This window comes from Micromys minutus, assembly GCF_963924665.1.
Source record: "Micromys minutus genome assembly, chromosome: 11".
NCBI lineage: Eukaryota > Metazoa > Chordata > Mammalia > Rodentia > Muridae > Micromys > Micromys minutus.
Window position 1 is genome coordinate 30,474,522 of NC_137980.1, and position 69,639 is coordinate 30,544,160.

Here is a 69,639-nt window from a genome sequence, read left to right on the forward strand (position 1 = left end):
CATAATCCTGTAATCTCAACCCTGAGAAGGCTGAAGTGGATCCTTGAACTCATTTCAAGGCTGACCTGGGCATTGGCAAGAATCCAGCTTAGAACACATGCAAGGCGGTCTTACCTTACATCCTGTCGCTTGGACTTGCTGTTCAAAGTTTTCAGTGGATGCTAAGTGCTCCTTCGCTTCCTCTGAGGAGTGGAGCATTTCAAAATGAACCTCTAGATAGTTTTTATTCTCTGGTGAGGGTTACTGGAGTTTTCCATCCTGCCTGAAGGGTAAATCTTGCAGTGTTTTTATATCAAAGGGAAGAAGGTGGATGTATCCAGAAAACCATCACAGTTGCTTCAGAGACACTAGAATGGGCTAGTCTCGTGACTGCAAGAAGATGGTGGTCTTTCTCTATCACCCATGTCTACCAGGACTTGGGTATCACTTATGCTGTTGGGGGACTTTGTAGGGGTGTTTTGAGATCCCCTCTGAAAAAAAGTTTCCTTCACATTTGCTCATAAACCTGTAAAGCTTGTTTTTCTCTTAAATTCTCTCACCCCACATTTAACAAGCCCTAGTAGGATTTGAGAAGAGTAATGCCTCATGTGGGTGCGCGTATGTGTGTTGTGTTTACATTTGGTGGACTGTTAGGTAGCTTTGATCTTAGTTGTGGGTATACCTGCTTGTATTGCCAATCCTCACACTGTGAGCTTTTTGTATCTTGGTTTATTAGGCATCTGCTACTAGGTGAGTCATTTCTCTTCCTGGGGTTGTGATTCTTTTTTAAACTTTCCCTAAACTTAATATGTATTATAAAGTTTGGCCTTTCAATCTATTCTTTGTGCACTGGGATGACAGTTGATCATTTTATGCTGTTTCCAAGTTAGAATTGAGTGTTGGTTAGGCAGTGGTTCATCCTGAATAAATTCTAGTTACCAGGGTTTACATTCTACACATTAGAAACTTGTTCGTGTGCTTTTATTCTTGCAACTTTAGTTTAGACTACATTCCACTCTGAGTTTTGTGTTTAGGATGTTGAAATACTAGGATTCCTGACAACCAGAATTACTGGAGCCACTATCTAGCACAGTATTTGTGTTGATTTATAAATGTATGCCTTTTTGATTTGGGGTCATTTAACCTACATTGTCAAACTATGGATCCATGTTTAATGGTAATAATGAAACTTTTACCTGAGACAGAGTTTCTGTGAGGCCCTGTTTGTCATGGAACTTGTTCTGTAGACCAGGCTGGCCTTGAAAATCACAGAGATCCTGCCTCTGGGATTTAATTCATGTGTGTGTGTGTGTGTGTGTGTGTGTGTGTGTGTTTAGGCCAAAATTTGGCAAGGCTGAAAATGAATCCTATATTCACTGCTGGCCACATAAAAGTTAACAGTTGAGAAGTCTTGTCTGAATTTCCTTGGTCTGAATTTCCTTGGGTAGAAAGATTCTAGCCAGCTAAATAACCTGTTGTACAAATTCAATTTGCTGTTATAATTTGCTCTCAATTACCTGTAATCTAGTAAATTGGAAGGAGGTTGGTAATGGTGTACTTCAAGGAGGCCTATAGACCATCTACAGCTGCATCAGTTGTACAGGATTCTTTATTTCACACATAACTCCCAAGTGTTAGCTGTGGTGTGGAAGAAAAGTATTCAAAAGGTTGTTAGCATTCTAGTGAGTCTCCATGGTGACAGCAGTGAATGGGGAAGGACAGACAGCAAGTGGCCATGGTTGGGAACATACTGTGGCTTTAAATTCTATAGGCAGTGCACACTTCTGTATGCACCTTGCCCCTTTTGTCAGTGACAGAAGTCATTTAATGCATTATATATTAACTGGCGCGCTTGTGGCTTTTTTGTAAACAGCCTTGGGTAAAGAGGGAACTATGGAAGGTAAAAGATGATACTTCCAGGTTCAGAGGAAAGACTTCAAAAATAGAGTAAGTAGGTAAGCCCTGGTTAAATTCCCTAGTTTAAGAGAGAATGCCTAACAATGTTTCAGAATTGGATTCTGTGGAAGGTGAGGGTGTTGGAGCAATCCAGATTTGTTATTGTAAACTAGCAATCGGAGAAAAATTTAAATATACTGAAAAGCACTCATTAACTATACTGATAAATATTTTAGAATTCCAATTTGGAAAATGGTGTTGGCAACACTTCAAAATTACTTTGTATATGTTTGTAATTTGATTGGTTGTATTCTGTTGCACTCTAGAATTTGAAGGCAAGGTTACCTCGGCTTTAAAAAAATTTTTTTTAAAGGAAAATACTGAAAGAAACTTCAAGAGATCTGTTAATGCTAGTACCTGAATGTGGCATTTAACATGTCATGCAAACTGTTTTGAATAAATACTTGAGAAAAGCAATTAAATAATTGCTGTTGTATGAATGGGCATGATAATACTGAGCTTACATTTTTATAAACAGGTATGAGGCTGAAGTGGAGTCCTTATTAAATGTGAAAGGTGGCCTTTGAGTATTACAGTGTAGATTCAGCTAAATCATAAATAAAACTTTGAAACAGAAATTTGTTGTAAATTGCTTCTACAATCATTGATCTCTAAAGCATGCTATTGCCAATCAGTTTTATGTATTAAGACCTTTCAGCATGTCTTTTTAGTACTTGGTTGATTTCAAAATTATAAGATACTGTCTGTACATTTCCAGGACTTATTCTTTCCAGGCAGATTCCACTGGGACTGTTTCCATTGTAGAAGCCTTCTTATAGATTGTTCAAGGGGCGCTTACAGTACACTTTCCTGGGGTTTTAATTTGCACTGTTTTATTTTCTGGAAGATCACTTCTGTTTGTGATGTAGTGCTTGTCCTACAATTAAACTGTGCAGCACTCATGCATCTTTTGCACTGTCTTTTTTTCCCCCCAGTGTAAGCTGTTCTCTTGAATGGGTGGGTGTCTTTAAAGATCTTTTTTAGTTGAGAAGGTAAGAGAACTGCAATGGTTGGACATCACATTAGAACTTGAAATAATGGTTTCTTTGAAAATTTAGAGTCTGTACACAAGTAGTCAAAAAATTCCATTACACATTGAACAATCGATGAGTTTGGTAGAAAAACGGCTATTTTATTTTTCCCTAGAATGTTCATGAGGAAGGCTGTCAGGGTGGCAAGATTTTGTATGGAGGTATTTGTTCTTTGGTTTATGTTGTCTTTAGGTCACTATTTTCAGAAAGCACTAAGTTAGATGCTTAATGGCAGCAACATTAGCCAAGGTCTCAGTACAGGTAAATCCCGGAAACAAGGGGGCACTTCTTTTATTTCTTTTTGAGATAGGGCCTTGCTTGCTATGTATTATTCCTAGCTGCCATGGAATTCCTAAATGTTACTATGTCATGCCTCAACCACTCTCAAGCACTGGAATTACAGGCTTGTACCATTAACACAACTTATTGAGAGGAATGTGGATTATACTTAGTGTTGACCTTGCCAAGGCACTTAGTGGGTCTTAACAAATGACCCTGTTCGAAACTTGTCTTTTCCTGAAAAAGAAAAAGGCAGAATTAATAGGTTTTACCATAATTCACACATAATGAGCTTCTCTAGAGCCCTGTGAGCTTCGAGCATGTTGAATTGAGGATGGCTTTTGTTTCGTGGATTGTCAAGCTTGAAGTTTTAATACATTGCATGGGGATTGTGTGCAAGACCTGCTGTTAACTTATTAATATTGGGTAAATTCAACTCTAAACATCCATTTTTCCAGTTATAAGATGATAGGAACTAACTTGCCTAAGGACATAATTGGGTCATACTTAAGTGCTTTGAAGCTCGCAGCTTGCCTGCCTCTTGATGATATACACATCCCCAAGTGTAGCAAGGTCTTTGGAGGTGGAGCCCACCCAGGTACCTGTTAAGAATTCTGGATCTAGCCTGATGGTGGCATGCTCCCTTTAATCAAGTGACTCTCAGCTTTCCTAATGCTGCAACCTATATTCCCTCACATGGTGACCCCAACCATAAAATTATTTTTGTTGCTACTTCATAACTAATTTTGGTAGTTATGAATCATAATGTAAAATCTGATAATGCAACCCCTGTGAAGGAGCTGCTTGACCCCTAGAGGGATCACGGCCACAGGTTGAGAACCACTTTTCCATTGTAGGAGGCAGAGGTAGATAACTAGAATTCAATGCCAGCCAGGGCCACATAGTAAAGCCCTCCTTCAAGTTGTCTGATTGTAATGTTGAGGCTTGGGGATGAAGCTTTGCATGTTATCTGTGAAGTTTATAAGTGAGAAGTGGCTGATGTTAATGCCTCTGCTAGGTACAGAATAGAGAAATATGTGGTACAGTTAGCATCATTAGGACTGGACAAACGCCCCGGGCACTCTGAAGGAGCCCTGCCTTTGCTTCTGTGGGTCTGGGATCCCCTGTGTTATAAAACTTAAGAGTACTGGCAAAGAAGTCTTGGAGTGTTGCTGATTGGAAGAGGTCAAGACTTACAATTTCAGATTACTGGATAGCTAAGTTCCATGTGCTTAAACTAGAAATAAAGTCAAACAGCTTTGTGAAGAAAGGAAGGAAATACAGTTGAGTTAGGTAATTTAAAATATGAGGTGCTTGTATGATATTCAAGTGGCTGTAGTAATTGGGAGTTGGAAAGCTGGTAGAACTAGAGAGGGTGGTAAGGAAGTGAAGAAAAACACCCTGGGGAATCCTAAGTAAAGAGAACCAAAAGCTGATGTTTCTCAAGGCCTGCTATCCCTCCAGTAGCATCTGGTCTTTGTTGGTTTCCTTTCTCTTACTAGTCCAAGGGTCACTGACAACATAGGCTTCTGTCATCCAGGGTTGACAATGGACATTAGAGTTGATGGGAAGATTAAGAGTCTAATTGCCAGCACATTGTGTGTTCAATAATTTGTCAGTGCTGACTGGGCTGCTTCTCACTGCTGATCAAATGGAACTTATAGAGTCCAGGTCCCAACTCCTTTGTACCTCATGACATCTAGTGACTTGTCTTGGCCATTCCTTGAGTTTATGTGCAGTATGCTACTTATGTAGATGGTGTTTGATCATGTTGGTGCCATTTTTCTTATTTAGGACTAAAGAGATCCTAATGCGAGCTTTTCTTAGGAGTATAGCCACTTGTGTGTACAGGGATCATCCTGTTGCTGACATGAGGTCTCCGTGGTAATGTGTCAGCTTGGTATGGAGCCTGGGATATAGCCAGCTTGAGACCTAAATGCACAAGGTCTTTGATGCCCTGATACTTCTTTCTGCCAAGGTTTTCTTGTGGCAGCCTAAGCACAAAAACCAGTAAGAGAATAGTTTCTGAGCAATGCTTTCTGTCCTTTAGAACTGGAACATTCACATTATCCTGGAAAAACCCTTCAATTCTGCTTGATTGTGTAAGAAATGAGACTCCTTCAGCTGGAAAACAGGGCAACAACCTGTGCTTTTACTGTCCTATGTGATGGAGATGCTGAGCCTGAAAAACTCAAAATTCAAGACAGACTATATAGCTCAGGGATGCATTTGCTTAGTGTGTGCAAGGTCTTGGGTTTGACCCCTAACTCCCACTTCCTAAAAGTCACCGTTGTTTGAGGCTTTTGGCTCTTGGCTTTCTAATATGTAAAATGTGGGAACTCAATCGATGTTGAAGTGCTTGCCTTTCTAGTAGTAATTATACTAATGTGTACTGTTAGAATATACACATTTTATATGCAGAATTTTAAATCACTTTGTGGTTAGCCAGTTTTGTATGGTTTCAGAAGTAATGCTAGTGAGATGTGTGATTATTTTTCTTACTGTTAGAATTCTTTTATCTGAAAATAAGGAGCCAGACAACAAACTACTGATTATCCTATCTGACCCAAAACTAAGGCTTCAGATAGTATACTCATAATTGAAATGGATCCTGTGGCTTATGCCAGTGAGTACTTGATCAGGAAATATCAACCCTAAAGCGGTGTGATCGGAAGGGTGTCTTTAGGTCAGCCTTTTCCTTATCTAAAATAAAACCACCTAAGGGCTTCTGTGTGCTTACCACTGACCTATGTCTTCACCTTATGCTATTGTGCATAAAGGTCCTTTATTAGTGTCATAGTACAATGTAGTGCTGCACCACGGAGCCATCGGTATGTTGTGTGAGGCACTGTGGAGCTGCAGCCTTTCTCCACAGGTGTGTAGATGCGTGAGCGGCATGTGTTTCTTCAGTTGGAGGACAAGGTGGGTGTTGGAAGAGCTGGCTGTTCTCATCGCCACTGTTCTCTGAAGCGTCATGTGCCCTGGCTCCCTGATTGTCACTATATCATTTCCATTTGTATTTTAATTTTTGTCTGTCTTTATGTAGCCCTGGCTGGTGTGGAACCCAGTGTGTGAACCCTGCTGGCTTCAAGCTCAAAGACTGCCTGCCTCTTCTTCCTAAGTGCTGGGAAGGGAATGTAGTGCCATGCCTAGATTACTTTCCTATTTTCTTCCTTTTTTTTTTTTTTTTTTTTTTTTAATTTTCTTTGAGACACTACATTGCCCAGGCTGACAACCCCCCTCCCAAATCCCCCCAAATCTGCCTCACATTTCCAAAAGCTGTATTTAGTGCATGCATGAAACTAAATAATTGATTTTTAAAACTTTTAAGACCTTGAGTGGGTGAGGTGGCTCAGTGGGGAAAGGTGCTTGCTGCCAAGTTTGATGAACCAAGTTCAATCCCTGACAATGGGAAAGAGTTGCCATGTGGAGAACACCACTCTAGCCCTGTCAGTAACTGCAGAGTACGGGGGGATTCTGAGGCTGCTGGATAAGCTGTACTGTAAGCAACAACAAAGGGCTGTGGGGCAGTAAGACAGGACAAAGCCTGTGACCTGTAAGAGAATATGGCATAGTAGGTTTTTCATCCTTAAAAAAGGAATTGCCTCCTATAAAACAAAATGGCTTGAATTTTCATTTCAAATGAAACTATGGAAGATAAGGCTGTATACTCATGCTAAAATGCTCATTTCTAAGGATATTTTAGGTTAATTGTGGGTTTCTGTGTTGGTTATCAATAACTAATGGCAGTCAGTAACCCACTACTCATAAGGTTTGGATGACATTTACTTTGTAGGAAGCATGAGTATCCGCATTAGCTCCTGGGTACGTCATGATGTGATTTGGCACAAACAGCTGAGTTAAGCTTCAGCACTACAGTGCCTGGGTTTGTGCTTTTTCAAGTTTCTACTTTTTGAAAATTTATTTTATTTTTATTTATTTTATTTATAATAGTACACTGTATGCCTTCAGACATATCAGAAGAGGGCACTGGATCCCATTACAGATGGTTGTGACCCACTATGTTGTTGCTGGGAATTAACTCAGGACCTCTGGAAGAGCTCTTAACAACTAAGCCATCCCTCCAGCCCTCAAATTTCTACTTCTTGAAACAAATCCTCACATTGTAAGTAAGTCCAGGTTTCCCCTGGAAAACACTATGTAACTTAGGGTAACCTTGAACTCACAGCAGTCCTGCTTCAGCTTTGGGATTCGAGTGGTGTCCCTCCAATGATGGGAAGAATCCTGGCATGAGTCACAATGCTGTCTGCTTCTTGTTTTGAGCTATGATGTTAGAGATGGGTTGGCCTCGATCTCAGACCTGCCCACTGAGCCTCTTGAGTGGTGGGAAAAGGTGCACACCAGCCTTGCACGTGAGGGAGGCCATGGAGGGAGCACTACAGTGCACAGTAGTGCTAGGCACAGAAATCATGGCACAGAAACAGGAAGGAGTTGGAAGATGCTGAAGGGCCAGGAATCCTCTCCCCATCTCTACTACCAAGGGAGCTCACAGTTACTGGGTGCAGAGCTCTGTAATTCCTTGTAACACTTTATTGGTCAGGTGGGTATTACGTGTGTACTTAAGAGAATGATGATGATTGACAGGGGGATTGCAAGGGTGGTGATTACAATCTTGAAGCACTTCCACCGTGTCCTCTTGGGAATTGTCTTGGTGTTTTCAAATTCTTCAGCCTGAAATAGAAACACAAGCTTAGAAGTGTCTATTTCTGAATGTAATAGCACACTCACATATTGATAAAAACCATTTGAAAGAATATTTAGTTTTAACCGATTGGTAGTAATCAGTGGGACCCACTGATTTGTAAGGAGTGCCACTGTTCCAGGGGCTGGTCCTGAGCTGTGACTTTATCAATGCTGGCACCTTGAACGTATCTTCCCATCTCTATTTCTTTGTGATTTTACTGAATTACTATTTAATTACCATGTACTGAGAGTTCTATATCTTGATTAAATTCTACCAGTTCTGTTCTAGACACCTTGCTCTCAATTCTTTGATTTATTTGCCTGTGTGTGGCATGGATTCCCTAAAGCTGAAGTTCTAGGTGGTTCTGGGAACAAAACTTGGGTCCTCTAGAAGAGCTTCAAGCATGCTTAACTGCTGAGCCATCTCTTTAGCCCCTTGTTTCCAAGTTAATCAGTAAGTAAACGTTATATGATTGTCTTAGGATTTCCATTGCTGTGAAAACACCATGACCAAGGCAACTCTTATGAAGACAACATTTAATTGGGGCTGGCGTAGAGGTTCAGACCATTATCATCTCGGCAGAAAGCATGACAGCCTGCAAGCAGGCATGTGCTGGAGAAGGAGCAGAGTCTTGATCCAAAGGCAGCAGGGAAGACTCCCTACTGGGTGGGGCTTGAGCACTAGAAGCCCTCAAAGCCTGCCTACATAAAGGTACACTTCCTCCAATGCCACAACTGTCCCAGCGAGGCACACCCCGAGCATGTTCAAACCGCAAGGTGAGAGAAGAGAAAGCACTATGGCACACATTCTTGCCTCTTACTACATTTTAAATTCTCAGTGCGTGACAATGCATAACATCAAGTAAACTATTTATTGAAGTAGTGACAAGTTAAACACTGAAAATAACATGCACTCTGCAGAGGCACATATTGTGAGAATTAACAGGAAGTGAGCGAGTGGATCTAAGATGGCCGTCTTAGAAGGATTTTGATACTCACTAGCAATTTTCAGGAATAATTAGTATCATCAGGGCTTGAGTCCGCAATGTCCTCCACATACTCATGTTTGAACAGTTGTTCCTCAGCCTGGGGGTCTTGGGAGGTGGCACTAGCTTCTGGAAGCTTGTGAGAGATGAGCCTCTGTTGCTGACACATGCCTTCCTGACCTGAAACCCTTCTAAAGCTTTGAGCCAAAACTAAACCTTTTTCCTTGTTTCTCTCAGGTAATGTGGCCACAGACATCTAGAAATACGGATGTGTGTTACCCTCAGCACTTTATCATACAGTATGGCATTTAAATACAGATTTATGCAATGTGGATGAGTGGGTTGCCCACATGTCCCTCTGCACCATGTGAGTGCAATGCCTGAGTGTTAGAAGGGGGTGTCGGGTCCCCTGGGACTGGAGCAGCAATGGTTGAAAGCTGCCATGTGGTGCTGAGAAGTGAATTGGAGGGATGGCCAGTGTTCTTAGCCTCTCAGCCATGTGTCTAGCCCTGTCCTCACAAAGCTCTTTATTACTTTTGTCTAAATGGTTTCTTTTAGATATATTTTATGCACGTGCATGTTTTGCCTTCATGGATATATGCTGACCACATGCACACTCAGAGGTCACAGGGCCCTCAGAAGTCAAGAAGAGGGTGGCAGATGCCCTAGAATTGGAGTGACACATGGCTTTGTTCCCACTAGAATTACTAAATCTTTGGTTTTGCTTCTTCCTCTGAAAAACTTTTAGAATCTTATTTCCTTTCCCCAGCCCCCAAGTGTTAGGGTTAGAAGCACACACCACTTTCTTCTAACATCTCATGCTTTCTGTACTGGTTTGCTAACGTGAAGACTGGAAAGTCAGGATGAGTGGATGAGTCCTGTCATTAGTGGGATTCACAATACAACTCTCTGGTGTGGACCAGATCAGGTCACAGGTAGTGTCTGCCTATTCCCCCTTGGTTAATCAGTTTTCTGAGAGAGTAATCCTTTCGTCTCATGCTTGGATGAAACCTAGAGGCAGACATGTTTTGGAGTATTCACTTGATTCTTGCTCCATTTTTATCCAAAATTCATTTACTCTGTCCCAACCATACTTAGTACCTAAACGTAGAACTTCTCCGATCTGCTGTCTTTACAGCAAGTTTCTTACCCTCTTTTGGGGAAGCAGCTGGTTGAATAACATAGGGACGGATTCTAAGATACTTCTTTTAAAGCCTTCTAGACCCTACCGCACACATTTGCTTTTGCAAGTGCTACTTTGTGCTCCTTTCCAGTGTTCTACTGCCTGGACCAATCTATGTGTTAACACCTCTTGCTAGAGACTTGTTTTACTGTGCTCTCCTTTACTGGAGTCACTAACTACTTACTCATGCATGTTTTAGTTCTAAAAGTGCTGTTGGGTCTCACCTACCCTTGTTTTTAACCCTAGTGATTTAATATGTTCAAGTTATTGTTTTACCTATTTTATAGTGGAGTTTGTATTTGAGGGAAACCTGAAGGGATACAACATGTAACCCACTAATGTATGTGCTGCATTTATTTGCAGAAAAACTGGCCATTTATTGGTCCGCTTTTTGTTAAAACAAATATAGGACCAAGGAGCTGGCTCATTAATAAAAAGACTGTCCAGCAAACACAAGGACTGAGTTCAGATTCTTAGCACATATGTAAGAGCTGAATTTGGTAGCATTTGTCTTTAACCCTAGTACTGGGGATATTGGGACATGCTGCTCTTTAGAGCTTACAGACCAGCAAGCCTATCAAAGTAAGCTCTTGGCTCAATGAGAGACCCTGTCTAAAAAAAAAAAAGGTGGAAGGCAGTTGAGGAAGACATGTGGTGTCTATCTCTGGCCTCTACATGCTCCCTCCCATGTGTGTGACTGTGGATGTGCGTGCACATGCAATAGCTGATTATTTTAATATCTAGGAGCGGTGGTATATGCCTTTAATCCTACCACTCAGGAGTAAGAGGCAGGTGGAGCTCAGTGAGTTCAGACCAGCCTGGTCTACAAATTAGTTCAGGTCAGCTATGGCCACACCATTACTTGTTCTTAAAGGGATGCTTTTCATTCTATTTGTGTATATGAGCATTGTGCCTGTCTGGCATGCTTGTGGGTCATAATAGGGGTTTGGATTCCCTGGAACTGGAGTGACAGATGGCTGTGAGCCACCATGGGTGCTGGAAACCGAACCTGGGTCCTCTCTGCAAGAGCCACAACTGCTCTTACCTGCCAAGCTTCCTCCAGCCTCTTAAATCTTTCATTTAAAGGACATTCAATGGAATCATTATAGAAGGACAAGGTGAAAAAGAGATAAAGCTAGTACAGGTGGGAAACCAGAACTCAGTGAGTCTGTGCTCTCCAGGATGTGCACGCCTACAGTTCCAGCCTCTGGGGGCCAAGGCTCAAGTGTGAGCAGAGTCAGACTGGTTCCCATAGTGAGATCCTGTCTTTAAACCACCAGTACAATAAAAGTCTTTTTCTGAAATGTTTCAAGTCAACTTGCTTCAACAAGAGGATACTTAAAAAGAGGATGCCGCAGAGAAGGTGAACTGCATATATGACTCTGGGATTTGCAAGATGAAATAACATCCCTAGAAAAAATACTTATTCTGCCATTGTTTCCTGGGATTTAGGTAACACATTTGCTATAGGATGGATAATCATCTGTTAAGTCCACCATATCCATGAGTCTCCCTGTAATCTTGCAATCTTGCAGAGGAAAGGTAGATAAAATAGCAAACCTAGTTATGTGGCTGGAAAGGTCAGCATGAGAAGAAGAGCTGAAGTGTGAAAACTCATACTTTGCTCCTCTGACTCAGGGGGGATGGAGGTCTCCTTTCCAGGAGGGGTCGGGCATGGAGGTCTCCTTTCCAGGAGGGGTCAGGGGGATGGAGGTCTCCTTCCCTTCTGTTAGCAAGGCTCTAAGCATTGAGTTCCCCTCAGCTTTCTCTCTCCCCTCACTTGCATGGTTCTAGCAGCTCCAACCCTGACAAATACCTTATAGCTTTCTGTAGAATCCAACCACTTCTCACCACAGTGCTGTGCTCAGTACTCACTTCAAGTGGCTAAAGGTGCTTGGTTACTTTAAGTAGCCAGATAAAGTAGCCACTTTATCTCTTTATGTTTCTGAGCCTCAGGCTTTTCATGTGCAGTCATGTCCACTATGTGAAATACTTCCTTTAGGGTCTCTTGGTACAGATACTAAGACCTAGCCTCTGATGTTTCCTCACCATGGTATAGGACTCTTCCATCACACAGAACTATTGCTGGCAAGAGTCCTCCAGCCTCGGACTCCATCTCTCAGGCTCCTCTCTCTGACACATGCTGTGCATCTGCAGAAAGTCAGGAAACTAGCTCTTACTAGTCAAAGATGAATCAAGCCATGCTCCTACTTTTGGGGTAAAGTACTTACTAAGAAAAGGTGCACCCTCTAGCTGCCATCTTGCTTCCCCTTTTGTGTGCATCTTAATCTGAGACCCCCTGCGGCATCCTCTTTTTAAGTATCCTCCTGCTGGCCTCCTTGGGCACCTGCACTCACATGCACAGACCCCACACACATAACACATAATTAAGAACACACCATTTTTAAAAAGTGAGGTCTAAAAGCATGTGGGCATAGTGTACAGACGAGGTGAAGAGTCATAGGACAAAGGCTTCCTAACTCATGTGCGACAACTCTTAACACCAAGTCCCTAGGTAGAAGAAAAGGCTGGACAAGAGAAGGGAGGTAGTGCTCTGTGGGTGCTGCTTGTAGTTGGTGGCAGAAATGCAAGTAGAGATGCTGAGGAACAAGACCCACCCATCCTCCCTCTTCTGGATCCCACCTCCTTCCTCTCTAGACTGGACTCCCTCCTGGATCTTGGTTCTTCCTTTCTGGGGGCCTTTTGCTCTTCCATAAGCTTCCTTCTCTGTTGCTGATACTTTCATCCCTTTTTAAAAAAAAAAGTCTGTACTTGTTTGGGATGCTCCACTTTGATTTTGACTTTCTGTCCCAGACAATACAAGAGAAGACTAAGGGCCAATGAATTAAAAATTCACATTAAGCTGGGCATGGTGGGGCATGCCTTTAATCCCAGCACTCAGGAGTAGAGGCAGGTGGATCTCTGTGAGTCTGAGGACAGCCTAGTCTACAAAGGAAGTTCCAGGATAGCCAAGACAGGAACACAGAGAAGCCCTGTCCTAAAAACCCCAAGTAAATAAATAGTAAATAAAATAAAAATTAATTAAAAATAAAAATTTACATTAAGTTTACCCAGCCCCCAAAACAACGTTGTTTAAAGATATAAAGAGCTTGAACAATCACTTATGTGATCTTGAGGTGAGTGGGCAGCAAAGGCACAAGAAGGTGCTTGGCACCATTGTTCTTGAGGTCACCTGAAATGATAGGACAACGAGGCATCACAGTCACAACAGTAGTGATGCCAGGAATAAGTGATGGGAAGCAAACGCTGGAGGTATGGTTGGAGCTATGGGAGGAGGGCGGATGAGTCAGTGACTGTGGAAAACAGTTGGTGTTCTTTGGTAGTTAAACAGTTACCACAGGATTCAGCAATTGGACTCCCACGAGTGCGGGAAGACAGTTTGGGAGCTGGTGTGGTGCTGCTTGCCTTTAGTCCCAGCATTCTGGAAATAGGCGAGCAAGCAGGTAGTCAAATCTCTGAGTCTGAGGCCAGCCTGGCCTACACAGCAAGTTTCAGGATAGCCAGGGCTACATAGAGAGATCCTTCCTTAACAAGATGATCCAAAACTCTTTTCAATTTTGAACAAAGTCCTGTAAAAATGAACCTGTGGGGTCAACAAGATGGTTTAGAAATTGAAGGTTCTTTCCACCAAGTCTGACAGCATGAGTTTGATCACCAGAGCCCATATGACAGAAAGAAGGAACTGGCTTCCACAGGTTGTACTCTACCTTACACACACGCACATGTACACACACACACACACACTGTATTAAAAATGTGCCTGTATGTAAACTTAGGAGTTTTATTATTTGCAGTGGAGGATGAATATGATGTGACTGCCATCCTAGCAGATGGGAGGCTGAGTCAGGAAGAATGTTGAGCACAAGGCAGCCTGAGCTGCACTGAGACCAAGTATGCGTGTTCAGTGCAGCTCTCAGTGGCTATGGGGGGATGGGACCACTGGGCTTCCTGGCCTCCTGTCTAGCTGAGACTAGGGAGAGACCTGAACAGGAGCAGAAGGAGATGGGTAGAGCTTCTCTTCTGCTTCTTTGTGTGCATAGATGCACACATGGGCACATACACATACAAATAACAAATTAATAAACAATTCTAACCTGTAGTAGAGATCTGATAAATATGCAGGGCTCCTACTCAAGCCATTTGCTTCTAGAAAGTTATAATCACAAACGGGTAGAAATGAAAATTAAACCTGTCCATGGGCACAGCATAGACCAAATACCATGGGAGTATGTTACATGACATTTTATAAATAGCTTGTATAAATGGTTAGATGTAGTGTTCAAAGACAATCACAAAACTACAAAATGTTGAATCTTACAGGGCATCCGACCAACCTCACTGAATCCAGTCTTTTATCATATTATTACATTAGGGAAGATAAGTCATTATCAATGCATAAAAAGCATTTGATGACAGCTGACGGTGTGGTAACATTTCTGGCAGATGAATAGTAGTATAGAGAAACTATTCTACATTGGTGAATGAACTGGACCAAAAACTGAAGACAAAGTCAACAGTCAATTGGGAACTATTTCAATTTTCATTCCATTATTAATGAAATGAACAATTCAGATATTGCCATTCCTATCTAATTCTGACTAATGTAAGTAAGGAACAGTATAAACACAATATGATTAGTATATTCATATATATACACACACTAATAATATACACATACACACATATATATATGATTCAAATCTGAGTATGTTATCTACTTTTTAAAAAGATTTATTTATTTATTATATATAAGTACACTGTAGCTGTCTTCAGACACACTAGAAGAGGGCATCAGATCCTATTACAGATGATTGTGAGCCACCATGTGGTTGCTGGGATTTGAACTCAGGAAGAACCTCTGGAAGGGCAGTCAGTGCTCTTAACCACTGAGCCATCTCTCCAGCCCCATATGCTATCTACTTATTTAGATGTAAAAGATAGTAATATTTAATTTGTTGTAATATTAATCACATTACCAATAAATACATTATTTTTCTAAGTAAATTTTTTTAAAACTTGTTTAAGATTTTATATCTATCATGTTTTAACTTTGTTTCTATGTATATTTTATTGTACACACCCAGAGGCCACAGGACCAGTGCAGGAGTTAGGACGGCTTCTTGGACTCACACCTTTTCCTTCACTTTTTCTGTTGTGAAGGTGAAACTCAAGTGGTCAGGCTTGGAAGCAAGAACCTGTGAGCCAGTTCATGGTCCTGACCTGATGCTTTTTTCTTTAATTACATTTTATTTTATGTATATGACTTGCTGTTTTCAGACACACCAGAAGAGGGCATCAGATCCCATTACAGATGGTTGTGAGCCACTATGTGGTTTCTGGGAATCGAACTCAGGACCTTTGGAAGAGCAGTCAGTGCTCTTAACTGCTGAGCCAACTCTCCAGCCTCCCTGACCTGACTCTTTAATAATAATTCTTCCTTTTCTTTCTTTTTGGTTGCAGAGTCTTATCTCACAATAACCTTGTGTGTCTTTGCCTGGAGCAGGCTGTCTTCAGGGACCAATACTGTGACTTTACTCACTGGAGCTCAATGTACACACATCACTTACAGTTGCCTCTTCAGTGAGGACGCTAGCTGGTTCTGTCTCTCTTTCTAGAACTGTGTCGATGTTTCTCAACATAATGTTTTTTACATCAGACACTTGACTCTTCACTGTAGACGGCGTACGGAGACTTCGGTTTCTGTTGTATTCCATCTACATGGAAGGAAATAAAGCAGGAACTTAAATTGTATTGACACAGTATTCTCGAGGGCACACCTCACTTTTCTAAGGAATCAACTGGACCTCAAGCTCTCCTAGTCTAATCCTACACAAGAGAAGCACAAGCCAAGCCAGGGAGAGAGCCACACTAGCACATTTGAGAGGAGGGGTGATCTTCGTTAAATGGTTCATTTAATCACTGTAAAACATAGACTTTACTTTTAGAGACATTTTATGTTCAGTATAAAATACAACGTCCTGGCTCCCGCCTTGTTGCCACACAGCATGGAGTGGAGCATTACAACTGACCCCGAATCCGTTTCCATTGATGCTGTGAGGCGGTTGCAGACACTCTCAGGCAGTTTTAGACACATCAACCTCATTTCTTGCCCTTGTGTAGAAGCTGGAAATGTCTTCTGATCTGGCTGAAGGGCAGAAATGCCACGTGTGCTGTGGGCCTTAGTTCCTTGTCTGGTTTCTTAGTAGTTTTCTCTTTTGACCAGCTACTCTGAAGGTATTGGACGGTCTGTCCCAACGCCACTCCAGATGCCTGGGATGGAGAGGCGCATGACCACCTCGTGAGTGGGTCAACTCTACTGACCCCAATACTTCAATCCAAACTAACAAACAAAAGAAATAAGAAATAAATGGCCCATTATCCCCAGACAGCCCATCAGGACGACCTCTACTGTCCTGTCTAGGAACTCTTCTCTCCTCAGTCCCTCACATCAGCTTACCACAAACTCCTCTCTAAAGCTTGCCCTCCTAACTAGTACCCATGAATTCATTCTTCAAGTATGGAAGACAAATGACCAGCAAGATAGTTGGCCTGGCATGGCTTTGGTGGCTGTTGGTCACCTCAGATCCAGAACATCTCTCCAAGTTCTGTTCACCTGAGGCAAGAAAGCCTCGGTTGCTTTCAATGGGCCCTCACCTTCATCCATATCAACCCATTCAATTACTTTAAAAAGAATTAAAATGTTTAAAAATCATTTTATGTGTGCTTTGCCTGCATTTATGTGTTTACTGTGTTTATATGTGTAGTGTGTGTGTGTGTGTGTGTCCATTGGAGACCAGAAGAGAGCATTGGATCCCCTAGAAGGAACTGGAGTCCTGGACAATTTTAAGCTACCATGTGGGTGCTGGAAACTGAACCTGAGTCTTCTGCCGGGTATCAGGTGCACTTAAGTGCTGAGCTGTATCTCCAGCCCATACTCTATTGCTAAAGAGTCTTCTTATGGCCTGCCAGTGACACCCTCTGACAGCCTTCTTGTTTTAATTATTTAGTCCCTGGGTGGTGGAAACTACTGCTGCTCCTAAAGGTGTGGCAGTGTGTCAATTCCTGGAGTGTCACATAGTGTGACGATTCCTGGAGTGAGTCACATAGTGTGTCAGTTCCTGGAATAAGGTTCACATAGTGTGTCGATTCCTGGAGTGTCACATAATTTCACTCTTTAATATGCATTTTATGCTTTTCTGTCATCATTTCTTTTATTTCCATCAACAACTTATGTGGCTTTACCTGACATTTTCAAATTGTCATGGCAACACAAAATAGTCTGAAACAAGACTTCAGAAAATCACTGATTTTGCGCAGGAAAGATTTTGGAACAGACAAGTCTGTAACTGATATGTCATTTCATAGCTTTCTTTCTTTATTCTTTATGTAACCTAAATGCCCTAGCTTCTTTGGCCTATACAAGGACATCATAACACTGACATTAAATATCCTTTGTTTGGCTGCCAAGTTCCCCATCTTCACTGCCTTTTAATAGCAAAGAGTCCTGCTTGCTTTTCTTTCCTCCAGTGTGTTGCTGTTGCTCAGTTTGCCCTCCGCACAGCACAGACAAGTCTCTGGTAGAGGGAATCCTGTTCCTGTCCCCAGTGAGATGTCACTGCTGGAGACGAGGCTGACTCATCACATTTGCCAGCAGAGAAATGCCTTGCTTTCTTTTTGCTTTTATTTAAGTTTTGCTTTTTAATTTCGGTTTTGGGCTAGCATACAAAGTTGGCTTCATCATAGCATCTTCATACATGTGTGCCATTATTGCTCTGTTATTCATCCATCCATCCATTTATTATTATTCATTACCTCCTCCCTCATTAGCCTTTCATCTCCACTCCTCACCTCCAGCTAATTCCCTTCCTCCTCCTGTATTCCATGTCCCCGTTTCTCCCTTGATTTCTTATTACTACATGTATGTAACCCCCTTTCTCTGTTCTCCCCCGTAAGGTATTTTTCTCCTTGTCTACGGTTCCATTTCTAGTGTCATGACCTACAAATGCATATATGTAAATAGGTCACTTATTTAAGATTTTTAAAGTCTTAAATTACAGTCTTGAATATACAAGAACATGTACCCTGGCACACGTATGGAAGTCAGAGGGAAACTTGTAGGTTGGTTTTCTCCTTCTACTCTGTAAGTTCTGAGGATTGAATGTGGGTTTATCACTTGCTGGCTGGCACCTTCATTGGCTGAGCTGCCTCACCGAGATCTGATTTTTCAATGTAAGCACACAGAGCCATAAACTTCCTGCTTAGGATTGCCTTAGCTTGGGCTTGGAGTTTGGATCGTTGGTCAAGTGCACTGCCTAGTGTGTACAAGGCCCAACACTGATAGCTCTCAGCTATATCCGAAAGATTCTGGTAATTATGCTTTCTTTTTCATTATTTCTAAGAACTTTAGGATTTCCTTTATGAGTTCAGTGACACGCTGGCCATCCAGAAGCTTCAGCATCCTTGTCTTCGTGCCATCTCTGTTGATCCCGTTACTAATTTCTAGTTTATGACACTGTGAGCTGGAGAATCGTATGCTTCAGAGAAGGTTTCACTGTTGAATGTGTGCTCTGCTTGTTGAATGGAATGTTCTGTACATTTCTTATTAACTCTACTGATCTATGGTGCAATTAAACCTGCGGTTTCTTTGCCAATATTTAGGTCAGATGACCTGTCTAGAGGCAAAGTGGTAGCAGAGTCATTATTATTATATTGTATCCATTAGTATTTGTTTTATAAAACTTGGACTCCCAACACTTAGTGCACATATAATTGTTGTATCATCTAATGATGAATTGATCTCCTTACTAATATGAAGTGGTCTTATTTCTTCTGCTTAATTTTGGTCTGAAATCTGCTTTATCAGAACAGCTATACCAGCTTGTTTTAAATTTCTATTTGCCTGACAGATTGTTTTCTATTCATTGCCTCTCAGCTGCCAGTGTCTTTCCCAGTGAGGTATATTTCCTGGAGACAACAGTGAGTTGGATATGATTTTAAATATTTCAGGTAATCTAACAGGAAAATTTACATTTAAGGTTATTACTGAGAGATGTTTACTAACTCCAGTGATGGCTTTAGTGGTGCTGGTGGTTGTCGTTCTTCCTCCTCCTCTTCCTCCCTCTTCTTCCTTGTCCTCCTCCTCTTCCCTCTTCTGCCTCTTCCTTCTCCCCGCTTCCTCCTCTTTCTGAGACAGGGTATCACTATGTGTATGGCCCTGACTGTCCTTGTTCTCACTCCGTAGTCTAGGATAGCCTCACACTCAAAAGCAATCTACCTGCTATGGTTTGTTCTTTATGCTTCCTCTATTATTCCAGGGGTGTGTATGGCTTACTGTTTTGGACATGTTCAGAGTCTTCCTAACTTTCCTTTGTTCTCTATTTCTTTTATGGGATTTATTTTTCCCTGTCTTCTCATGACTGACTGTCTCCCTGTCAATGTAAGATGATACATATATTTTAAACATTTAGATCTCATTACAGATAGTTGTGAGCCACCATGTGGCTCAGGACTTCTAGGAGAGCAGACAGTGTTCCTAACCACTGAACCATCTCTTCAGCCAAAGATGATATATTTAAATTTGTTATTTTTAGTTATTTTTCTTTGAGTCAGGGTTTTTCTATCTCGCTCTTGCTGGCCTGGCATTTGCTATGTAAACCGAACTGACTCAAGCTCAGAGAGGCTTGCCTGCCTTTGCCCCCAGAGCATTGGATTAGAGGTGTGTGCCACCACACCCCGCTTAAAAGATACTGTTTATGGATATAATAATCTTGATTGGAAGGATTTACTTTCATAATTTGAAGTATATCAGTTCATGTTTTGTAGCTTTGAGGACTGCTAATAAGATGTGATGCTATTCTGACTTTCTGTCTCTGTAGCAGAGTTAGTGGTTTTACTTTAAGCTTTTATCTTTCTCAAGCCATTATAGCCTTTAAACTTACTTCTTTGTTTTGTATTTTTGAGATCTTGACTATGAAATGTGGTGAGGATCTTTTCTACATGCTTCTTGTTTTTGACTGTTTTTGTTTACATTTAGGGAAATTTCTGCTATAATTTCATTGAGCAGATTGTCTACATTTTTAGCGATTGTCTTGGTTCCTTATACCTCATGGATTGCTTTAGAGACAATCTCATTACATTTATCTATTGTATATGTATGCCCATATATGCACATCACAGCACCCTACAGAGTAAAATCTGCAGGAGTCCGTCTTCTCCTACATGTGGGCACTGGGGACCCGACTCGGGCTTGGCAAGTGCCTTCACTTGCTGAGCCACCTTGCCATACCTGGTTTGAGTTCTTGGTTGTATGTACTCAGAGCTCTTGGAATACTGTGGCTACTTATTTGTTTGCTTATTTATTTTTCCTTAGTAATGCTTAAATGTAATTCATCAGCTTGCTCCTCCATCCCAAATATCTTTTCTTTTGCTGGGTCAAGTATATAGTGGATGTGTTTATCATTGTTTAATTTATTGAGTTTTTCATTTCTAAAGTTTCTATTTTTCCTCAAAATATTAATTTTCTTGCTCGGTTTTATTTCATGTTGCTTTCTTAGCATTTTTCTTCTGTGATACTGACTGTCCTCTTCAGGCCTGGGTGTGGCTCATCTGCTGGGTGTAGGTCATTTTTCACTTGTTTTAAAGCAGAATGTGTTTGAGCTCATCTAGCATTTTGCTCACCCCAGGGTCTCTGGACGAGGTACATGGAGATCTATCCAGGATCTTTTGGATCTTTGCCTTGGTTTCTCATGTCTCTATGTTCTTATTATTGCATCCGTTGGTTTGAACATGTTCTTAGTTTCTTTCTCTGTTGCTAGGATAGAATACTCCATCAAGAGCAACTTCATGAAGGAAAGTGTTATTGAGATGCTGTCTGTCATGGGGAGAAGTCAAGGTGTAGGACCTTGAAGTAGCATCTGGTCATGTAGTCAAGCAGTAGAGAGCACGTCAGTGCTCAGTCCACTGTGCCCATTTTATACCATCCAGGGTCCCTGGCCCAGGGAACGGTCCTACTGAAAATCTAGCTGGGTCTTCCATATCAACGAACTAGTCAAGGTAGTCCCCTAAGCATGTCCAGAGGTCCATTTCCCAGGTGGCTCTAGAATTTGTTAAGCTGACACCAGTAATGATTCCTTCTCCATCTCCTCCTAAGAAGCAGCTTACTTCTGAAGCTCAACCACTAGTATTCCGGTTGGCAGTGAGTCAAGCCACAGAAGGCCTCGTGAGTGTTACCACCATGTTTGTGGAATGCAGCAGTGGGTATCATGCACACCCTGGACCTTCAGAACTGCAGGGCTCTGCAGCAGTGAATGGCAGATGGATGGTCCCAGCACTTGCTCTGGTGCAGAAATATCACATTCCACGTGATGAGATCTCCTAGGATCTAGCCTCCTACCACCTGTGCTGTCAGTCAGTATGGAGCCCTCCTCTTCCCCGCAGCTGCCTCTATGGGCCTCCCCTCTCATGGAGGATGCGGAGAGGCAAGCTGGAGCTCCTCATCTTGTGGTTGTTTCCTGATCCTGGGCACTCATGGTAGCTCACTTTAAACAATCGATTCTTTCTCAAGGTATCCCATGAAGCACACAGTATGACTGAAAGAGTTAAAATTTTAAGTTGGCCCCACTGACCCTGCCTTGAGAACAAGTACGTCTCAAGGCTAAGAACAAAATAACATGTTCAAAAAATGGCCCAATCCCAGACCATCTGGACTTGATAAGGTCTGGCTCCACAGCCCTGAGAAAAACAAGTACGAAGGTTAGTGTGCCCCAAAATAGAGTTGCCTAGAGTTGAATCATGTCCAAAATAGAGTGTGCCAATTTGAATGAACCAATAAAATTGCTGCACGCCTATTGCTAACTGCTTATGTGATTTTCCCTATAAATACTGCTCCCCATTTGAGTTCGGGGTCGACTCCTCTATCTCCTGCATGAGATACATGTCGTCCTCAGAGCTCTGATCTCCTAAATAAACCTCTTGCCTGATTGCATCAAGATAGGCTCTCCATGAGTTCTTGGGTTCACATTTCCTGGTACTTGAGTGAGGGGTTTCCCCAATTCGGGGGTCTTTCATGACCAAATGGGCATATTCTGCTGCTAACTTCTTGCCAGGGTTCTGCCTGTCTTGCTACAGTCCAGGGCTGGTACAAAGGCTGGTGAGGCTGCGGGCTCTGGAGACCACCTGTCATCACCCGGCTTGCCTTCTCTGTGTCCTGTGTGTTTTCTGTTCCTTTCTGGTATCTCTGACTTCCTTTTTGGATTTTTGTTCTTTGTAACTTTCTTTGGGATAAAGTCCATCCTTCCCCATTTTGACTCTTCTCTATACTGGCTCACACAGAATCGGTCTCTAGTTTGCTGTGTTACAAGGGACTCCTTACGTGGCTCTTTGTGGCTTGTTAGCTCACATGTGAGTAACAGCCCTCTGTTTGGATTCTCCATGGAGGATTTTTCCAGTCATCCGCTGAAGGGCAGGCATCATGTTTCCAGTTTATGCAATTATAAATATAACTGAGAGAAACATCTACATATAGGTTTTTGTGTAGTGATATTTTCAAGTTCTTTGATAAAATGTCAGGGAGAATAGTTTATTTTTTAAATTATATTTATTTATTAGTTTCTTAGGGAGAACATGCTGCCATAGCATGAGTGTGGATGGAGCTCAGGTTCTGCTTGGTGGCAGTAGTCTTTTATTGGCTGAGCATCTCCCTAGCTTCAGAGTTAAGATGTCTGTTCACTCATGCTCCTGTGTGTTCTGTGACTGTATGCAGTTGCTGTGCAGGAGAGCTGGAGGCCAGAGGGTGGCTTTGGATCCTCTGGAGTGGAGTTACAGGTGTTCTGCGCCACCACTATGGGCATGGGACTTGAACTAGATCTCTGGAAGCAGTCAGCCCCGCCCCCCTCCCCAGTCATTGAGCTGTCTCTCCAGCCCCTGAATGTTTAGTTTTTTAAAAGAACAGTTAAACTTTGCATCCATGTGGCTTGTATTCCCACCAGTCTGTTCCATTGCTCTACATCTTGGCTGACATTTGGTAATGTCAATATTTAAAGTTCTTTCAATAATTGTCTAGCAGCGTTTCCTTGTTAGTTTGTAGCTTTCTAATGAAGTAGGGACTGCAGGTCCTAGGCTTCCATGTCAGCTTGTTTTTAGTTCAGGTGCCTGCTGACTTTGTTTTGCTCATCTTCATTCAGTTGCTTTTTACTGCTAAGAGTTCTTTTTATATTTTGAAGATTCATTTATTTTTATTATTTTATTTCAAAAATTGTATTTTAAATATGTATTTATATTATTTGATGAATATGACTGTTTTGCGTGTTTGGGCTGTATGTGTACTATACGGATGCCTAGCGTCAGTGGAGATGAGAGGAGTGTTCAGGATCCCTTGGAACTAGAGTTACTGACAGTTGCAAGCCACCATGTGGTGCTGGGAACCAAACCCAAGTCCTTTGCACAAGTCACCTCTGAACTATCTCTCCAGTTCCCTTAAAACATTTATGTGCATGTGTGTGCCTGCAGACTATATGCAAGTATGTGAAGGAAGCAGAGGAGGTCCCGAGAGGATGTGTAGGGAGCAGAGGAAGCCTCAGACCCATGGGAACCAGAGAAGCCTTCCTCTGGTCCAAGTGTGAGTATTTACAGGAAGTGGGCCACTGTGTACACACTGCAGCTTCCTCTGCATGTTTACAGCCTGACACCACCTACTGACACCTCCTACTGAGATAAGTCTCCTCCTTCTCCTCCTCAGCTCACCGAGGTAATTGGCTGTTGCTTAGTTGGTGCAACTCCATGGAGAAAGTATAGCCCACCTGACCCCAGCTGTCCTGTAAGCCCATGTGTGTCTGTCCTTTCTTCACTCCTTCCTCCTTTCCTTCACTCCTTTCCAAAGCCAAGCTGATACAAAGCTATAAGCATGTCTGCTTAGTCAGTTTTTAAAAAAAGATTTGTTTATTTATTTCATGTAGTGAACTGTAGCTGTCTTTAGACACACCGAAAGAGGGCATAGGCGCTCATTACTGATGGTTGTGGGCCACCATGTGGTTTGCTGGGAATTGAACTCAGGACCTCTGGAAGAGCAGTCAGTGCTCTTAACCACTGAGCCATCTCTTCAGCCCCGTTTTCTTTCTTTTCGTTTCTTTTCTTTCTTTCTTTTTTTTTTAATATAGAGTTTCTTTCTGTATAATTGCTAAATTTCTTTCAGTTTTAAAATTTTGTATAGGGATTTTTAGTACTTTGCTAAATTTTATACAAGAATTACATTTTGGGTGCAAATGTAAACAATATTGTTCCTAACTTTAAACCCCACTTGCTTGCGTCTAACTGACTTCATTGTGCTTTGTGACCTCACTTTAAGTGCTTTTCCAGTCCAAGGATGTTTTGGCCAATCCTTTTTGACTTCTTACAAACAAAGTCCACTTCAGATCTCCCTCTGAGTCTACATGTCTCCTGTTTTTCCCTACTGCCTCTTGCACCGGCTGTGACCCCTGCTCCAGTGTTGGAAAGCAGCGGTGAGTGGGGCATTGGACGGGACAGCTACATTAGACTAACTGTTAAGAAGATGAAATCAAAATGCCCACAAGACAAAATTATAATTCTTTTTATATAAAGGTGGAGTTGAGAGCAAAGTCGAGGGTGGTGGAGGCTGATGAGAAAGGAATTATGGGAAGGGGTGGGGGAGGAATATGATCAAAAGACAATGAATTCATGTATAGAACTGTTCAAAGAACTGACAAATATTATATTAAAATGAATAGAAGAATCTTTTAAAGGGTGACCTGAGAGGTATAAAAGTAAGAGTCTGGCCATTCAAAATTTAAAATAAAGTTCCTTTTAAATACATATTTTGTAGTTTCAGCAGCACACACACTTGACCAAACTTGTCTCACCTCTGCTCTACCCTCCCCAACAATCTATTACCTATCGGCTTCAGTCTCGGAAGGCGTTACTGTTTTACTCTCCACAAGACAGTCTCATTTTCCCAGAAAACAAAACACAGTACCACTCTCACACCCAAAAGTTTTATTATTATTTGCCTACTATCTGGCTTTCAGGCAAACGTGTCGAAAGCAGACCATAGTCTTCTCCTGTAACAGAAGCGTCCAAAAGGAGCATGCTGGGTCGGATGGACACGCCTCTTCAGCTTCTCCAGGTCTTTTCTATGCCTTGCAGCTTTTCATGACCACTCTGTGTGCCCTTGTTAGCCACATTCTTACATGTTATTCAGTTGTGCATGTCGGCCTCTCTATTTCCAGGGAATTACAATTAGAGATGAAAGCTGCTTCAGACTCAGGTTTGCAGTTTCTAAGTAAGAATGTTTCAGATAGGGCTGGAGAGATGGAGTCAGAGGTTAAGAGCACTGACTGCTCTTCCTGAGGTCCTGAGTTCAATTCCCAGTAACCACATGGTGGCTCACAACCATCTGTAATGGGATCTGATGCCCTCTTCTGGTGTGTCTGAAGACAACAGTGTGCTTACATAAAACAAACAAATACATCTTCCAAAGAGAATTTAAAAAATGTCTCAGATGTGTGCTGTGTACTTCTGTCCTATCAGACTAGTGATTCTCTCTCCTCTTCTTTCTCTCTCTTTCTTCACCCCCTCTCTTCTCCTCCCCCGTCCCCAGAGTTTCAGTCAGGCCTCTGCCTCCAGAGTGCAGGGATTAAAGGCATGTACAACCACGCCAGGCTGATGGTCTTTAAGCTCAGGAAGAAGCAGCGAGGAGCTGCTTTGGCAGCAAACACTTAACTGGAATGATGTGGAGATCAGCGTCTCCCCCGGGGAATGGTGACAAAGACATTTGTGATTTGTCTGGAGAGATGGCTCAGTGGTTGGATTAGAGCTTGCTGCTGCTATAGAAGACCATGGTTCTGACTCCAGCATCTACACTGGGCAGCTCACAACTGCCTCCAATTCCATTTGTGGGATCCAGTGCCCTCTTCTGGTCTTTACAGACATTGCATTCGTGTGCATTCACAGGTACAGACACAAATTATAAATAAAAATAAGTAAAATAATTTTTAAAAAGTGAAAGCAAAAAAAAAAAAAAAAAAAAAAAAGAGAGAGAGAGAGAGAGACCAAGAAAAACCAGTGGGGTTAGGTGTTTCAGATCTGTCTTTTAAATGATTAAATTCTGAATCAGCCTTTTCCTTATTTTTGATCATATATTCATTTTAAAATGTGTTTTTATTAATTCTTTGAGAATTCTATACAATATATTTTGATCATATTCAGCCTGTATTCCTCTCATATATGACTCCTACCTCCTCACTTGGCATGCTTCACGGTCTGTTTTCTAACCCACTAGTCCAGTTTGGCTGCCACGGGTGTGTGACCGTTCACTGGATCAGTCCACCCTTCAGGAGCCACACCCTTGAAGAAAAAAATAAAACCGACTGTTCCTCCGATAGAGGCCACAACTGTCTGTGACTTCCCAGTCAGGCTGGGGGCTCCAGACATTTAGTGACAATAATAATAACCAGGTCCATTATTTTGTTAAGGATTGTAGAACAGTGTCTGCACCCCATCGTTAATTAGCTGGACTCGATCCATGAAGAAAAATGTAGCATAGCTAATGTAGCTGCACATGTTCACTCATGTGTGAGACCTCAGTGTGTAGGCTAAGGCAGGAGGACTGCCTGCCACACATCTGAGGATAGCCTGGGCTACAGAGCAAGACCCTGTCTCAAACAACACAAACAAACTCCTACCCAAAATAACACAAGAAAAGGGAAAACTACAACTTTTACCCACCAACCTTTGCTTCCTTTGAGGTAGAGGTCACACAGGAAGTCAGAGCGAGTGCTTGCCCCCTTCCTGCCATCTGTGCTGTCAGAGCCCCGAGAGAGAGTGCTCATGGCTTCCAAGGCTGGCGGGAGAACTGCCCACTTCGGTATCATCTAGGAGCCCTGGGATTGAACATGCTGATGTTGTCTCTGGTTCGTGAATCATTCCCTCACTGGCCAGCAGCAGTTGGCTCCTGTCTTTGGCTGGTTCTGATAGCATCTTTGTTCCAGGCATAATGACATGCTCTGGCTTATGTGTCCTCTGTCCTAAAGCTAAGTCATCTGGACCACATTTTGTGGATGACTGTTAGAGACCATAATCTCTCACATGCTCACTCCTGTTGGGTTGCTCACTGTGTCTTGCTTTGTTTTTCAAGTGGATAAGCACAGACTCAATTTTCTTTTTCTTTGGAGACTTGGAAAAAGATTTCACTTGGTTTCTCTGATTTTTCTCCTTATAACTAAGAATATTTATAGCTAAGAATCTTGACTCTTAACCAAATTAACATATCTATATAAACCAGTTTGAGAATAGCAATACCAGTATTATTAGAAACAGGGTGACTCTTGGAAATAAGTGTCTTAAAGTGTACTTTCAGGTCTCTCTAATTAGGCTGTAATCCCACTAGAGATGGACACTCAAATGGCTGCTTCAGACTCATTTTGACATCACATTTTACCACTGTAACAATGTCAAGTGTGCAATTTGGTGGCACTAGTGCATTTCACTGTTATGTGTTGCAGTAAATCTCCAGCCCCAGTAAGTTGTGCAGAGAACACACAACTGAGTTATAATATTTATGAGCTGCACGCCTAGATGGGCAGATTCACAGACACTACTCTAGCCTCCAGCTATGAGATCCCTTGCTACTTGGGGCTTCTCCAGGCAACGTGGTTCTGCTCCATCTTCCACCTCCTCTTCCTCCATCTTCCTCTCTCTCCTCCATCTTTCCCTCTGTCATCCTTTCTCTCTCCTTCTCTAAAACCTCCAGTCCCACCTTACCCTTCCACTACCCAACCACAGGCTCTAGCCTTCATTTGACCAGTTAAAATGGGGAGAAGGTTCACACAAAATCACCTGAGTCAGTCACTCCTCTTTAGGGCAGCCCCTCTTGGGGAAGCAGGATTAACCCTTTAGTGACATCTTATTTCACTCAATAAGGACTAATTTGAAAATGTAATTTAATAGTGTTTTATAGTTATACAAAACAATTATATGGTTTAAAAGTCAAGTTTCCAATACAGGTTTTATACAGATATCTAGTGTCTCTCTGGCAGCACAGCCCTTCCTTGCTCCCCCAATCCCACATAGCTAGCAGGTTAAGCATTTTTGGTTTATCCTCTTACTTTTAAACTAAAATAAGCAGTTCATATATGTGTTATTTATTCCTTTGGTCTGAAAAGGCTGCTTATGAGAACGTGAACAATAAGGTGGCATACCACGCCTTCTCTCTGCTGCTCCGGGACATCCCCAATGTGGACCTTAGCTCCTCACACACAGTTTACCCTTCCCTCCCACTCTCTAACTGACTCATTGGTAGCATTGATGAGCTTAGGATAGAGTTGAGGTACATACCATGTGCTGTGCTAGTATCTGTTGAAAATCTGTAGCAAGTGCATTTGAAGGGAAAAAATGCTCTTGTGACATCAAAGGAATTCTTGTAAAAATATCACTAACCTGGGGAAATTAATGGAAATATGTGACCTGTATGGCTAATTCCAAGTGCAGAACAACAGAGTAAATGTTCTTTTGAAGCAAAGCATGGCAGAAACTTGAAACGCTGCAGGCGTTTTGGTGGCAGGGCATCCTTTCTACTGTAAGACACGATAATTATCAACACTGTGTGTGGCATAGGCTTATCCAAGGTTTTATCTCAAACCAGAGAATCATTCAGCATGACTGCAGGTATTCCCTTCCATTGTTACCCCCAAGAACGCCAAGTGAGAACAGGTAATCTGAGATGTGTGATGTTTTCTAAATTTTGCTATCATTTTTCTTTCCTGCCCTTGTCTTCAAACTCTACTAAAAAATTATAAGACGGTGCTAAGTACCTTGCCTTTCTATCGAATGCTAGTTATAAGACATTCTAACACACAATTGTCTGTACTTGGTGTTGCATCTCAGAAATACTGGTAACAACGACCTGGTTAGCAGTCTTGTGTCACCTGCTTTTCAGAGAGTGGTGAAGTTAGGCAAAGAGGAAAGTACTGCATGCTCTAAAATCACTACACCATGTCTCTCTCTGAGATGAACTGTCAACTGCCAATGCAGAGAGAACCAGTCTTTAGGCCACACCATCTGACTTGATTGCAGTTGCAGTGGGAGCTGCGGCAATGTTACCTGTGCTACCAACAGACAAAATGCATGCACAGTGTGGCAGACACCGTCTGTTAGTGACTGGAGTAGGTATAATGGGGTCAATATTTTTACTAAACCATTTGTCTTATTTATATACTTGTAAATATATACAGTTGAAGATTAGGAACATGTACTTTTAAAAACTAGAAAGAGGGACTGGAGAGATGGCCCAGCAGTCAAGAGCACTTGCTGCTCTTGCAGAAGACCCAGGTTCAATTCCCAGCACCCCCACGGTGGCTCACAACCATCTGTAGTCATGGTTCCAGGGGACCTGTGCCCTCTTCTGACCTCCATGGGGTCTGTACGCATGTAGTGCCCTTGTATACATGGAGGCAAAAGACTTACAAACATAAAATAAAAATAAACAAAAAATAAAAATAAGAAGCTACCATAGAAATTGCCAGGAGAATGGCTCAGCTCCAGCATTTCTTTACTGCCTTTTCTGGGCTCTCCTATTGGCTGAGAGCAGATTTGGAACCACAGACAATGTCTACTGCAGTTAACCTCTCACCATAACTTAGACTTGCTGCCAATTCTGCTACAGTTTTCCCCTGGAGATACTAACCCTTCATTTATAACAGCAGTTTCTTGTGGGGAAGTGCTGGGGAACGCAGGCCTGGCTGGAGGGTGGGCGATGAATCTGACTGAATATACCACATGAACACACGCAGTTCTCAAAGCACAGAAGATACAAAACAATGTCTGTTTCCATTTAGCCCTTATCCATGATGTATACACTATAACACACTATGACAGAGGTGTCTCTAAAATATTGTCCTAAATTTTTTTTGTCACTGACCTCCCTCTGTATGTAGTTATTTGTGAAGTATATGTGCTATTGTAGTTTAATTCCTTAAGCTCAAAAAGCAAACAGTTACTTACTTTTTTAAGAAATGCTGACGGGGCCATAGTATCCAAGTCACTGTCTGTAGCACACAAATAAGTGATCCCGTCGATGAAGAGAGTATGGTAGACATAGCTTTGAAAAGATACATCTGTTTATAATACTGCAGACATTAATTATCCACGACCTGAATGACTTGGTTTTCATTTACAAGCAGTCACTGTGGTATAAAAACTACATACAAAATTTATATGTAACTTTTTTTAGACAAGACTTCATTATGTAGCCCTTTCTACTTGTTGTGTAGCCTAGGTTAGACTTTTGACAGTGCTGCTGCCCGAGTGCTTGGTGACAGGCATGTACCAGTTCACCTGGAGAGACAGGGAAGGCTCTGGTTTTTCAGGCCTCTTGCCTCGGTCTCCCAGGCACTGAGGTTGCAGGTGTGCAACAACACACATGTAGCTGGGAGTGACATGTGAGCACCTGATTGTGTCTATTGTACGGACTTGAAGTGTCTTTAAGAAAGTGAAACAACAAGTCCCATCTCATCTGACCAAGGACAAAACACTGTGCCGTTGGCTTTTACTCACACATATTTTTAGGTGGCTATAGTTCCCTTTGCACTTGTTGGTTTTCCAAGAATACTATACATTAGAATCTCAAGCTGTGAACTACTAATGCAGAGCAGTCTAGAGGGCAGGACGAGCTGGGGAAAGGAGAACTACTTTACAGATTGCTAAAGTCTGCATTGTCCCTACAATGCAACGTCTAGGCTGCTACCAGGCTCTTGGGGAGCACTTCCATTATTCACTGCTTGGTGCCTAGATTGCAGTCTTTTTGAATAGAACCTGTACTGGCTGGTTTTATGTGTCAACTTGACACGAGCTGGAGTCATGACAGAGAAAGATGTCTCCCTTGAGGAAATGCCTCCATGAGATCCAACTGTAAGGCATTTTCTCAACTAGTGATCAAGAGTGGGGAGGGGGTACTGTGGGTGGCACCATCCTTGGGCTCTATAAGAAAGCAGGCTGAGCAAGGCAGGGGAAGCAAGCCACTAAGTAACATCCCTCCATGGCCTCTGCATCAGCTCCTGCTTCCTGACCTGCTTGAGTTCCTGTCCTGACTTCCTGAGTTCCTGCTGTTTATGGCGATAAACAGCAATGTGGAAGTGTAAGCTGAATAAACCCTTCCCTTCCCATCTTGCTTCTTGGTCATGATGTTTGTGCAGGAACAGAAACCCTGATTAAGACACAGTACTTCCAAATGTTTAACAGGCAACAAACCTGTTACATATTAAATTGGATATAGGTGAGAATGAGAAATTCAAGAAACAGATCATATGAATAAAATGTGCCATCCAGGATGGCCCTAGCTCTCCACACTCCTGCCCTCCTCTTCCCAGAGTGGGGGTTTCAGGCATAAACTACCACATCTGGTTTATGTTTCCAGGCATAAGCTACCACATGTGGTTTATGTTCAATGATCTTGGAAACGAACAGCCACTTCCATCATCTATGTCAGAGTGTAGTTTTTATTTAAGACTCTTGACACCTGATTCGGAATGAAGAGATATTTTAAAATTATGCTTAGACTGTTATTAATAACACCTGGAGGCTAATTTTAATATTTAAAAATGCAAATACTTGGTAGCTAGAACATATGTTAACTGACAAGAGCGTGTTCAAGTCTCCCACGCGCACATGCTATGAGAGAAGTTTGAATACCTATATTCGTTACGTAAGACATTCTTAAAGAAGCAGTCCTTGAGGAACAAAAGGAAGAAAAAGAAAAGGAAATTATAAGCCCACACCTTGTTCAAGGCACTTGCCCATCTACAGGGGAGAGAGAGCAGTGTGTAGAAAAATAGGAATGAAAATTAGACCTGGAAGGACACTTGCTCTGGGTTCATTTTGGAAGCACATGTTGTTTTGTGTAAATACAGATGATGTTCAGCAAAAGCTTTTCAAAGAAGCAATCATTAGAAATTAAACAAAATCAGAAGGATGACTTTGTGTCGAGTGGCCCGGATCAAGGCGATGGTGACAGGTTACTGTTAGGAAGGGAGAGGCCAAGGTTTGCTGATTGACTGGATTTGGATATAGAAGATACGAAAGGAAAAGACCTTGAAGGTTGCAGACACTAGGAACTGAGTCTGGATGGCTTCTAACATCTCAGATGGAAATGTATTAGGAGATTAGACACCACCAAGCACCAACAGTCTCTCTGAAGATTGAGCCTCTGGACCCGGCTGCTTGGAGCACAGGGATCTGTGTTTGACAGTGAGGAACTATAAACTCTTTAACAATAATCCGTACGGAAGGGACGGAAGGAGGATGTGCAGGTTTGAAGAAACGCAAAGGGAACGAAGCTGGAAACAGGCAGGGCTGGCCTGTCACTGAGAGGCCCTTTCAGGTACCCACACAATGAGGAAATGACTCTGCAGAAGAACCCAGGTGGCTGATATTCAGGAAGGGAGAAAGTACTGAAGGCACCAGACACATGCTGCTGTGCCAGGTGGATGGCAGGGGGACTGACTGCTTTTTAGGGATAGGTGACAGCTACTATTGGGAGAAGTTTCTTATAATACTTCAAAAGCTATATGGTTTTTATTTTGTTTAACATAGATTTTGCTGTTTCCCAAGTTGGTCTGCAACTCCTTAGTAGCTGGGACCACATGGGCCAGCTGGTCTGCATGTGTTCTTTGTAACTATGTTTTTTTTTTTTTTTTTTTTTTTTTTTTTTGACAAGTTAAAGTGATCTCCTTTTTATTAAAATGGAGAAGAGGAGGAAAAAGGAGAGAAAGAAAGAAAGAAAGAAAGAAAGAAAGAAAGAAAGAAAAAGAAAAATAAGTAAATCAGACCAGCCAAGCATGGTGACCCATGCTAGTAATCCTAGCACCTGGAAGTCCGAGGCAAGAGTTCAAGATTACCCTGTCTCAAACAATAACAACAGGCAAGCAACCTAAAATAACAAATGCTCTTGATTTGCCCACCTTTTTCTTTCGTCGTGTTTTAAGACTGGTTGAGAATATATAAAACATCTCAAGCAAAATTTCATAGCAGTGGCTATCTTTATTGGTGCTAGTAAATACTTTTTAAAGTAGAAGTTTCCTTCCTTCCTTCTTTCTCTTTGATGAATTAAGCTTTTTTAAGGTACAACAAAAGCCATGGAGAATAGAAGAACACTATTTTAGCCCCACACCCAGCAAGGACATGTCTGATACAGTGATGTTCATATAGCCTTCCTCAGTGGCATGGCCCTTCCTTCCATTTGCATAGGTAGCCATTGTCCTGAACTTGGCAACTATCACTTTCATTCATGGTTTCACACCTTCACATACAGAAGTCTCTCTTCCTGTGAGGTTGGCCAATAGTGTATGCGGTGCCTATAATTCTCGTCATTAGACTCATTAGCTGCAATCAGAATGATGGAGAGTAGGCTCGTGATGGGGCACACCTTACCTTCCTATTTGAATTATGGTCGTTGGTTCAGCTTTCAGAAGCGCTTGTCTAATCACCTTTGCAGCTGCTTCCTAGGGAAAAAAGTCAGCATTTATTTTGTAGAAAATTGCAGCATCTCCTCAGTGTTCTCCTCCTAAAGTTACCCATGTCTGATTAGTTTATTAAGAAAGCCCTTTCCTCAAGAGAATTAGGTGGTATGCATGCTAAGAGGTAAGGTGCCATAAAATGCTTGTATGAATTAAAAAAAAACCTATATTACATATATGCACATGTAAGTATGCAAATGTAGGTTGGATTAGATAATCTTATCTTTACAGTCAGATATCATGTATGGTTTTAAGGCTGGGAAGCAATAGCTAGTCAAGTTCCTTTCCTTTCCTTTCCTTTCCTTTCCTTTCCTTTCCTTTCCTTTCCTGTCCTGTCCTGTCCTGTCCTGTCCTGTCCTGTCCTGTCCTCTCCTTTCCTTTCCAGGGCTGAGGACCAAATCCAGGGCTTGGGTAAGTGCTCTACCACTGAACTAAACTCCCCACACTTTCAAGTGTCTGTCAGTTATCTGAGAAAACTGTAGAATGTTTTGGAGACTGGAGAGATGGTTCAACTCTCAAGAGCATTCATGTAAATACCAGGACCTGAGTTCAGGTCCCAACACTCATATAAGAAGCCAGGAATGATTCCAGGTATGTCCTGGGCAGGGGGAGTGAGGGAGAAAAGGGAGAAAAGCAGGAAAAGTGGGGAAAGGGGATCCCTATAGCTTGCTGACTGCCAACCTGGCTTAAAAATGCAAACTCCAAGCTTAGGGAGAGACATAGCCTCAAAAAGAATAAGGTGCACTCGATGTTTTCCTCTGGCCTTTGCACGTACACACAAGTGAGCATACAGCTCTCATACACTCAGTACACATGTGTCCCCACACACATGCACACAAAGATGTATGTGTATGCACGCTCATTTGTGTATGCGAACACTATAGGATATGTATCAGATACACATGAGCATCCGAGGATTCTCCTGTCTGTCTCCTGTCTCTGCTCAGGTGTGCTACAGTTACGGATGTTCTCAGCTGTGTGTGTGGCTTTTACTTGCATTCTGAGGATATGAACTCGGGCCCTCACAATCACACAGTGAGTGCTTTTCATCTATTGGGACATCTCATCCACTCCAGAAAGTATACAAACAAATGTAATAGATTAAGGACATACATCCTTTATTCTCTGAATACATTTAGCGAATTGCTAGTCATAATTGCTCCCTTGATACATAAACATTCTTCTCTGTGGGCAGGTGTGGGTACATTCTGTTATCATGTGGCACTCAGAGGATGCCTTTTGGGAGTTGGTTCTCACCTACCTTTAGGTAGGTTCCAGGTTCCAGGGATCCAACTCAGGCCATTAGGCTTGGCAGCAGTGTCACTACCCACTGAGCAATCTTACCAATCTTTCCCATCTCTCTCTAAGAAACTAGTATTTGCCAAGAACTCTTGCACCTGCCCATTCCTTATGCAAGTGAGTCTGTTGGGGGAAAGTGTAAGATGCTATAATTATGCAGAATATCTTGTCCATTAAGTGGCCTCCAATTATTTTGCTTTAGAAGCATGGAAGGATCTGAAAGGTACCTAAGACACCAATGACAGCCACACTCCTAATGAACTTTGTCACTTTTCATGCACTAACACTTAAATGGACAAGAAAAGCCTATTAGTGGAAGAAAGTAAGTGCTGCTGCCTGGAATGTCAAGGAGACGTTCACCAGGACAGACTTTCCCGAGACACTTGAAAAAGTAAAGGATACAGCATTTCTGTTGCTTCACTATTAATGCAATGTCCCTTTTCAGCTTCCCCCAAGTGTTTCTTTTGTATAATGTAAATTATGACATCACTGTAAGACTAACAGCAAATGTCAGCAGGGACTGAGTGACAAAGTGGGCACCTGTGTTTCTGAAACTCATGCTGCGGATCCATGGGCTTGTCTGGGGGCTTCAGGAAGAATGACGACAGTGACTTGGTGACTCCTAAATCCAGTCTAACCTTGGGGTCCTGGAACACAGGTGATTAGCTCTTGTGACTAAGTTTGGTATTTTTTTTTCAAATAAAACCTCTCTCTCTCTCTCTCTCTCTCTCTCTCTCTCTCTCTCTCTCTCTCTCTCTGTGTGTGTGTGTGTGTGTGTGTGTGGGAGAGAGAGAGAGAGAGAGAGAGAGCGCGCGCACGCATGAGTGTCTTTGGCACCATGGGAAGCAGTGATACCCTTTCTTTCCTTCTAACCCTCACAGTCCCTTAGTTCCTCCTTTGTGGTCAGCATTTTGCTCAGCAGACAATCTGAACCTGTAATCCACTCCTGGATGGCAGATTGCTTCCTTCTTGTGTTCTTACCTCCTGTGTGCTTCAAGGGAGAGGCCATCTGACCTCTGTCAACCTTCAACTTCTCTCAGTAAAGTGTGTTGGGAACTGGCAGTGTGTTATGCTTTCTTTGCATTCGACTAGGAAGGAACACAGAGTTGAAACATTCCCTTTCCTGAAATTTGATGGCAGAGACAGACAAGAAAAAGAAGAGTCCAGCTCAGCTTGGTTAAGTCATCTGGTGCAGAGATGCCAGTTAGCCTAGGCATAGAGACCAGGAAGAAGTGAGAAGAGTTTCTAAGTACTGATGAGGTCACACTGACCCAGAGTGAAGAAAAGTGGTTTCCAGGCAGAGGGCCAGGAAGTACAGAGGCGACCTTGGGGGTCATGATGAGAGGGCGAGGGAAAGTTCAGGTGAGCCGGGGTGGGCAATTGCATGAAGGAAGGAAAGCGCAGTGGGAACATCCATCCATATGGGAGGGCCTGGCTGCCAAGTAGAAGAGCACTTGCTTCATTCTGAGTGCAACCAGAGGGCACGGAAAACGGTGAGGGGGAGAGTGCTGCTGTAGGTATTTTGGGGAAATGGCCACTTGAGTATCAGTGTGGAAGCAGCCTTTGAGGAAGACAGGTCAGGAGGCACTTCTACAGTGGTGAGAAGAAATTGGGCTGGAATGAAAATATGGTTCAGGAAGAGAGATGGGTTTCAGGTGTGTGAAGAAAAACTGGTGGAGGTGTATTTAGTTTTGCTTGGGTGTCTGCTACTAGGCCATGACCTCTGAGGGGAAGGACACTTTGGAAGTGGACTGATGCCACAGGAGGGAGTGTCTGTGTCCAGCTAAGGACTGCAGCAGGAGTCCCGGAGTGTAAGGGACTGGTAAAGAGAGAAACTTCAGAAAGAAGCTGGACTGCATGCTTGTATACACATGCTCCCTCCGTCCCTCAAAGCAAGAGGCTGTCCCTCTGATGGAGGCTCACACCTGTCTTGCTGGCAGTGTGGGTCCTTCAGCCTTCTCATAAGTGTGCCCACCTGTCTTACACATACTCTTTCCACAAGAGTAACACGTTTAGGGATGATTCCACATATTAACAAGTGACTGCCTGTCCTGGGCCAGGCTTCCTTTAGTGTCCAGCCTTCCCCCTCTCCTATCTATGTTCAGAGAGAGAATGGCTTTTTTCCCGTCCTCAGTCTCTCAATCTAACTTCTGCCTCCTCTACTTGTCCCGTGTGACCCACAGTAACCTTCCTGTTGTCTAGCACACCTCTCCACTTTTAAACAGGGCTCTCTGCTTTTTCTTCTTTTCTTTTTTTCTTTCCTTCCTTCTTTCTTCCTTTTTCCTGTACAGTTCCTGGGCAACCTTACACAGTTCTCCAGTGTCAGCTGCCACACCCAGCCTTTGGACAGTAACCACACCCATGACTACCGGGCATATTATGGCTTTCAGGAATAAGGCAGAAAACCAAATATATAAAATGCATTTCCATTTTAACAAGCTATACAGTTTAGTATGTTCCAAACTGTAATGTATCCTCCTGTCTGCATTCCCCAGTCTCCTAAATCCTATCCTTCTCTTCACAGTCTCTGCTCTAATGACATTCAAGAAAACACCATGACAATTGTCCAGTGCAACGGCGACGCCCATCACTTCCCATCCTCAGCATCAATGCCAGAAGCACTTACTGTTTCTTCTGAATCCTCTGCTCTTCTACCCCAGTGCCATGGCAGCCTTAGCTCAGAGCCTTAGGATTTATTTGTAAACTATAACCAAATCATCATAGTTGGCTGTTTCTCTTTCAACCCACCCTTTACAATGTAAACAAGAAATCTCTGTCTGTACTTTCATTTGTGCATCCGGAATTGCATCACGATGCAACATTTGTTTTCTAGGACAGACACAGACACACACATGCACGCATGCACGCACGCACACATGGGACCTCTGTCAAGTTTTCTGGCTTCATCTCCAGAGATTCTGTGCCCTACCCACAATGTAGTTCTTGGAAATCTCCAAATACCATGTTGTTCTCTCAGTGGTGTCCACATTACCCTTTCCTGTGCTGAGCTAGAAGATTCTCTGTACAGGAGTATTTCAGCCTATCATTAGTGAAACACTTTTTACCCTCTAGGACCACTGTATAGATCTAAGGTCCAGATAACTTATTAGATGGCCTTTGACAATCTGTGTGTGTGTTTGCTGGGGACTGAACTCAAGGCCTCACATATTCTGGCCAAGCGCTCTAACACTGCTCTACACTTTGTGTTTTACTTTTTTGAGACTGGGTCTAATATAGTTCACGCTGACTTCAAATTTATGGCCCTCCCACCCTGAATGCTGAGAGTCCAAGCTGCGCTTGTCAGGTGGCCCTCACTTTCTGCGACTGTAGAAGTTTTGCGACCCTTACACGTTCACTAAGTGTGTGCTGAACTGCAGGTCATTTCTGGGCGGAGAAAGTCTTGTAAGGACCATCAACGTGCAGATGGCAGTAATTCTCCGCCAGACGCCCGCGTGCAGTACCAGCCCCAACCCCTGGGCGGCGCAGGCGCAGCTCCCGCCTCGGAGTCAGAGCTTCTGGAGGGGGCGGGGCCTCCCGGTCCCAGAGTTCTTCGAGGTCACCCCGCGTCCTGAGGTGAGGCCCAGCGGGCGCCAGCCTCGAGGAACCGAACCCTCAGACGCCGAGGCGCGACCCGCAGGTACCTGATAGGAGCCTCCGGTCAAGGCTAGCTCCGCCAGGACCGCTCGGCCATTAGCAACGCAGCTGTAGGTGATCGTCATAGCCGGCAAGCCAGTGAGAGAAGCCGATCGCCTCCTAACGGCCCGCCACAGCCGGGCCGCCCCTCCGCGCAGGCGCGAGGGACGGTTGATTGGCAGGGGAGGAGGCGGGGCCACTTGTGGGTCCCGCTGAGCCTGTGGGCGACAATGCTGAGGGGTTCCGAGTTCTCCGTCCTCCGGGTCGTCCGGAAAACCATTTAAGAGCCGTTTAACTGCTTGGGCCTCACCTGCGTATGAACCAGTCACAATCTAGGATACGGGAAAAGAAGACTTGGTTTTAAAATACAGTTAATTGTGGCTGCGGAGCTGGGGATAGGCAAAGCCCCCCACGGAGATCTGAGTTCGGATCTCCAAAACTCATGCTAAAAAAAAAAAAAAAAAAAAGTAAAAAAGGCATTGGTGCCTGGAACTCATAAGCCCCTTTGAGAAGTGAAGCGGTAGTGGATATAGTGGGTCCTAGAAGCTCATTGGCTTACCGGAATTGCTAAATGTCAGGTCCAGTGAATCTTGGTTTAAAAAATGTGGAGAGCAACCTTGGAAGATGTGTCTCAATGTGTATGAACATACCTCTCTCTCTCTCTCCCTCTCTCTCTCCCCCCCCCCCTCTCTCTCTCTCTCTCTCTCATACACACACACACACACACACACACACACACACACACACCATGTATGTATGCAACACACTTACATTTAAGCAGGCTTTGGTGGAACCTCTTGTGCATGGCCTGCATTTGGTTGTGGGAGGATGAAGACCATCTCTGAGTTGTTCTGGAACTCTTCACAGACCGGCACATGCTGAACACATGATGGTCAGGGCCATCTGTGACGCACATGCTCACAGCATCGACAGGAGAGCAGGGACCCCGGTAAGCTTCACTCTCTGTACATTGTCTAGTTGGGGTTCTCTGTGTTTATTATCACCTACTGTAAGAAAGAGCTCTGTGAGGGCTGAGCAGTGCTCTGCTTTGTGGGCATAGCAATTTGTCTTTAGGGTCAGTTTATTTCTGCTACTTTAGCAGAATAGTAGTGGGTTTCCCCTAGGCCCATGGCCTATCTAAACTATCTTGGCCACTTCTGTATTAGTTTCATTTCACAAACTGGGACTCAAATCCAATCAAAAAAGGATGTTTGCAGGCTGGAGAGGTGGTTCAGTGGGTAAGAGCATTGGCTGCTCTTGCCGGGTTCAGTTTCTAACACCTACATAGCTGCTTATAACCATGTATTACTCGAATTTCAAGGGATCTAATACCTTCTTCTGACCAACAGTCCTACCCTGTTATGATGCCTAGGAACCACATCTGTGGCCAGCATGGCAAGACAGAGCTAAGGGTGCAGACGTGGGAAGCTTGTCTTGGTCGTAACCAAGGGCTCTCTAATTAGACTTAAGACCCACTCAACAGGAGAGCGATCCTGCCTGGTGCCGAAACTTAGCTAACCACCCAGTGCTACTGAGGACATGGTTACTAGAAGATAATCCACAGCTTCTGATTTACTAAGCCGTCAGAATCACCCCTCGTCAAGTCCTAACAAAGAGATCACAACAGAAAACAGCAATCAAGTTGTGAAGTCCAGCCCCCACGGATACCTTCAATAAAATATTCTCACCAAACCTAAGGCTAAGGGAATACTGTAGGTGAGGGGCGGAGAGATTTTAAGAGCCAGAGAATCAGGGAGTTTGCTGTGAGGTGGTGACTCCTAGTAACTTTAAAAACTACTCCCATGAAGTCTCACCAACATGACTAGACAAACACAAGCTGAACAAGAATGATGCTGGTGGGCATGCCAACGTGGATGGAGAAAAAAGCCCAGGAGCCCACAACCCTATGTGAAGAACTACAGGCAACCAAGTAGAGCTGGGAACAAGAGAGATGCTCTTCCCCAGGGAAGGACATACCAATTGATTGTCCAATGCCAAACTGTCATCCCTGAAGGAATACAAACAAGGAACATTATATGCCAGGAAAGCCAGGCCCATGAGAGCTAGTCCTCAGGGACTGAAAATTCAGGTCAGTTCCAGATCAGTTGTCTTTAGATGCTGTTTCTGAAGTGCATGGTGTCTTTATCAGCTAACTTTCTTATAGATTCCAGGACCATCTGCTCAGTAAATAAACCTCAGTGGACTGGGACCTCCTACATCAGTTATCAGCCAAGCAAACCCCTCATAGGCATCCCCACAGACTAACCTGATAAAGACTCACTTGAATTCCCCCTTTCAGGGGATTCTAGGCTATGCTATGTTGACAGTTACTGTTAACATCCTTCCTGTCCATCCCTCCTCACCCCTGCTTACAACTTTAAACCCCAGCATCTCTCCTTTTAAAATTTTGTAAGTAGCCTGCCATCCCTCCAATTTTTAAAAATTTGGTTGTGAGAATGTAGGCTTCCATATAGTCTTTATGTGCCTTTTCGTTGGGTTAGCCTTCCTATCTTAAGGTTTCTATTGTAATGAAACACCACAGCCAAAGTATCTTAGGAGAAGAGATGGCTTCTTTTGTCTTACAGCTTGTAGTTCATCATTCTGTAAGGCCAGAACAGGCACTGAGGGCAGGAACCTGGAAGAAAGAACTGACACAGAGACCATGGAAGAGGGTCACGTAGTAGCTTTCTTCTTATGGCTTGTTCACCTGCTAATCCCACCAAAGAGGAAAGACCACTGACCCATTTTTTTAAAGTCAAATTAAGCAAGCTTTATTTTCTGCCAGAAAGGGCGATTTCCCTAAGTGAGGTTGAGAAAATAGCACAGAACACAGGAGAAAGTGCGGTTTATATAGCTCAAAACCCGCAAGACTAGGTAGGGCATTTCCAAGGGTTTTTGGTTATGCAGAAACTTGGTGGAACATATCAAAGTTATTTGTCACAACATCTAATCATCAGGGTGAAAGTTAGGGCATGGTCAGAATATAGGGGTGTGAAACATGTCAAATTTCCAGAAAATGGGTCAAGACATGGTCAAACTTAAGTTTTACAGAAAACAAGAATGAACTTATGTTGACCTCGTAATAAGATGACTTCTAATCTTAAGATGTCGTCAGACTGGTCCATTCCACTCTGCCTTCTTACAGAACCCAGGACTACCTGTTGAGGGTCTTGCCACCAACAGTGAGCTGGGCCCTCTGATATTAATAGTCAATTACGAACATGCACCACAGGCTTGATCACAGGCCAGTCTGGGGTGGACATTTTCTCAGTGAGGTTCCCTTTTTCCAAAATGACTCTAGCTTGTATCAAGTTGACATAAGACTAGCGAGTGTCCTTTCCAGTTCCTAACAGTGGGAGTGGGGGGTGGGGCTGTCTCCGATTCTCATCTATTCTTGGGACCCTTTCCTCCTACTGGGTTGCCTTTCCCAGCCTTGGTATGAGGGCCTGTGCCTGGCCTTATATGTCATGTTTTTTTTTTTTTTTTTTTTTTTTTTTTTTTTTTTTTTTTTAGGGGAATGCAGGAGGAGTGGATCTAGGGGAGAGGGAAGGTGGGGTGAGGACTAGGAGGAGTGGAGGGGCTTCCAAGGGGATCTTGACCATGGTCTTGTTGAACATGTGCTGATGCAGACAGAAAGGACGTGGTAGGGATACGGTCTCTCTACCCTGCTGTCCGTGGACAGCCAGAGACAGCTTCTGTACTTGTAGAACACGATACTCTAAAGCAAGGCAGAAGAGGTGCAGATTATGTGGCTTTGACATGCACGGGGCATGTGTAGTGTCACATATGGTATTACAGTGTCACATGTGGTATGTGTAGTGTCACATAGGGCATGTGTAGTGTTGCATGTGGCATGTGTAGTGTCACATGTGGCATGTGTAGTGTTGCATGTGGCATGTGTAGTGTTGCATGTGGCATGTGTAGTGTCACATGTGGCATGTGTAGTGTTGCATGTGGCATGAGTAGTGTTGTATATGGCATGTGCAGTGTTATATGTGGCATGTGTACTGATGCATGTGGCAGCCTGTGTAAGAAAGTTGTGAACTTAATGTGAACTAAGGGCAGGTCAGAGTGCAGAGTGGTCTTCAGACACGGTAGTCTTCTTGGAAGACTTGCATGAACTTGAATGTAAGTACTTGACAGGGTCCCCGATGTGCTCGCACCATCTCTGTGGGGAAGGTGATGGCCTGGGAGGGGGGTCTTGGCTTTTTTGCAAGATTGCATTCATGAGGCAGAACACCAGGTGTGTGTTCCTATGATGTGCTTGCATGTGCTTAAGCTAACCGCACAGGCCAATCATGTTTTGCTGCTTGAATTATAAGAAAGTGCTTTGTTTGCAGTAGTCTGGAGTGTAAATCCTGAAGTCCTCTGGTCACCCTACTCGGATCTTTGGCATTTCCTTCAACGTCCCTAAACATAGTTTCCCTGCTGGGGTGAGTCAAGAGCGAAGGGCCAATGTCTAGATACTCCAGCAGTCCCTGTGTGAACTGTTGAGAAAGTAACTGGGAAGATACCGTTTACAAGGAGATTCTTTAAAATAAGTACTAGCAGATAAAAATGGTTTCCTGGTTTCCCATAACACATACCCATTCTGCTCCTAAATTTCTCAAATAAAAAAGTAATTTTAAAAGACACCGTCATGGGAATGGGCTATAGACAAGCCGGTGGGGGCATTTTTAAAATTAGTGATTGATGGGGGAGTGCCCAGTCCACTGTGCACGGTGTCACACTTTGGAGTTCTCCAAAAAGCTGACTGAGCAAGCCATGGGAAGCAAGCCAGTGAGCAGCACCCTCCTTGGCCTCTGAGTCGGCTCCTGCCTCCAGGTTCCCGCCTGCTGGGGTTCCTGGCCTAGGTGCTTTGAGGATGAGCACAGGCCTCTGAGTGAATTGCCTTTTCCTGTGTTTCCCCACAGCGACAGTAACCTACAGCGACAGGCACGAAGAGGAATGGAACAGGTTAGGTGTGCCTGGTTTTTAGGCAGACACTGCTTGAATCTATGTACAGAGGTAAGCAGGTAACCCAAGTAAAAGAAATGAAGGCAGAAATCTTTTATCTTGCTTTCATGGTTACATGGTGGGCTCAAGTGTATGAATGCTTTAAAAAGTACAGTGATTTATCAGCTTCCCCTAACACCATTTAAAAAAACTAGCGGAGAGGTTGAGTTCCATCTTTGCTGGGAAGCAGAGTCAAATTTAAGAGACGCGGCAGTGTTGAGGGGCAGCCAGTGCTCACTGTAGTTTCAAATGGGGCTGCCACTTCAGAACCAGCAGAGGGAGCACCGAGCACAGCTTTGCACACCAGCTCTGCGGAGGAAACCCAAGCAGCCCCCCCAAGGCTTTTTATCCAGGACAGCAAATGAGCTCTGCAGAGGATCTTCCCTTTTCATTACCTCCTGCGCTCTCCTCTGTTTCTCATTCGGGACAGACAGCACTGCTCTCTTCGTTTCTCTTGTCGCTTGCTCTGTAGTTTTGCACAGCTCTTCCCTTCCCTTAGGTCAGCCACACAAAAAGGTCCCTGTGTGTCCCCTTGCTCTCCCTGCTGTCTTCTCTATTGCCTAGTTAGTTACTTGGCTTAGATTTAGGGGCTGGATGCTGAGAGAGTTTCAGAAAATATGCAGTAATCTGGGAGCCTCGAGTCACCACAGGAAAGCTGTTTGCACATCCTGATGGGAGGCAGAGAGGGCTGAGCTTAGTTCTTTGGTTGATGAGAGTTAAAGAGGCAACTGAACTGGACAGGAAATGCAGCAGTAGGCTGGGCAGTGCAGGGAATGCTCTCTCTTGTTTCATTGTCTTCCACAAGCACAGCTCAGCTCTGTGGTGAGTAGATGTCTCCAAACATACAGATCCTAAAATGGACCAGACTTCCAGTTCCATATGTACATATGCATGTGTGTATCTGCTATGTGTCTGTCTGTCTGTCTGTCTGTCTGTCTGTCTGTCTGTCTATCTATCTATCTATCTATCTATCTCTGTAATATTAGGATGTTAATTGGTATTATCTGGGGATAAATTTGTTATCAGATAAAGGTATAGAAATTATGGAGCAGATTTCTTTGTGTTTTTTCTTCCTTTCTTCCTTCCTTCTTGCCTTCCTGCCTTCCCCCCCCCCCTTCTTTATCTTTTCTTTTTATGTCATTTTGAGACAGGGTCTCTCTCACCTGCCCCCTACTTTTGTTTTTTGTTTTGTTTTGTTTTGTTTTGTTGAGACAGGGTCTCTTCATGTGGTCCTAGAGCTCACTATGTAGATTAGAACTTAGAAATCCTTCTGCCTCTGTGTGTTGGGATTGAAGGCATGTACCACCATGCCCTGCTTAGAAGAAGATTCTTCAATATAGCTTATCTCTTGAGGTATTCTATGTTCTTGAAGTGTGTTTGGCTGGGGCTGTATATTAGATTAAAATGAATAGTCCTTCACTAAGCTGTGAATTTGGAGGATGGACTTGGAAAGACATGAACATTATATAAATTGAGATTGTATTGTCTGCTTGGTGATAGAGTTGTGTTTCAAAAGCAATATAGAGAGTAATGAACCAAGAGAATTAGAATCTCATGAATTCTTGCCATGAGAAAAACACATGTGTCTTAGTAGTCCACATGGTAGCAGTGTAAGGCTAAGTAGAAGAGAAAAGGCAGATCAGACCTAAGGCAGCTGTGTCTCTGGAATAGTGTTTTCTTTGTTACTGGTGAATTGAGGAGGGGGATGGTTCCATCCCAACAGGTCAAAAGAGGCTGCTGCCTTACTACCTAGAGTGCACAAGCACAGGTTTTTGAGGTGTTAGTCAGATAACCTTCAGCACCACCCAATCTCCACATTTGTTCTTTTGAATTTAAGAAAGTATAAAACCTATCCCTTTCACAGTGTTCTGGAAGAGTGGTCTGTTGTCAGTGATGCAGGGTCTCTTCCATGACTGACTGAGTCAGACTGCACTTTAGCTAGGAAGATTCCCAGTGACTTGTGTGCAGTTTGAGAGAGATGCACTGTGGTACTAGCAAATCCAGGCAGTGGGTTAAGAGAACCAAGCCTGGATTCATTGTGAACCTTCTGTTGCTATCTGAAAGCTTATGGAAATGCTCGTTCAGTGCTGCGGGCATGTGTAAGCAGCTGTCTGGAGTGTGCACCTCTCTCTACAAGCCTGTCAGTCAGTTGTTAATGTACTGAAGATTCTATTTTGGCTCAGGCAGTAACTGATCATGTGATCACGGTGACACTGACAATACATTAATTTGGTCTTTTGATTCTTTGTCAGAAGTGAGGTGGTTGGGCAGGCTCATTGTTTTTCAGGTTTTGAAAAAGAGACACCCCACTTGTAAGTCTGGGCAGAACTAATACCATCCTGGAGGCACAGCGACCCTGCGCCCATCCATTCATCCGCAGGCTGCCTGTGTTTGAGTGGTACGAGGGCACACTGGTTGTTACTACTTCAGTATCTTTGTCAAACATGGCTGCAGGGAAACTAAGTACTGTTAAAAGTGTTACCCGCTGCGGGTTCCAGAGTGCTTTCCTGCTACACACTCAAATCCGTGTAAGTAAGCATGGACCTGAGATAGAAGAGGCATGAACCTGCCCGGGTAGGAGGAACGGCAAGTGGGCTTTAGCAATAAATAGCCTCAGGTTTGTGTGCCAGGCCTTTTTGAATATATTGACTGAACTTACCTGGTACTACTTTCCTTTTTACCTGAAAAGGATGACGATGACGACAAAGATGATGACGTGTATCTCGGAGTGTACTTATGGAGAATTAATAGGATAATATATGTGGAGTCTAGTAAATAATAGATAATAAACATGCACATACCTTTTACTTGTCTATCTGGGCATTTACTTGTGTGAACTGTGTAATGGAGCACGGCACATGTGTAGGAAGGCTGTACACCTTAGGATTCCTTTGTTACTAATATTAAGTTACTCATCAGGGCCATTTTGGCTGTGAGCACAACCGAGGTGCTTGCAGATGACTTTCTTCTTAAGGTCAGCGAGCATCAAACACTTCTGTTTGAACATCCTCTCTACGTCTTTGAAAACAAACAAGCAAATGATCAAGCCACATACTGTTGGCTTGACATTACACCTTTTACACCGTAAGTTTAAATAGTTGTGAAAAGAGTAACTATTGTTATATGTAAATATTGTCATTTGACAATAAAGCTATTGTTTACTTTAGGTTAGTATACTCCATATAAGAAGCCACCTGGGAAATCCTAACCTACAGGGTGAAACAGTGTGCGCTTTTATCACTCCTATAGTAGAATGTGAGGTGGTCAAGGACTTGCTCTCCCCAGTTTCATGCCTGAGTACTTCTTTGAGCCAAAATGAAGGCTCTATGTTTATTTCTGACAGTTTGACATTGCACCTCTGAATTAAAGCTGTGTTGGCAAACTTTTTCTGAAGGACTGGGGAGAACCAGTTGTAGGTTTTGAATAATATAGCCCGTTGTAAGTACTCAGATCTCTTATAGTAGACAATCCATTAATGAATAGCTAAGGCTTTGTTCCAGTAAGACTGTTTAATAAAGTCACTCCTTGTGACTCTCCCATGGACAACACTTCTCTGTCTATAGATTTACTAGCCCTATAAAGTCTACTATGCTTTTAAAAGCTCACCTAGAGCTTGCTCAAGTGATTCCAGTAAGAAACACAGTTCTCATATTAAATCTTTTCTTGATTAAAATTCCTCGAGTAGTTTCATGCTTGAAACCCTGAATGATGTAGACTTTTAAACTTTTAAATATGACTAACAATATTATTTCAATTTCCCTTGCACATTTTCACTTATATGGTAGTATAAAGTTTTATTTACACTATGCTATACTATGCTAACTTTATACTAGCTTTGCATAAAGATGTATTTATGTTAAGCATATTTTCCCCACACTTTTCATCTTTCCTCCCTTTCATAGTTTCTTTTGTCCCCTACCAGGTGTGTCCAACCTGTATGCCATGGTCATGTGTGGCTGCATGCAGCTGAGGACAGCTATAAATATAGCCTATCATAAATGGCAGACTTTCTTAAAGGATGAGACATTTTGTCTTTTCTTTTGTAACTCGATTGCATGGTTATTGAACATGAATTCTGAAGCTGACAAGGCCCTGTTGCAATGTTAGAAGGTTGGCCATGCTTGATTTACTTCTTCTTTTGTTTTTCTTAAAAAAAGATTTATTTATTTATGTATGTGAGTACACTGTAGCTGTCTTCAGACATACCAGAAGAGAGCATCAAATCCCATTACAGATGGTTGTGAGCCACCATGTCCTTTCTGGGAATTGAACTCAGGACCTCTGGAAGAGCAGTCAGCACTCTTAACTTCTGAGCCATCTCTCCAGCCCCTACTTCTGTTTTCTTTCCACATATATGATTTTATAAATAATCAACAAACAAGAAATGAATAAAAACACCTAATATCCGTCATTTTGGAAATTGATTTAATTCACTTAACATGATTATTTCCAGTTGTAGACACTGGCTGCAAATGACAGAGCTTCATTCTCCTTTAGAAGTGAAATGATTCCATTGTGAACAGCATTGATTTGATCCAGTGGTTATAATTGAAACAAAATAAAAGAAGGCATCAAACCAAAAGGAAGCCATGTTGGAGGGGTTGATTCCTGGGGGTCAGTGGGGGTAATATGAACAAAATACATTGTATACATGTATGAAATTTGCAAAGAATTAAAAAGAGATTGCATTCTATAATCTAAACTGCATTTTCTTCATACATTTCTCTGCTGTTAGATACCAGTTTTGTTCCATGAAGTGGATATTGAGAAGAGTGCTGCAATACAGTTCAAGAAAGGTTCTGAAGTCAGATCAGGTTCCCGAAATTGATTTCTAGAGTAAGCCACTCACAAAGCTATGAAGACAACACCTAGATTGTAATGAAGACCCCAGAGTAATAGCTATTCCAGCGACATGGCAAATGTGCCAAGGAAAGCTGAGGACAGGAAATTGGTCCATTGGGAGGCTTCAAATGCTGCAGGTTATGGGATTGAAGGAGCAGGTTTACCCAAGCCTACTGTGTGACAATACCATCAGGAACAGGCTTACCCAAGCCTACTGTACCATCGGGAGCAGACTAAGCCTAGCGCAAAATATGACAGTATCATTGGGAGCAGGCCAAGCCAAGTCCACTGTGTGACAGTACCATCAGGAGCAGGCTTACCCAAGCCCACTGTGTCACAGCTGATGGAGTTCAATGTTTGCCTTTCTGGATTTTGATCTTGATTAGGTTTGGCCTTTCTCTGTTATCCTTCTGTTCTTCCCTTTTGTAACAGGAACATTTACCCTGGACCACTGTATGTTGGAAGTATGTAACTGGTTTTGCTTTTTAGAGATTTGCAGCCAAACAATTGCTTTGAGTCTCAGGAAGAAACACTGCACTTTTGAACAGCGTTTAGAATGGAAGACTTCTGGGACTTCGTGCTGAACTGAAGGCATTTGCATCATGAGATGGATACCAGCCTATGGGATAAGGGCAGAAATGTTATGGTTTGAATGTGAAATGTCCCTCATGAGCACATGAGTTTGAACAATGCATATCCAGCTGGTGGCACTATTTGGGGACGTAGATGTTGCAGGATGTACATCACCAGGAACAACTATGCCTTCCCTACATGACTGACTGTATCCTTTGAACTGTTGCTTAGAATAAACGCTTCACGTATTTTGATCATAGTGAAGAAAACCATGACAAATACAGCATGAAACAACACAAGAAACCTTAGAAAAATTTAACTTTATGAAGCATAATTTCTTGATCCCAGCTAACTTATGCATTTGGTTTATTAGCCCTGTCTCAATTAAAAATCCTATCTCTGATATACAAAGAGACTATAGAAAGGTCAGAAAGATTTTATGTCTGATAAGCACTTCCAAGAACATAGCAACATACAACCTCATGAAATTGCAAAGGTTCTGTAAGGCTAGAAACACTGTCATAAACGCAAAATGACAACCAACAGATTGGGAAAAGATCTTTACCAATCCTACATCTGATAGAGGGCTAGTATCCAATATATACAAAGTACTCAAGAAGTTAGGCTCCAGAGAATCAAATAACCCCATTAAAAATGGGGTACAGAGCTAAACAAAGAATTGAATGGCTAAGAAGCACCTAAAGAAATGCTCGACATCCCTAGTCATCAGGGAAATACAAATCAAAACAACCCTAAGATTTCTCCTCACACCAGTCGGAATGATTAAGATCAAAAACTCAGGTGACAGCAGATGCTGGCGAGGATGTGGAGAAAGAGGAACACTCCTTCACTGTTGGTGGAGTTGTACGCTGGTACAACCACTCTGGAAATCAGTCTGGCAGTTCCTCAGAAAACTGGACAGAGCACTACCTGAAGATCCAGCTATACCACTCCTGGGCATATACCTAAAAGATGCCTCAACATATAACAAGGACACATGTTCCACTATGTTCATAGCAGCATTATATGTAATAGAAGCTGGAAAGAACCCAGATGTTCTTCAACAGAGGAATGGATACAGAAAGTGTGGTACATCTACACAATGGAGTACTACTCAGCTATTAAAAACAATGACTTCATGAAATTCTTAAGCAAATGGATGGAATTAGAAGCTATCATCTTGAGTGAGGTAACCCAGTCACAAAAGAGCACACATGGTATGCACTCACTGATAAGTGGATATTAGCCTGAATGCTTGGAATAACCAAGATGCAATTCAGAGACCACATGAAGCTCAAAAGAAGGAAGACCACAGTGTGGATGTTTCAGTCCTTCTTAGAAGGGGGAACAAAATACTCAAGGGAGAAAATATGGAGACAAAGCAGAGACTGAAGGAAAGGCCATCCAGAGACTTTCCTACCTGGGGATCCATTCTATATATAGACACCAAACCCAGACACTATGGCAGATGCCAAGAAGTGCATACAGACAGGAGCCTGATATAGCTGTCTCTTGAGAGGCTCTGCCAGAGCCTGAAAATATAGAGGCAGATGCTCACAGCCAACCATTGGATTGAGCATGGGATCCTCAGTGGAGGAGTTTGAAAAAGGACTGAAGGAGCTGAAGGGGTTTGCAACCCCATAGGAAGAACAACAATATCAACCAACAAGACCCTTCAGAGCTCCCAGGGACTAACCCACCCACCAAAGAGTACACATGGAGTGACCCATGGCTCCAGGTGCATATGTAGCAGAGAATGGCCTTGTTGGACATCAGTAGGAAGAGAGGTCTTTGGTCCTGTGAAGGCTCTATGCCCCAGTATAGAGAAATGTCAGGGAAGGGAAGCAGGAGTGGGTGGGTGAGGAACACCCTCACAGAAGCAGGTGGAAAGAGGATGGGATGGGGGGTTTCTGGAGGGGAAACCAGGAAAGGGGATAACATTTGAAATGTAAATAAATAAAATATTCAATAAAAAATCTTTTTAAAATAAAAATATTTTAAAAGCAAAAAAAGTTGGTTAATACTCTTTGGCTAAATTCTTGGAAGTTGTATAGCTGAATCATATGGCAGATCTATTTCTAGTTTTTAAAAAAGAGTTTCAAAACATATAATGTAGTGTTTAGATTCTTTGAACACTTCATACAATATATTTGATCATATTCATTCCCTGCAGTTTCTCCTAACTCCTTCCAGATCCATGTTTTCCAACTTCCCGTCTTCTTCAATAATAACACTCATAAAATAACATCTACAAATATACAGACTTTTGCTTCTTTCCTATTTTTCTTTCATTTGTTTCATCTTTGGGCTCCAGCTAAGGCTTCAATCAGTGCACTGAGTAGGAATGGGGTGTGTGTCCTTAACTTCATCTATATGACACATTGCACTTATTGATTTGTATCCTGAGTCTATCCTGCTTTGCTGGAGTGAACCCAACTAAGAATCTTTTTGGTGCCTTTTTGAATAGAAGAAATTATATTATGTCCATGTTAAAGTTTGCTTTATATACTATGTGATCTGCTTTGGAGACAGTCCATGAGTTGTTTAGAGGAGTGTGTGTTTTATAGTATTTGCATAGTGTCTTAGTTAGTGTTTCTATTGTTGTGAAGAGACACCATGACATGACAACTCATAAAAATGTTTAACTGGGGATAGTTTACAGTTTCAGAGGTTTAGTACGTTGTCATGGTGGGAAGCATGGCAGCATGTAGGCAGACATAGTGCTGGAGAAGGAGCTGAGAGTTCTACATCTTGATCCACAGACAGCTGAAATGAATGCCACACTAGGTCTAGCTTCAGCATATGAGACCTCAAAGCTCACCCCCACAGTGACACACTTCCTCCAACAAGTCCACACCTATTCTAACAAGGCCACACCTCCTAATAGTGCCACTCCCTGTGACGTATGGGGTCCATTTTCATTAAAACCATCACAATATCATATATTCTGCTTATGGTTTACCCTTTCCTAATTCCTCCCAGATTCTCCCTACCTCCCCCTCCCATCTGAATCCATATATATATATATATATATATATATATATATATATATATATATATATATATATATATATATATTTGTCTTTCAGAAAATAAAGAGACATCAAACATCAAAGCTTTGATAAAGAGCATGTTTCTCCTTTGGAATACTGTCCTTCATAGATCCATGTGCTACAGGCTTAGCTCACAGCTGACATCACACTGGGGTGGTGGTAGCAGGTATTAAGAAGTGGGGCCTATTCAGATTGCTAAAGATACCATATACTTTGGACACAGGACTTGAGAGGATCTGAACTGGATCTGACCTGAAACCTTGCTCCCTGAGATCTAGCTCTCATGGGCAGAAGGTGTCAGGAATGTTTCCAAGGAACTGAGGTGACAGTAGCCTTAACCAACTATGATGCCTATGAACTAAGACAATCACCACCATATATGATTTTCCTAATGGTGTAATGGTGGCACACATATCTTGGCAGTAATCAAGAGTTTCATAATTGTACTTAAAACTGTCAGTGTAGTAGTTTGAATGAGAATGTGCCCATAGGTGTATGTTTAAAAACATACTTCCTAGTTTGGGGAACTGTTTGGGAAGGATTAGGAGATATCACCTTGTTGAAGTAGGTATGGTCTATGTCTTAGTCAGAGTTTCTATTCCTGCCCAAAACATCATGACTAAGAAGCAAGTTGGGAAGAAAAGGGTTTATTCAGCTTACACTTCCACATTGCTGTTTATCACCAAAGGAAGTCAGGACTGGAACCCAAGCAGGCCAGGAAGCAGGAGCTGATGCAGAGGCCATGGAGGGATGTCACTTATTGGCTTGCTTCCCATGGCTTGCTCAGCCTACTTTCTTATAGAACCCAGGTCTACCATCCCAGGGATGGCACCACCCACAATGGGTTGGGTCCTCCCCCTTGATCACTAATTGAGAAAATGCCTTACAGCTGGATCTCATGGAGGCATTTCCTCAACTGAGGCTCCTTTCTCTGTGATAGCTCCAGCTTGAGTCAAGTTGACACAAAACCAGCTAGTACAGCTTAGTTGGAGGAGGTATATTACTAAAAGTGAGCTTTAAGTTTTCAAAGCCCATCCATCCTCAATAAGTAAGATGTAAAGTGAACTTCAAAATGATCTAATTCTGAGAAGGGAGACTTTCTGAGAAGGTCATCCCGTCAGGATCACTGACGTGGAGGTTTAAACAAAAACATTTCCAAACCTTAGCATTTTCTCTGCTTTCACAAGCAGCCTTGTCTTTATTAAGTGATAATTTGGGCAATGTGGCTTTGGAGAAAGTGTTTGGAAAGCAGTTGTTGCCCATTATGTCATGACTTTCCTACTGTGGAAGGCAAGGGGCAGCTTAGACTTGTTAACACAACCACATGCCAGCTGTGGTCTGATGGGGGCGCTCTTACTCAACGCATGGCTTGAAAATTGCAGTTCAATCTAGTTAATGCCCAAAATGGCCGAAGCAAATGAGTGTGAGAGTGTACTGCTCCTAAACCAACTCTTTCTGTCTTAGTCAGGTTTCTATTGCTGTGATGAACACCAAGACCAAGAACAACTTGGGGAGGAAAGGGTTTATTTCATCTTACATCTCCAGGCAAAATTCGTCATTGAGGGAAGTCAAGGCAGAAACTCAAGGTGGAGCCTGGAGGCAGAGACTAAAGCAGAGGCAATGAGGAGAGAGGCTTACTGGCTCGCCCCCTTGGTTTATTCACTTTGCTCTCTTGTATGCTCCAGGGCTACTTGGCCAGGTGTGGCACCACCCACAGTAAACAGGACCCTTTCCACATCAGTCATTGTCAAGAAAATGTCCTACAGACTTGCCTGTAGGTGATGTGATGGAAAACGTTTTCTCAGTAGCGGTTGCTCTTCCTACATAAGTCCAGTTTGTGTCAAGTTGAGAAAACAAGCAACAGCCACCAACCAGGACACTTCCTCTGTTGTTATTTCTGAAACTACAATACTATTTTTAATTGACCCACTACACTTAAAAGAAATTCTAAGATGCCATCATCTCTCTAGCTATTGATGTACTAATAAGGAATTTTTCCTTTCTCCCTTCTTCCCTCTCCCCTCCCTCCCTCCCTCCCTCCCTCCCTCCCTCCCTCCCTCCCTCCCTCCCTCCCTCCCTCCCCTTAGGGTAACTAATAGTGGTTTAAGCAAGAGAACATTATTGTCTGATCTAACTAGTCTAGAAGTTCTAATTCCCTGGTAAGACGACTCAGAGGATGTTGTACACATTTTCTATATACCACAAGCCTCAGAATTTATTAGAAGTATTTCTCTTTTCTATTATAAGTAGCTTAGTTCTAGAAGTCTCAGCTATTATAGACCCCAGGCCTGGACCTTGCAAAGCAGAGGATGGATGTTGTATGCAGACTGGTCATCATGCCACTAGCATATATCATGCCTAGTCATACACATATTAGATTCCAAGAACAATGAGAAAATGTTACAAAACCATGCTGGTGGCAAGGTGAGCATTAGCCTCTTATAATGCTAATAAAATATTGGATACAACCAACTTACAAAGAGAAAGTATTTATTTTGCTTCATATTTGCAGAGTTGCAGTTCATGAATACAAAGACTTTTCGCCTTGATCTGTAGATGAGCTGGATTGCTATGTTGTAAAGTGTATGATAAACAAATTTCTTGCCTCATGACCAGGAATCAAAAAAAGGTGGGGAAAAAATTCCAGGAGGTATTTGAGAAGCTATCAGACCACCATGACCTGAGGACCACATCACAAGACATTACCTTATAAGTTCTATCACCACACATTAATATAACCCTGAGGCTTGGTCTTTCATGCCTTGACCTTTGGAGGGCATTAGACATGCAAACTCTCTCACAGGGTGAAAAACTGAATTCAGAGTTCAGTGTTACATCCAGGTAAAAAGCTTATTGAGAAATAGTTCTCTTTTGGGAGAAATGTAGGTGTATCAGGTAACCTTTTTGGTGCGAGCATGGGAAGGGTGATTGGATGATGCAGTCGTGACAGAAATAGTGAGAAGTATCTGGAGTTTAGATACAGGAAGTAGTCTTTGAAAATGAATTGGAAGTCAGGGCTGAATACACACACACACACATATATGCACACATGCACACGCACACAAGTGCGCACACATGCACACATGCATATGTGAGTAACTCTAAGAGTTGGACATGAATGAGCAATGGGGAGGATGGGGTTGCTCTCAGTCAGAATGAGGAAGACTAAAATAGCTCAGTTGTTCATAAAACGAAATCCATCACATTTGTAAGACATCCCAAGCAGTCTAGGATGAGACTGGAAACTAACCCGGAGATGGGAGGCATGGCGCTGTCCCAGGTCCTGAGCAGAAAAGATACCAGGCACCGTCAAATGCCTCCTGCTCATGTTCTTCTCTAGGATCCTTTGCCACACAAGTTAATGTGACAAAGAGCTCTCCTACTTGTTGTCACACTCAAGGGGAAGCCTGTATTGTGGCTATTGCTTTTGTCCCTGTCTCAGAAAGGTTGTTATTTGTATAACATTTAATGAACCGTTTGACAGATGTTACCAAGCTCTAGCTAGCTATGTGTAAGGGAACAAGTCTCAGATTTCAGGTTCAAGCCCGTGTTCTTTCCACACATCGATTTCCACACACCAATCCTCATTTCCCTTTCCTCACAATCTAGCTCATAAATAGTTCCTTTCTGTTTTGGTTTAGAAATATCTGCAATATCACTGATATTTTTCCCCTGGAACGGAGGTAAGAGTCTGGACTACATAGTAATACCCTGGCTCAAATAATGAACAACAACAAAAAAAACCCCAAATAGTATCATCAACAACAATAAAACTAGGAAAGAAAAGAGCAAATTCATCATCTCACTACATAAGCACACTTATTCATGGGAAAGCTTCAGTATTTAATAACAGACAAGTACAGTTTTATTTTTTATCCCTGAACTCGAGCTCTTATTCTCAATGTAACCAAGTTATTCTTCCGGAATATTTTGTCTAGTGTCTTATATCTGTATCAACATCCATATTTATGTTATCTGTCATCTGTTTGAGCCCGACGTACACTGCATTTTCTTGTGCAGTGCAAGTGGCTCCATGCATGACTCAATGTTTAGCTTTCTCCTTAGGAGCCTGATACAGCTGCCTCCTGAGAGCTCTGCCAGAGGCGGATGCTCACAGCCAACCACAGGACTGAGCACAGGCACCCCAGTGGAGGAGTTAGAGAAAGGACTGAAGGAGCTGAAGGGGTCTTCAACCCCATGGGAAGAACAACAGTATCAACTAACCAGACTCCCCGGAGCTCCCAAGGGACTAAACCACCAACCAAAGAATACACATGGGGAGACCCATGGCTCCAGTTGTATATGCAGCTGAGGATGGCATTGTCTGGCATCAATGGGAGGGGAGGCCCTTGGTCTTATGAAGGCTTGATGCCCCCCCCCCCCAGTGTAGGGGGATGCTAAGGCTGGGAGGTGGGAGTGGGAATGAATGGATGGGTGGGGGAGCACCCTACTGGAGGCAGGGGGAGGGGGTAGAATGGGGGAGTTTGTGGAGGGGAAACTGGAAAGGGGATAACATTTGAAATGTAAATAAATGAAATAATCAGTTTTAAAAAAAGGAAAGGAAATACAGGGGGGAAAAAGAATCACATTTCTTGGGAAATGATCATTAGAGTTGGACCTGGTGACACAGGCCTATAACCCCAGGTACTTGGGCAGCTGAGACAAGGACACTGACAGTTAAAGACCAGCCTGGGCAGTTTTGTGAGAGATTATCAAAATGTTTTTGTTTTATTTAAAAGGAGGGCTTGCCGCGCACCCCACGTCCTGCTGGAAGGAATGGCGTGCGACAACAGGATTTTTCTGCGAACAACCTTTATTGTACAGCACTCTGAGCAGGGGACCACGTGGAAAGAAAATGCATTGCTTATATATGCCCAGGAGACTCGTGTTGCTACCTGATTGGTGCGCCCTCCAGTAGCTCAATAGCATGCCCCGAGAGCGGGCTGTGACGTCTGTGGTACATGCGCACTACATCTCTCGGGCTGGGCAACAGCTCTGTTTGCTGAGTCATCGGCGGGAAGCCAGCGCCATCTTTGGGTGCGGCACAAACGGCTCTCAACAAGGGCTAGGTTTTCAGCTTGGTAGAGAGCTCTTGTTCAGTCTGTGCGAGGTACTGAACCTACCCAATGACCAAACAGATGACACAGCAGTATTATATACTTTGAAGATATCTCTAGATCATTATACACATCTATCTATACATATTGCATACATGTGAATACATGTTCATAACATAAATGTTTTATATTGTATTACTTCATCTCCATGAATGGACATTTAGGATATTTCTACACTTCCCCTGCCCCCATTATAAAAACTGTTTCTAAGCTGTGTGAGTTTCCCCAGGTAAGCCTGTAGGGCTGAGATTTTGGCATCAGATGGCATCACTTTTCCCACGGTGTGGTGCTGGGATGGAACATAGCTTATTGCCCTTGTCCGGCAGGTTTTCACCACGGAGCTACACCCCAGGCTCCATTTCCCAAGCTTTGTTCTTGTACGCACTGAGGCACAAACAGGACTTTTAGCTACGGACCTGGTGTGTCTTTGATGGGTTATGTGAGACTGGATAAAGCTGACTAGAGTGCCGGTTTTATAATGTATAAGAAAATAACAAGGGTTTTGAAGACTTCTAATATCTTCCGTAAATTGGAGGCAGATATAATTTAATAGCTAAGAAGCAAACCAATATTGTTGTAACAGGTTTAAAATGATTCTATTAAGCATGTCCTTGGTTAGATAACTTGTATTATTTAATGCTTTGAAAGCTCATCTGACAATAATGTGGGTCCTCAAAGCAGCTCATTCCCTCTGTACCCCATGCGGCTTGCACATACTGCGCTCTGTTTCAGACTGAAAATCTGATTTTTTTCTGCCATTTCACCTATGGCCCATAGCATGTGGCAAATCCTGTTTGTCTGCAAAAAGCCTTGCACTTTGCAGCTCATCTTCCAAATACATTGTTTGAAGACACCTGATTTCTCCTGATGCTTTCACAATGGCAGCTATCTACCACAAAGATAAGATCCCGGGGTGTTGTGGCAAGAATACCTCCAGAGAGGTGTCCTGGTCCCTGCATCCCCTCTTGAGAAACAAATGTTCTACTGTTTTCATACAAACACTGATATGGGAATAGTAGTGCCCGTCTCCCCTCCACTAATTTCAGTTCGTACAAAGTTGTCTTGGCACCAGCAAAATGCAGGTTTTCTTCTTTCTGAAGAGGTGGGATGGGGGGGTGAGGCCCACAGGAATAGTGGCAACTTGCAGTAGACACAGGAAAATGTCCTGGGGAAGCAGTCTCCTTTCAGATACAGATATACTGAGTGGAAGAGCAAAAGCTGCAGACACATTACTTGGTGGCCAGCATGTCAATGAAGCCACAGGACCCCACTTTGCAGGACAAGGAGCTTCTGAGCAGCTGGCTGGTATCTAGCATCTTTGTACCTCTTGTGTTTTACATAAGCTATTCCTCGGTACTTACAAAGCTCCTATGAAATAGGTTCTGTTTTTATCTGTATATGCTTGGTGGGAAAATGAGAAGTTAGACTGTTCCAGGTCATACTATTGATAAGTGTGGAGCTCGTATGCAAACCGTATTAAGCAACAAATAATTAACAATTGAATGAGTGAATGTCCCGCTCAGCTCTTGGTTGTGCTGGTTTACTTCTCTCTCTCTTCTCTATTCATTATAAATCTCAACCAAATTTCTATTCTACATGCTGCAAATACTTGCCACTGTCTGTTACTTACCTTTAAATTATTGACTTTCTGTCTTTTGGTATCCATTTCTTGTTTACCTTGGAAAACTCCCAAAGCAGTAGTGTGGCCTTAGATACTGTTGGTAAACTTTGTTTTCGAGGGAAGCAATAGCCACAATAAAGAGGAATTATGGTGTGGGTTATGTTGAGTCTCAGTTAATCTGTCTGAAGAACAACCATAAGGGAATTAGTTGTATTGTTCACACCAAAGCTCTTTAAAATTACAATTACCCTGTAGGCATATTTGTAATTGGAAAAGAAGGACTTGGCTTTTTTCATATTTATTAGATTGACATTTGGGAAAATGAATTTTTACTTCATCTGCAACAAATGAGTCCTAATCAGTTAAGTGGCTTTGGGCTACTGTGACTTCTCTTTCTCATTTTCTTGCTATTTCTGAAAAGGCCTCTCTGATCTATGGCACTCTTCCATCCTCCTGTACGGAATCACATCTGGCTTCCTTTGTGGCCGTCCACCCTTCTTGGGTCCCTGTATTCTTCATGGATATTTGGTAGCAGATTTTTTTCTTTTTTTGCTATCAAGAGTTTTAATTTGTATGGGTTTCCCCTTTCCACCCTGTGTTCTCAGGCATGTCAAATCACCCGTAGCCTAAATGACCCAAGTGGAGACGATCTAACCCCAAGCTGGGGTTCCTGAATTTCAATGGGCACCAGAAGGCTCCGTTAATATACAGTCTGCGGATCCCCAACTGCAGAGTCTCTGATTCAGTAACTCTGAACTGTGGGGATGGCAGGCTAAGAGGGAGACCAGAGAAGGTCCTAGCTCTTAAAGTTGTCATTGTGCCACCAAGGAACCAACTCTGGAGCACGTTTAGCCCTAGGCATCTTTATAGAGATATTAACAGTTTGAGTTCTGTAGACACTTTGTATTACAACCCAATATCTGTAAATAAGAGAAAACAATCAGGACACTTGTTCTCACAAAGCTCAGCATAAGAACATGGTTTCCCCAAGAGAAGTGTGGGAGTGGCAGGTAATGTGGTTAACAAGGTTGTCCTACTAATCTTATTTCTTTATTCCCAGCAGAAGTTCCATCCCCCTGAATTTTGTGTATGACATTCCTTGACCTTTATTACTTATCTCACATTGAACCTGTAGTTTACCAGTTTGGCTAGACTAATTGGCCAGCAAGCCCCAGCCAGAATCTTTCTGCCTCTGCCCCTCCAGCACTGAGATCACCAGCACATGCAGCTATGTGTCCTTACCTACTCCACTCCATTCTGTGTAGATGCTGAGAATAAAATCTCAGGTCCTCATACGTGCATGACAGACACTGACTAGCTGGGCATCTCCACAGACATTACTAATTAAATATTTTGTATCTACTTATTGGTAATTAATGGAAATGCAGTAGATTCTTATGCTTTGATTTTATATTATTCAGCTAAGAATTTCTTATTCATCAAATGGCTTATTTACATTCATTCATTCATTCATTCATTCATTCATTTTTTTTTTTGAGATAAGATATCACCATATAGCCCTGGTGGGTCTGGAGCTCACTATATAGACCAGGTTGGCCTTGAACTCAGTGATATTTGTCTGCCTTTGTCTTCCGAGTGCTGGGACAAAAAATGTGTACCATAGCACTTAATTCAATTTTTCATTCTTAATATAGTCATATCATCTCTGAATGGACTATTTCTTCCTTTTGATTCTTAAGTGTTTTATCTATTATCTATCTATCTATCTATCTATCTATCTATCTATCAATCTATCATCTATCTATCTATCTATCTATCTATCCATCCATCCATCCATCTATCCATCTATCTATCCATCTATCTAATATCTCTATCACCTATTACCTATCTATCTCCCATCTATCACTTTACTGGGCTGATTAGGGTGTCTAACCAATGATGAGTATAGTTGCAGATGGCAGGCAGTCTTGTCTCAAATGGTTATTTTAGTGTTTTATGAGGTTACAGTGTTTGCTAGAGGTTTTAAAGGTTATGCTGTATTCGATTAAGAATGTCTGAGGTGCTGAGAGCTGTTATTGTAAGCTTTATTAAATATTGTTTTTGATTCTGTTGAAATGTTTATATAGTTCTATTAATCTTTAATGTGGTGAGTAATATTTTTAATTTTCTAATTAAGTCGTGTTTCACTGTTGGGATTATCTGCATTGTTCTAGTATTTGGTAGCAGTTTCTTTAGAATATTTGCAGCCATGGTATAAACACTGGGCTGTGATTTATTTTCTCTTCTGACAGTGGTTAGAACTGGGTTTTCTTGGGTTCATAATAAAATGAGTTGATTTATAGATGTATTCCTACAGTCTCTGCCTCTGTAGTCAAATGACATTCTTTTATTAAGATTAAGATGGATTGTGGTCCATCCTGATTCAATATGACCTCATCTTAACTTGATTATATTTACAATGACCCAGATACTGTACATTTTGTTATCTTCTTCAGTCCTAATAACCTCCCTACCTCCTATAAGAGGGTATGCTTCAGTTAGTTACATCACACTTTGCCCTTTCTAGCAATGCTGACATCTCTTCAGCCTCTCTTTCCTGACATTCCTGAGATTTGGAGTGGTGGTCTAGAGGTCTGATGATTTTCGTGCACTGTGGCTGAGCACTGGGCCACAGGGCCACAGCAACAGTCACTTCTTAGTGTTGTGAGCAGCTCTGAGTCTCTGCTGTAACTACCACCCACTGGAAAGAGGAAACCTATGTCCATGGCCAAGGCAGATGGTAGGAATACATGGTAGGCATAAATAAAACTGCTCAGAGGGCTGTTTGACAGGGACAGTGCATCTAGTTAGGAAAACAATAGCAGTTTGCTTCCCATTGGGCTCATGATCTCCCAAGCCATGAGACTTTTGTTCTGGCTTATAATACCAGACATGAGTTTTGTCCTGGGGGGATTAGATCCAGTCCCAAAGCAGTTGGTTATACCCACAGAAGCTATGGCTCTGATTCTCTAGTGAGCACACCTCGTCTGGCACATGGATAGTAGAGCACACAGAGTCCATGACTGAGCAGAATTGCTAGTGAGACTGTTTTCCAGCAACTTACACAGTATCCCCTACTATGTTGGAAGCCACTCAGAAGGAGGGAACTTTAAGCTCAGCCCCAGTTTAATATTTCCATATATTACAATAAAGTATAATGTCATCCACCAGACCAAGGGCCTTTCTGGCCAGTGATTCCCGGGGTAGCCCACTTATAGTACCAGGATTCTCATTCAACAACCTTGTAGCTCCTGGAAGTGCCCTTTCCCACCAGTACATGGTGCCTTTGCACAGACTCTTTGATTACCATTTACTATTCGTCCAGATGTTTTTCCAAATCTCTAAGACACTCAAGGGTTAGTATTAGATAATGAAACACTTTTACAGATGGGAAGCAGGCTCTTTGAAGGTTTACCACCATCTGTTCTAAGCAAGTGCCTTAATGAGTCTCAGCACAGTCTAATACACCAGAAAATATCAACTCCTTATATCAGCCATTTGTCAAAGGGCAATGGTGAGTACTGATGGACGATGCTTTCCCATGGAGTTGTCAGTAATATACAGGCATCTTTCATGAGACACCGCCTCTTTACCTGAGGTACTGCTGCTGCCACGGGACCTCGGCATCTCTCCACCCATAACGGTTTTCGTGGGGTTGGCTTGCCTTCCTCAGGCAAGGTCAGGTTCTACTGGCAGGAGGGCCACCCACCATCTATTCTGACATGCCTGTTGCTGGAGCAGGCTACTCACTTCCTACAGCACAAAGGCAGCACCGCAGCCGGTGCCTACCACTGGTCACACCAGGTTACTAAAAGGACCCCAGGCTGAACCAATAGTCACTTAAAGGACCAACCATATTTTATTGGGTGCTTTAAAAATTGCTTACAGTAGTAAGATCAGTCATAATACTCAGTATATATAACACCTTCATATAATTGGCTCTTATATTAGTTGACTACAATAAGTTGATGTATTAAGGGCAGAAAAAAGCCAGTGTAAGTAGATTTTGCTCACTCATGTAATATTACTTATATACTAGACGTTTAGTAGCATGGGAGTCACTTAATATGCCAGCCATTTATCATACTAAATGGCTTACTCTTTTGTGAGTTTATCTTTTTGTGTGAAAATAGTTATAGAAATAGGTCATCCAAACATATGCTATAGTCTGCAGAATGAGTTAAAAGTTTAATTGTAGCTGCTGCAATACATGCACACTTCCAATATGCCGTGGGATGGTTAATTTTGATTGTCAACTTGATTGGACCTAGAATCAACTATCCATCTCCGGTGGATTTTGTGCAAGTATTTCTAGGAAGAATTAGCTGAGGAAATGGCTCTTCCCTAATCTGGGCAGCACCTTGGACAGTAACCCAGACACTGCCCCGAAGGAAGAGCAGTGATATACGTTTACCTGCCTTTCTTCTGCTTTTGGCCAGCAAGTGCATCTACTCTGTTGCAGCTGCCACCACCACTATCCTTTCCTGACAATGGGGTTCAGCTTTTTGTGGACGTCCATTGTGGAGTAGAGGCTAATAATTCTCCAGGTGTCACTTAGGTCTCTAGCATGAGATCGGTACTACTGAGACACCCAGTCTGTAGACTGAAGAACTGTAGGTTCTAAGCCTTTCCAGTTTGTGGACAGCTGTTGTTGGACTACCCAGATCCTACTGAGTAAGCCAATTTGGTAAATTGGTTCTGTTCCTAAGTAGAATTCCAGTACATGCTTTAATCTATGTTATATTGTATAGGTTAAACACTATATTGTCAAGTGATACTAAATATGCTTTTGAATACTAAGTTTCAATATTAACTCCTACTCTGTAACAGCTTGCTCTGAGATGCATTCCATCTTGCAAGGAAGCTCCTTCAACAGGAAGTAAAAAGTTCTCAAAATAGCTTCAGGAAGTCCCTGAAACTCACCAGATTCACTAGACCCTCCTTGCCAAGCAAAGCAGACAAAGTTGAGAGTCCCTCTCAGACAAACCGAGCTGAAAAGAAGACTCTCAGACTAGATCAGCTCCTCAGAAAAGGCAGAAACTAGCCAAACTGCCTAGAAGAGGCTTAGACCAACTGAGGTACCTGGAAGAATAGTCTCCAATCTCTTTCACTCCCTGCAGGCTGTGCAGTGCGCTCCAGGCTGCCAGCTTCATGATCTGTCACCCATCCTGGGATGGGTCTTGGTGATACATCTGACTGTGTGCGTCATTTCTGCTCCTCTAACCAAGCTCTCACCCTCATTTCTATTTTAACCCCAATAAAGTTCATTGGTTCACCAAGTTGGACTTTGATGGCTTCTGTACTGTGGTCTGTTGTGAGTTTCCTATCTGGGGTGAGTAGAGACATGTATACAGCAGTCCCACAGGAAACACTTAATCACACAGCATAAACAGGGACCTTACATAACTGAGAATGAGGGCTGAGTGCATGGTCCTGGCTGTGGGCAGCAAGGCATGCTCCCGAGGCTGAGCAGCCCAGGGAGGGGATCCTGGTTGTGGGTAGCAAGGCTTGTAGCTGAGGCTGAGGAGCCCAGAGAAGGGGGCATCTGCAGAGGGAATTCCAATGGAGTTGTCCTTTCCTGGTGTGTGTTAGTGTGCCCTTGCGCCATGGATGCATGGTTCCTACTTGGGAAGTGAGCAACTATGGCTGAGCCATGAGGAATAGCAGTGTCTGTGGAAGGAATCCCAGGATGCAGTCTGTGTGTGTGGGATGGGGTGGCATGCCTGCTTAAGGAGTGGGGTCCACTATGTGAATACAGAGATGGCCTGAAATCAGGTAAAGGTTTAGAGGAAACTTTGCAGTCTGAGATTGCCCGCAGCAGCAGCAGAGGTCACCTGGCCTATGTGGTGTGCAGTTAGAAATTCATCTGAGGCTGAGATGGTAGGCAAGCAGGAACTTGTCTGTGTAACAGAACAATTGCAACAAGAAAGGGAGATGTGGCAGCATCCTCCATATTAGCTTCTGACCTTGTCTTAGTCAGGGCTTCTATTCCTGCACAAACATCATGACCAAGAAGCAAGTTGGGGAGGAAAGGGTTTATTCAGCTTACACTTCCACATTGCTGTTCATCACCAAAGGAAGTCAGGACTGGAACTCAAGCAGGTCAGGAAGCAGGAGCTGATGCAGAGGCCATGGAGGGATGTTATTTACTGACTTGCTTCCCCTGGCTTGCTCAGGCTGCTTTCTTATAGAATCCAGGTCTACCAGCCCAGGGATGTCACCACCCACAGTGGGATGGGCCCTCCCCCTTGATTACTAGTTGAGAAAATGCCTTACAGCTGGATCTCATGGAGGCATTTCCTCAACTGAGGCTCCTTTCTCTGTGATAACGCCAGCTTGTGTCAAGTTGACACAAAACCAGCCGGTACAGACCTGGCAAGGAAGTTAATGTGGAGCTGCTGGCTTTCCTCTCTGAAGAGTTGGGAGCCAGAAGGAAAAGGGAGCGTGAGTTAGATCCATTCTCGAAAGCTCTTCCTGGGATTCAAGACCTTGGAGCCCCTGAGATGAGTCAGAGAATGAAGAGAACTTTCTAAAAGCAGTAGGATATGGTCTGCAGGTCTGACCTTTAATAATAAAAAAGGGATCTGTAATCTAGCGTGGAGATGGGAACATTAAAATGTCCCAGTACAAGAAACTAGTGTGGTTAGAAAATACTCAGCACTTGAGCTTTGGGAATTGGGAGAGATGAGGCTGCGGGAAAGGGGAGCCGATGGGATCCGTCTAACCTCTGTGGAGGTAGAAAAACCGAGTAATGTAACTTCCCATCTCTCCCTAAGGCGAAGGCTGCACAACCTGAGATGATATGAGGGAGCCAGTCCCCGGTGAGCTGGCTTATCAGAGCCATTAGGAACACTTGGTTAGTCTGAAATCCTCATAAGTGCCCAGGAGTGGAAACAGTAAGAGAGGGCAGACGCCGCTGAGGGACCCTGTAATAAGAGAAAGTGTTTCGACCGGAGATCATTGTACCAGCTAGAACTGAAAGGACTGTCTGCACAGGACACCCCAAGACCAGTCTCAACGCAAAGACTTACAGAGAGAGATAGACAGAGGACAGGGAATAAGAGATAAAGACAGAAGATAGAGGATGAGGGAGAAAGACAAAGGAACAGAGGGGAGGGGAAAGGGGTACTTGCCTCAGAGGGACAAAGGACCGCCTCTAGAGAAAGGACAGACTAGGCAAATGGCAGTTTATAAAAGGAAAAGGGGAAACCCTGTGTTATGATAAATTGCTTAGTTTCAAGTAGGCATGTTAATTAGGTGACTCATAGGGAGGCTTTTGATTGCTGGACTTCAGTACTTTGAGAGCTAGACCTTGGTGGTCAGCCTCAGGAGGAGGAAGTGACCAAATGAGGGAACAGGCCTTGGGGTGGGCTATCTTTAGGGATGTAATCTAATGGCTTTTAGCCAGGCTGAGGGATGAGGGGAAGAGCAAGAGCCGCATTTGCCATGCTCAGGATGGCCAGAGTCCTTTCAGAACTATGTTCATAGAGGAGTTAAAGGCAAGGTCGATCCAGCAGGGACCCCTAGGCTCATATGACGCTTAGTGGCTTTGCTGAGAACTGTCGTGGGGCAAGCTCTTTCTCAAGTCCAAGAGGCTTTGGCAGATCTCAGCGACTTACTCTACTGTGTAAAGACTGTTCATAAAGTGAGAGAGCAGCCTAGAGGAGACAAGAGAATGGTAAAGCAGGGGAACACGTCAGTCTGGGCTGTCAAAGACATCTGTGGTAAGCTGGAGCCCCTAAGGAAAAATTGATAGAAAGCCAAACTGTGTGCTAAGGAGCCTCTGCTAGGCTTTGAAGGCCGAGGAGCAGTCACAGCATATCCGTGACAGAGCAATATAGGTAAAGATGATCACACCTGTCCCAAGGGTGGGTACTTATTCCCCCCACCCCAGAATAAGGAGGGTAAATTTCCCTCCAGCAAAAGGTTATTCTAGGGGTAAAAATGGTTTGCTCAGCCAGGGCCTTCTCCAACAACCAGGTGTGGTGAATTGGGAGGTTAACAGCTTCAGGGCTAACCCAGGGCCTGTCTGACCCAGGGAGTCGGCAGACAGCAGGGCCGTGTTCACATTTGGCCTCCAGCAGGTGTGAACGGATTAAGTTAGGTAAAGTAATTTATCATGGGAGGCTCCATGGACCAGCTCCGGGATATGGAAATGTAACAGCTCAGAAAAAAAATGAGCAAGTATCACAGGGAGATAATTAAGTTAGAGCCCTCACCCATCCTTTGACCCAACCCTAGTCTGTGAGAAAGCAAGTTATACAAATGGATGCTACTTTTTCAGGCTGAATCAGACCTTGCTGTGTTCCACTTTAGTATCTTCTTAGTTGTGAACGGGGCTCACCCAGCACTGCTAAGAACAGACGACCACAGACTTTCAGAGAGCTCCACCAGGGTTATCTTTGTAACCCACTGTTGGTTGTGAGATGGTGGTTCGGGATGTTGCCTTGTCCTGCCCATCATTTGGATGCTTTATATCGATAACATCATGTGAACCTCTGAATGTTTGGCAGACTTGGGACACTATTGGTGAGACAACCAGGTACGATGGTGCTTCCATCTTCAGGGGTTGGGTTAATTAAACAGGAAAAAAAAAAAAAAAAAAAAAAAAAACAGAAGGTTCCTTATATGGGTAGAAAAAGACACTCCCAGGGGACATAAGGTTACTGAATGAAAACCATGGAGCCAGGAGTCAGCCTCCCTGTGAGTTGTGAAAGGCAATTATTACTGTTGTTGATTGTATGCCAGAAGTAGACACTGAGACTCAGTTGCTGAAGACACTGCATGCTTTAACTGCAGGACAGGGAGATATTAGGCTGGGCCTGAACTAGAAACGCCCACCCTGATGGCTGTCTTTCACAGCGCCAAAAGTGGCCACCCAGGCTTCTGGTGGATGACTGTTACTTACATTCCTGCTTGCCCATGGATTCTGCATGCTGAAATACCAACTTAGCAAGCTGGATATGCTTGCTTGCACCACAGTGGCTTGGCTGTCATGGGTGAGACCGGTAGCCTTTGATTGGATTTAAGCCCCGCTCCATAAGAGGGCATTTACTTCTGGTACTGTAAGCAGAACAAAACTTTGTGGCTGGGGAAGTCAGGTTTCAGTGGAGGAGGAACTTCTGTGGTTTTCCTCAATGGAGATGATGTGCCTGTCATACTGCCTTATGAACATGTGTGCTTGCATGCATAGATCATTTGTCAGCCTCAACTCATAACCGCTGGCTATGCTCTTGAGGGCAAGTGACTGTGGGTATAGCTCAGTGGCTTAATTCTTAGCCATATGTGGACATCTACTGTCACCCCCTCTTAAGCTAAGGGATCATTTGGAAGAGCAGGTGGAAAGGGCAGAACATTGTCTAACAGCTCTGAGATTGAGACATTTCATCCTTCAGAGACTCTCCTTCAACAGGGAGGTGAACAAGTCAAAATAGCTTCAGGAAGTCCCTGAAGCTGACCAGATTCACTAGGCTCCTCCCTCCCAAGAGTAAACATTAAAGAGTGTACAGAGTCCCTCTCAGATAAGCTGAGCTGAAAAGAAGACTCTGAGACTAGATCAGCTGCCGGAAGAAGCAGAAACCAGCCAAACAGCCTAAAAAAGTTTAGACCAACTGAGGCACTTGAAAAGGACACTCTCCAAGCTGAGTTTCCCGTAGGCTGTGCATTGTGCTCCAAGCTCCCATTTTTGTGAGCTGTCAACACATCTGTCTTTGAGTTATTCCTGCTCCTGTAACCAAGCCTTCACCTAGATTTCTATAAGTAATGCCAATATTCATTGGTCTACCAAGTTGGACTTTGGTGTTATCCATACTTTGGTCTGTTGTGGTTTCCCTATCTGGGGCTTTTGAACATGTGTGTTGCTGCTTCCCAGGAAAAGTTTTGCCACATGACAACTATGTAAATGTAATCAGCATTTTATATGATTTCTATGTATTTTGAGCACTACACACATAACAGGGACCCAAGTATCTAAGAAGTATGTAAAGAATGTAGAAAGGTGTGCTTTCAGTCTCACAGTTCAGGCTACCTGGGTCTGTGTGCACTGTGTGGCTGGTAACTCAGTCTGAGTTTAAACTCTAGGTTTTCTTCACTGTACTAGCCACCTATGCTTGGGCATATTTCATTTCTTGGCATTTGGTTTCCTCATTTGTGAGATGGGGGTCAGTCATTCTGATCTCATTGAGTTATTGGAAATATCAACAGTGATGTCTACAAGATAACTTTCATATGTTAGGTACGCAAGAAAGGGTGGTGGTGGTGGTGATGATTTGTTATGTTTGCTCTTTTCCAAGACTTTCAAGCTGTTTGACAGGCAGACTGAGTAGGGTCTGAGACAGTGTGCTTCCTGGATCGCCTGTCTTCACCAGCTTCTCTATGATTCCTGCCTATGCAGGGACCAGCCTTTTAATTAGAATTACAGAACAAAATAGAGAGAATGCCAGGCACACCTTCCTCCTCCATCCTCTGTGCCTTGTCACTGCCACTAAGTCAGTGCTGATGAATTACTGTTACCAAACAGCAGGAAAGTCCCTGTTTTTTTTTTTTTTTTCTTTCTTTCTTTTTTTTTTTTAGCCTAAAGAAGGGCATGCTTTGATTTATTGAGGACAAGCCATCCAGTGCCACTTCTGGTCACTTTGAAATTTATTTAAGAAGATAGGGGTGTGTCTGCTACCTATGGGTGGTTTTCATATATTTTTTTCTGTTTCTCAGTGCTCAGAGAATATCCTGGAAGCCCAAATCTACAGAAATTACTGTTATTCTTTACCATAACCAAAGAAGAAGAAAATTGAAAATTCAAGATAGGTCACGATAAAAATCACCATTTCCTCAGTTCACTTATGCATTTGA

General features: G+C 43.0%; 1 protein-coding gene across 1 annotated transcript; it reads right to left on the minus strand.

Annotated features, from left to right (window-relative positions):
* Positions 1-7,802: 7,802 nt before the first annotated feature.
* Positions 7,803-38,676, minus strand: LOC308427580 (vesicle-associated membrane protein 7-like; the record flags this gene model as incomplete). The annotated part of the gene is made up of 6 exons (XM_080925722.1): positions 7,803-7,937; positions 15,707-15,853; positions 28,485-28,586; positions 30,150-30,246; positions 33,573-33,643; positions 38,599-38,676. 6 exons carry the CDS (start codon positions 38,674-38,676, stop codon positions 7,803-7,805), a joined length of 630 nt encoding a protein of 209 aa, XP_080781848.1.
* Between the last annotated feature and the right edge of the window lie 30,963 nt (positions 38,677-69,639).